The sequence below is a fragment of the Lepidochelys olivacea genome (genome assembly GCF_965140295.1).
Source record: "Lepidochelys olivacea isolate rLepOli2 genome assembly, chromosome: 1".
NCBI classification, from domain to species: Eukaryota; Metazoa; Chordata; order Testudines; family Cheloniidae; genus Lepidochelys; species Lepidochelys olivacea.
In genome coordinates, this window is record NC_140411.1 from 315,831,243 (window position 1) to 315,903,331 (window position 72,089).

At 42.3% G+C, this 72,089-nt stretch overlaps 1 protein-coding gene across 6 annotated transcripts; it reads right to left on the bottom strand.

Annotated features, from left to right (window-relative positions):
- Nucleotides 1-13,614: 13,614 nt before the first annotated feature.
- On the bottom strand, nt 13,615-42,260 carry PANX2 (pannexin 2). 6 transcript variants are annotated; one of them, XR_014714297.1, is made up of 5 exons: nt 40,010-40,146; nt 32,458-32,528; nt 27,921-28,252; nt 27,358-27,501; nt 26,818-26,945 (listed from the first exon to the last, which is right to left on the bottom strand). XR_014714297.1 is itself a non-coding variant. In XM_084649679.1 (4 exons), exons 2-4 carry the CDS (start codon nt 40,233-40,235, stop codon nt 15,061-15,063), a joined length of 2,040 nt encoding a protein of 679 aa, XP_084505805.1. In that variant the 5' UTR covers nt 40,236-40,331; nt 40,836-42,260; the 3' UTR covers nt 13,615-15,060. The 6 variants fall into 6 exon arrangements, 4 of the variants coding, with proteins under 4 accessions (XP_084505805.1, XP_084505806.1, XP_084505807.1 ...); XR_014714298.1 differs by having other exon boundaries at nt 32,458-32,525; nt 40,010-40,111; XM_084649679.1 differs by lacking the exons at nt 26,818-26,945; nt 27,358-27,501; nt 27,921-28,252; nt 32,458-32,528 and adding exons at nt 13,615-15,422; nt 18,010-19,461; nt 40,836-42,260 and having other exon boundaries at nt 40,010-40,331.
- Nucleotides 42,261-72,089: the final 29,829 nt, after the last annotated feature.

The window sequence follows — 72,089 nt, forward strand, 5'->3', positions numbered from 1 at the left end:
TTTGTGGGTAAGATGTGATTTGTATATTGACCTGGGTCTGGGGCTTGGCCCTTTGGGATAGAGAGAACCTTTTCTTTTACTGGGCTATTAGTTTTCATAACCATTTGTCCCCATAACAACAAGTGGCACTAGTGGTGATACTGGAAAACTGGAGCATCTAAGGGAATTGCTTGTGTGACTTGTGGTTAGCCAGTGGGGTAAAACCAACGTCCCATCTGTCTGGTTCGGTTCTCCTTAGAGGTGGGAAAACCCTAGCCTTGGGCTGTAACTGCCCTGTTTTAAGCAATTTGTCCTGAATTGGCACTCTCCATTGGGTCCCACCAGAACCAGCATAGTTACAGTTTTATATAGAGGATATGTTGGTAGCTGTTACACTAGCATATTCAAGGGCAGGAATTGGCCTTTAACTTTAGCTATTGGATAGCCTTGAACCCAATATTAAAGACGGCAGATCAAACTTATTTTCTACAGAATATCCAGGAAAAGGAGGGGGTACATATTATTAACAATACATCACTTTTCTAAGAGACATTCACACATCAGAGGATCACTAGGATTTGGCTTGGTTTACTTTGTCACATGGCTTCCCAAGGCAGATAGCAGGGCAGATTTAGGGACAACACATTTAAGGAGATCAAAGGATGAGGGTATATATTGTAAGGGGTACCTGGATGCAAGAGATGCTCATTTCAGTTTCTTCTATTTCACCATTTCCACATTTGATGCTTTATGCTGTAGCTGACCTTTTATTATTTTCCTAATTTGGGATTCATCCTGTTCCATTCCCATAGATTCCAAGGCCAGAAGGACTGTTGTGATCATCTAGTCTGACCTTCTGTGAAGCACAGAACTGCCCCTAAATAATTCCTTGAACTTATTTTATAGAAAAACATTCAATCTTGATTTAAACGTTGTCAGTGATAGAGAATCCACCACAACCCTTGGTAAATTATTCCAATGGTTAATTACCCTCACTGTTGAAAATTTACACCTTATTTTCAGTCTGAAATTGTCTAGCTTCAACTTCCAGCCATTGGATCATGTTATACCTTTCTCTACTAGATTGAGGAGCCCATTCTAAATATTTGTTCCAATGTAGAAACTGTGATACAGGAAGGCCAGGGAGCAGTGGTCGAGGGGAAATATATAAACCCTAGGCTAATTAAGGTGTGGTTCCCTGTAGACTAGGGAGGGTTGCTACAGGTTAATTGGAGCACCTGTAGTCAATTAAGCCCTGTCAGGAACCTAATAAAACCCCCTGCTTCAAGCAGTCAAGGGAGAAGAGAAGATTGGAGTTTGGAGGCGTGTTGTAAAATTCGAAAAAACAGTGAACTGAAGTAAGGGAGACCCTGCCCCAGCAGGGGGGAGGGGGACTTTCTTCCCCCAACATCTCAGGACTGAAGGTTCCCCATCCAAGGGGGAAGAGGCTAAGAACCTGCAGGGGTTGAGAGGGGCTAGGGCTCAGAGTGAGGAGCAAACCCAGACCTCTCCCCTGCTTCCCTCCTCTACCACCTTCCTGGGCCACTATTGGGGACCTCAATGGCCCAAGAGCAGGGGCAAGGGGTGGTGTCTTAGCCCCCTACCAGGAAAAGCGCAGGACCCACCATACTAACATCGGCCATCTTGCCACAAAACTTAGACTAATCAAGTCACCGTTTAGTGTTAAGCTAAATAGACTCAAGCAGCTCAATCTATCACTCTAAAGGATTAGAAAATGTGCCTTAATCATTTTCATGGCTCTTCTCTGAGCCCTCTTCCATTTCTCAATATCCTTCTTGAATTGTGGGAACCAGAACTGGGCACTGTATTCTAGCAACAGTCACACCAGTGCCAAATACAGATGTAAAACAACATCTCTGCTCCTACTGAGATTCCTGTTTATGCACCCTAGGAGCTCATTAACTCTTTGGCCACACCGTCACATTGGGAGCTCATGTTCAGCTGATTATTCTCTTCCCTCCCAGTCAAATCTTTTTCAGAGTTACTGATTCCCAGGATAGAGTCACCCATAAATAGGACTACATTTTTTTGTTCCAAGATGCATGCATTTCAATTTAGCCATATTAACATATTTTTGGCTTGCACTAGTTTACCAAGTGATCTAGATGGCTCTGAATCAGTGACCTGTCCTATCGTTATTTGCCACCCCCCAGCCAATTTTTGGGTCATCTGCAAAGTTTATTGGTGATTATTTTATGTTTTCTTCCAGGCCATTGATAAAAATGTTAAATAGCGTAGGGCCAAGAACCAATTTCTGCAGGAAACACACCTGCTTGATGACCATTCCCCATTTACAATTACATTTTGAAAGGTATCAGTTAGCCAGGTTTGAATCCATTTATGGTGTGCCATGTTCATTTTATTATGATCTAGTTTTTTAATCATTGAAGGCATTGGGAGCAGAATCAGGCCCTTCATTCCAATGAAGTTCAATCCTGTATTGCGATATGACCATCTCGTTGATGAAAAAGGAGCCATAAAGCAGATGTATTTCCCCACTAGGGAATACTCCAGCTGCAAGGGGGGTTCCTGCACTGCGTAGAGCTGGTGTAGCCAGCTTTACATCTCCTGCTTCGTAGCATCTGGTATAGGGGTTGTGACAACGAAGGAAGGAACATCATTAAAATGCTGCTATGCTCAGTTTGTGGACAGCCCCTTTGAGTGCTGTCCTAAGGCGGCTCCAATTTATGCTGAGAGCCAGGCAGAGAATATAGGGCAGCTTACAAGGGTGTCTTAATGCCATCTTTATTCCCTCCCCAGTCCATGCACAGAGTATAGCTCATGAGGAATGCAGCATCTGCACACTTATAGTTTGGGGTTTTACTTAAATCTCCAAGTTAGCCATTAGAACAGAGTCACAGAATCTGTATTGTACTCCCTTAGCTATTCTCTTCTCCCTGAGACCTCCAGCCCTCCCAATGCTTGCATTCAGCTTCCCCAGCAATTCAAGCTCTCTTTGCTAAACCTGCATCTCATCTTCAATCTGTGCTCCTCCGGCTGCTTTCAGTACTTCTGAGGCTACTCCAGGCCTCCTTCTCAGGGCTTCCCAGTCATTACAACATTATCTCTTGCTACCTTGAGGTCACTCTCATGCTATTTTAAGCTTTCATCAGCAGCCCGTTTGGGAATGTCTACACTGCAATTCAAAACCCACAGCTAGCCTGTGCCAGATGACTCAGCCAGAGCCCTGTTAGCCTAAGGGGCTGTTTAATTACAGTGCAGACATTCAGGCTTAGCCTGGAGCCCAAGCTCTAGGATCTTGCAAGCTGGGAGGGTCCCAGAACTTCAGCTGTAACCGGAGCCTAACTGTCTATACTACAGTTAACAGCCCCATTAGACCAAGCCCCATGAGCCCGAGTCAGCTGTCCAATTGCAGTGTAGATATACCTTTTGACTCTCTCGGATCCTCTGGTTGTTTGAAGCTGGCAGCTCTTCCTTTACTCTGCTAGGTTGCCAGTTTCCCTTTGGCTCTAACCTCTGCATTGATTTGCAGTTCTGTTCGTTTGCATCATCTCCTCTCATGCTTTTTGGCTCGAGAGAGTCACGCCTTCACTCTCTCCTTGATATCCCTTAGGCTTCCCCAGCAAAGTGCTAACATGCTTAACTTTAAGAACAAAGATCATCCCATCAAAGTCAATGGGATTATTAGTGTGTTTAAAATTTAAGCATGAATTTAAGTACTTTGCAGGACACAGGCCATAGACTACTATAGACTGCTCTAGGTTACATCAGAGGCTTTCACCATATTTGTACTACAGAAATACATTTATTATTGCTATGTAGGCAGTCAGAAAAGACAGGTTAGAGGCCACAGAGCCCCAAAGAGTCACTCTGAGAGGAGGCAAAATACATCCCCAATATTTCTACACCAACCTGCTGTCAAAACCAGCTATTAATGAGCAGGGGAACCCCCAAGCACCTCTCGGGTTGGGAGCCACCCAACCGCTTCAAAGAGGAGCTCCCTAAACATCTACATCAAACCTAACTGGGCAATTCCTCCCCTCAGCAGCAAACTTCAGTCTCCATGCCCTGCATTGTCCGCTTCTCACCCCATCCACTACCAAGTAATCCTTTGCTGGATGAGTGCACCAGGTTATTAATCCAGATTTAGGGCTGTGGTAACCCATCTGGTCCGAATAAACTTGGCCTGTGGAGGGATTCTTTAGGTGGAAGGATTAATCTCTGGGAGATTGCAAGGACTTTTTGGGACAATAGCCATGACATGGATTTCCTAGGAAATACTTGGGGATGAGGGGAATGCAAATATTCTACTTCAAATCCATCCTTTTGAAGCTATGCTCTGTGGAGAGAAGTCAATTGATTACCGATTACCTGCTTCTGAGAACTCCAAAGATCCCACCCTGTATAAAAGGAGGAACTAAATTTTTCATGAGTGTGCCAGTTCTGAGCAAAGGTTGTTATGAATTTGTGACCACAAAGAGAGACGCTTCTTGGGGGTTTGAAGGACTCAGCTGCTGAACCCCCAATTGGAGACAGTTGAGGTGATCTCTGATAAGCTTAATAGCATGTTTGTAGATTCTTTCATTGTTTTTTAACGTGTTCTCTCTGTAGTGCTTTTACCTTAAGAATAAAAGGCTTGCACAGGAAGTGCTGAGTGGTAACTTTTAACTGTTGGCAATTACACCATATACCCTCTGAGCAGTGGCAGATTAGCCACTAGGCTAATGGGGCCTGTGCCCAGGGGCCCCAGCCAATTGGGGGGCCCTGGAAAAATGGGTGCCCCAACCCAATCAGCGCTCCTGCCGGGACAGCAGGGGAGGCCCCCTGCCCAGATGCCATCAGGAGCAGGCGGCAGGCAGAGCAGGGCAAGCTCCTGAGCCTCAACTGCTTTTCCCCAGCAGGAGCACCAGAGGGGAGGCAGGCAGTGGAGGGAGGGGGGGACTGCAGGCAGAAGGGGTGGGGAGGGCTCCCCCACTTCTTCTGGTCCCAGGCCCCCCAAAACTATAATCCACCTCCCTCTCTGAGCGGAGACATGAAGCAGGCTGCTTACACAGGCGGTCTTTTCCTGGGTACAGCACAGTGAAGGCAGGTAGTAGTTCAGCCTGGAAATACCCTAGCCAGGGGCTGAGGGGAAAGTGAGAGCACAAGCTCTCTCTCTCTCTATCAGTTAGGAGGCCAGAAGCCTGAGAGTAGGTGCCATTGCTGGACTGCTAAGGGGAAATAAGGTGCAGTTGCTATGAACTGTGACACCCACTAAGACCACACATTTGTTGTGGTCATGAATCTCTCCCTGGTAGGGCACCCCCTTTAAGCTATGTGAGGAGTGCATGCACATGAGTCCAATTACATCACCTCCATCCAGCAGGTGCCACAGGGCATCTTCCTAGCAGGGCAGCGCTCACCTTCCAGCCATGGCCTTTCAACAGTATCATCCCTTGTCTGCAGCCCCAGTGATCCCACCAAACAATCCATAATCAGCAAAATGGGTTAAACAAAAGAAAGGCAGGAAAAAAAACCTTGCGGGCAGCTCCTCCCAGGATATGGGCCTCTCACTTCAGAGAGGACCTAGGGGTATCAGTGTACATCTCAGAGCTTACTGGTTCTGGTGCCAGCCTCAGGTCTTTTCCCTTCAACTCAGGGTTCTGTACTCTCCTTCTGCAAGGGCAGAGCTCTGCAGATTGTCTGGCCTCCCTTCAGACTGGAGAGCCTTAGCAATCTGTTCCCTTCTCAGGACTGCCTTCAGCTGAGTGGAGTTCCCTCCTTTTAACTCCAGCCCTGGCATGATTTGCAGGTGTGGCAGGGCAGGGTCCCTCCAGCCCAAATCAGCTCCTTTACCCTTTCCATGCTACTGCGGGGTTTACATACCCCCTCACAGTTGTCAGTTGGATAGAACAGAGAGTTCTATCGGCCCTTAGATTTAAAGAAAACTAATTTCTCGAACCAGCAAAGCCATTAGATAAACTTCCTCTCCTTGAAAACCAGCCGGAGTTCCATCTCCATTGAGTCCTTCTTTCAGATTAAGCTGTCTACAGCTCCGGCCATACTCATTCCATATGAGAATTAATAAATCAATAGGGTTCTACTTCTTTCTAGATGTTGAACACCTGCTGCAAGGTGCCGAGCACACTCAGTCACCACTGAAGACACTGGGAGGGGAGCAGCATCTCTTAGAATCAGGTTTGCAGAGTGCAGAGATTTCTATTAGTGCAGCAGACTCATTTATCTTTTCTATTTGCATATTGTTGCAAAATGGCTCAGAAATGCTTCTGAAGCCATTCAGAGAGCAGCAATCGCTGTAAATTTGCTGCCAAATGGCCTGTAAATAATATAAATAAAATGGCTTTCATGGAATTAAATTCTGCTTACAGGCAGACTGGAATGTCCTTTTGTAGATGCCAAGAAAAAAAATTGGACAGCGGATGGCTGGTCACAAAAACAAATGTCCCTTTTAAAATCCCTGAAGTATTTTGCATATTGTATTTCATTTGTTTCTGCCAGTAAATTCAGTCAGTGACCAGTTTTCCACAAATATTTCACTGGCCTAATGTTTTCCAGAAGAAAAGTAATTTATTGATCAGAGCATCACGCCTACAGATCTAGATCATCTCATAATGTACACACCTTCTTATAACAGAAGCCAGGACAGTGCAGTGGATAGTGCATAGGGTTGGGGTGGTCAGGAGACCCCAGGGTCTATTTGTAGCTCAGTTACTATGTGACCTTGGACATAGTTGCTTCACTTCACTGTGCCTCAATTGCCCCATCTTTAAAAGAGGGGCAACAGTGCTTATGTGCCTTTATACAGCTTATTGAGCTCTGTGGGTGAAATGTGCTAGCTGGAGTAAGTGCTCAGCCTTATTAATGATCTCTCCTCAGTTTGTTTCTGTTCGAGCAGACAAATCTTATTTTTCTTGCATGAAATGCTAAATGAAGTGCAGTTATGGCCCAATCCAGCTGCTTCTGAAGTCAATGGCACTATTCCCATAGACTTCAATGGTGCAGGATCTGCCCCTTAAAGACTAAGAACTCAATTAAGGGGTGCTTTATGGCTCCTTTATGCTGGTGTAAAGGTTCTGTAAAGATGTCCTAAAGGCTACAGTAGGAATATCATCAGTGCAAAGGGAATCTCTAATAGGTGAAGGGCCTTCACACAACTCTGCATGAGCCCTCCCTGGGTAAAGGAGTGGTGGTTTGGGTATACCTAAGCTATTCCCGGTTGCCAGAATGGTCCAAAAGGACTATTATCATCTGGGCACCAGTTAAGGTAAACTTCAGGCTGCTCTAACCTGCATCAGAGACAACCTGAGCTTTGGCATCCTTTTGCAATGTTCCCTCTAATTTTTTCCACCCATGTGCAGAATAAATTTTGTTATGTGCACTGAGGTAATGTGTGGATGTGCACCACTAGTAGAAACAGAAAACCTAGATATAATATATATTTTTAAAATGTTACCATTAGGGATAATTACTCCAGCCAGGACAGGCTAGGCATTTTAGAACTCACTACTCAAAGAATTAAATTTAAGTGTAAGAGAAATAAAAATTATGAAATTTATAGACCAGTCAAAACACTAAAATAACACACTTTGAAAGCATAAAATTAGAGAGAATATATGTGCATTTCAGAAAGTACCAAGAAGTAACAACACAAGTATGTGTTGGGAGATGTATTACCACATCCGAGGTAGAAGCCAAACTCAAACAGCTTAATGGGACTAAATTGGGGGGCCCAGATAATCTTCATCCAAGAATATTAAAGGAACTGGCACATGAAATTGCAAGCCCATTATCAAGAATTTTTAATGAATCTGTAAACTCAGGGGTTGTACTGTATGACTGGAGAATTGCTAACATAGTTCCTATTTTTAAGAAAGGGAAAAAAAAGTGATCCGGGTAACTATAGGCCTGTTAGTTAGACATCTGTAGTACGCAAGGTCTTGGAAAAAAATTTTGAAGGAGAAAGTAGTTAAGAACATTGAGGTCAATGGTAATTGGGACAAAATACAACATGGTTTTACAATTGGTAGATCGTGCCAAACCAACCTGATCTCCTTCTTCAAGAAGGTAACAGATTTTTTAGACAAAGGAAAAGCAGTGGATCTAATTTACCTCAATATCAGTAAGACGTTTGATACGGTTCCACATGGGGAATTATTAGCTAAATTGGAAAAGATGGGAATCAACATGAAAATTGAAAGGTGGATAAGGAACTGGTTAAAGGGGAGACTACAACAGGTCACACTGAAAGGTGAACTGTCAGGCTGGAAGAAGGTTACTAGTGGAGTTCCTCAGGGATTGGTTTTGGGACCAATCTTATTTAATCTTTTTATTACTGACTTTGGCACAAAAAGTGGGAATGTGCTAATAAAGTTCATGGATGACACAAAGCTGGGAGGTCTTGCCAATACAGAGAAGGACCGGGATATCATACAGGAAGATCTGGATGACCTTGTAAATTGGAGTAATAGTATTAGGATGAAATTTAATAGTGAAAAGTGCAAGGTCATGCATTTAGGGATTAATAACAAGAATTCTGGTTATAAGATGGGGACGCATCACTTGGAAGTAACAGAGAAGGAGAAGGACCTCGGCGTATTGGTTGATCACAGGATGACTATGAACCACCAATGTGATGTGGCTGTGAAAAAAGCTAATGCGGGCTTGGGATGCATCAGGAGAGGTATTTCCAGTAGAGATAAGGAGGTGTTAGTACCGTTATACAAGGCACTGGTGAGCCTCACCTGGAATACTGTGTGCAGTTCTGGTCTCCCATGTTTAAGAAGGATGAATTCAAACTCAAACAGATACAGAGAAGGGCTACTAGGATGATTCGAGGAATGGAAAACCTGTCTTATGAAAGGAGACTCAAAGAGCTTGGCTTGTATAGCCTAACCAAAAGAAGGCTGAGGGGAGATATGATTGCTCTCTCTAAATATATCAGAGGGATAAATACCAGGGAGGGAGAGGAATTATTTAAGCTCAGTACAAATGTGGACACAAGAACAAATGGATATAAACTGGCCATCAGGAAGTTTAGACTAGAAATTAGATGAAGGTTTCTAACCATCAGAGAAGCGAAGTTCTGGAACAGCCTTCCAAGGGGAGTAGTGGGGGCAAAAGACATATCTGGCTTCAAGACTAAGCTTGATAAGGTTATGTAGGGGATAGTATGATGGGATAGCCTAATTTTGGCAATTAATTGATCTTTGACTATTAGCGGTAAATATGCCCGATGGGATGTTAGATGGGATGGGATCTGAGTTACTACAGAGAATTCTTTCCAGGGGGTCTGGCTGATGAGTCTTGCCCACATGCTCAGGGTTTAGCTGATCACCATATTTGGGGTCAGGAAAGAATTTTCCTCCAGGGCAGATTGGCAGAGGCCCTGGGGGTTTTCCGCCTTCCTCTATAGCGTGGAGCACGGGTCACTTGCTGGAGGATTCTCTGCAATTCAAAGTCTTTAAGCCACGATTTGAGGACTTCAATAGCTCAGACATAGGTTAGGGGTTTGTTACAGGAGTGGGTGAGTGAGATTCTGTGGCCTTCTGTTGTGCAGGTCAGACTGTACGATCATAATGGTCCCTTCTGACCTTAAAGTCTATGATTCTATGACACAATGTGTGCGTGACACAGACTGTGTGAGAAACAGTGAGTGTGTGTGTGTGTGTGTGTGTGTGAGACACACACAGAGACAATGTGTGACACAGAGACTGTGTGTGTGTTGATTGTTGGGGAAGTTTCTGAGAGATGCCGTGTAAGGCACTAACTGAAAGCTCTCCTCCTCCTGAACCATGTTCCTCCTCCCCCACTCTGTGGAGATGGGGTATATAGGCAGGGGAAGAGACAGAGAGTCTGTGTGTGTGTGAGAAAGAGAGACAGAAATTATGTGTGCTAGCTTCTGGGGAAGTCTCTTAGAGACCGTGCGCTCTCTTTAGGGCACTCACCAGGCTTGTTCAGACCTTAGAGCTGCTCCAAGCCCTGTCCCCTCTCCTCTGCTCTGTGGAGATGGAGTACAGTGGCTGGGGGAAGGGGGACACCCTGACATCAGCCCTCTGCTCTGCACAGCCAGCAGGAGGGTCCCACAAGCAGCTACAGGAGCAATGTGGCTGCAAAGCAGCGGGGGGAGGGGTTAGCTGAACACACGCTGCAGATGTGCACGGCTCTGCTCATCAAGTGTGTGGCCCTTGACTCTCTTCTGGGCAGCCGCCCAACTGCACAGCTTAGAGGGAACACAGAATAGGGGTGGCACAAAGGTGGTGTAAAGTCACTGGTCCCTGCACCAAACATTACCAGTGTAGGGATGAATTTTGCCCTTAGGTCCTGAGATCTTGCAAATGTTAATGACAAGTGCGCTGTGCTCCATAGTGTTTCCAGGGTTGGCCCTCAATTCACAATTTGAAAAGCTAACAAGCAATGGATCTGATTCTGCAAGGAGCTGAGTGGCTTCCCCTTAGGTGCTGAGCACCTGCAAATTCCAGGAAAGCTAACGAGATGCACAGTAAATTGTACAATTGGGCCCAATGTCTCCTAGTGTGAAATAAACAGATCTCATTATTCTGTAACTTCCAACTTATCTGTGTGTGTGTGTGTATATGTGTATATTATATATCTATATCTTACTATATGTTCCATTCTATGCATCCGATGAAGTGAGCTGTAGCCCACGAAAGCTTATGCTCAAATAAATTTGTTAGTCTCTAAGGTGCCACAAGTACTCCTGTTCTTTTTGCGAATAGACTAACACGGCTGCTACTCTGAAAGCTGAATATAGGAGATGCACTTACACTGTGGGGAAAAAAAATCAGCCCAACCAAATGTTGGCAGCATCAATTTTCAAAACATTAGTGCACACACAAAAAAATCCCATGGAAGCTTCTCTGCAACTGGCTGTCAGATGCAGAGTGCTGGCCTCCAGCTGGGAACAGGGGAGGGACAGGAACTAAAAATAGCACGAGATGCTTCTGCTACAGTTGCCTTTTCTGTTCCAAATTCTCATTTCCATTCTGTATAAAGTGGGGGAAAAAAAAGGTTTTTGTGCTCTTTTAGGGTATGTCTACATTGCAATAAAACACCCTCGGCTGGCCCGGGTTAGCAGACTTGGGCTCAGGCTACAGGGCTATAAAATTGCAGACATTTGGGCTGCAGCCCAGACTCTGGGACCTTCCCCTTCATCCAGAGTACCCAGAGCTTGGGCTCCAGTCTGAGCCCGAACATCTACACAGCAGTTTTATAACCTTGCAAGCCTAAGTCAGCTGATAGAGGCCAGCCACAGGTGTTTTACTGCAGTGTAGACATACCATTAAGCAGGGTCTGATCTTGCTCCCAGTGCACTAAATAGCAAACACACCATTGACTTGAGTCTGGCAGAATCAGGTCCCTAAAGAATGCTGGTAGACTGGTGTGGCAAATTGAAGAGACTCCACCAATTATTGGGCAGATACAGAGGCTAATGTGATTCATACTTAAAGGGAAATTTTAAAATGTGGATGTTTTTCATGTTTCAAATCATGTAGTGCAAGACTGGTGTCACCACAAGCCCTCTTATGGGACAGCCCATTGGTTGTTCTCCCTTTGCTCCAGGGAGGTAATAATTTACTATTGGCCCAAACTGCTACCTGCCCTGTCGTGAACCTGTCAGCTGTAAGTAACAAGTGAGCTCCACCCACAGGCTCAGGAGCGTGGGAGGAGTGAAACACAGCCTGGGCCACAATCTGACCCTTAAAAAGCAGTTATAAAGGATCCTGCTCTCAGTGGTCTCACTTGTGAGCTAGTCTATACATTCAGCAGCTTCCACACCAAGAGGAAGGCTGGTGCAGCTTACTTCCCGCATGGTGCAATGATCTGATCTGAATTGTGATTCTGTGCCAGAGACTATTCTCTGTTCTGCTCCTGGGGCAACATAGCTAATCGCTGCCTCTTCTTTCTCAGGCAGATTGCTAGATACCTGTTTAGCCCATTGACATTCATAGGAATTTTGATAACTTCAATGAGAGTGGAAGCAGACCCTAGGTTAGTAAAATATGTTTTCAGACCCAATGACATCTCAGAGTTTTGGGTATGCACGAATGCAGACTGAAGGGATAGAATGGTTGAATAATATGGGGATTTTGCAATATTCTATTGTTACAATGTGGGCCCTTCAGTGATTTGGGGTTTTTTAAATGATTATGGTCAAACTGGACTACGTACACATGTCCTGCAAACAAGTTAGATTGTCTTATTTTAAGTGTGAGAACTGAGAAGCTAGCAAGCACCAAAAAAAAAAAAAAAAAGCCCCTCTCTTGACAAGAGTCACCCTTCTTTCCAATGAAGCACTGTAATCCCACTTCTCCTTTTCTGAAAGCTGCATAATAGAAACACATGTGCAAGTTATGTACGAAAGTTAACACCTTCTCTTATGCAAGAGCATGGATGGAACTTTTTACTTTCAGATTTTCTTAAGCAACAAGCACATACAAAAAACAGCAAATACAAAAACTAAGTTGATGAAAAGTAACACCTGTCAATATCTCTGAAAATTGGAACATCTATCAATATGGGCGGATCATGGCCATTCCCAAATAACAAGGGGGGAAATTAATTTTAAAAACCTCTTTATGAAATATGAACACACAAATCACTAAAAGCCCAACCCTGCATTCCTTGCCTACTGAAAATCCTCAGTGAACTTGCTGGCCCTTTCAGGTGTATCTGGAATGTTGGGTCAGGCCCTTAATTTTTGTTTAGACATGGTATACAAACACCTTTTGACCAGAGGCTGACAGGTTTGCAATTCCATTCAATATTAGGTATCAAACTAATCCAACACATCATAGAATTTTGCATGTGTGCATAATACTGTCATCTAACCCGTGAACATATGGGAAAACATTCATTTTGCTGGTTAAGTAGTTGCAACTTGAGTGACTGCAATGATCTACTTAAACTGGTTGTAAATTTGGCCCATGATGCATTCTTTGATTCTGTGTTCATTAACAAATTCTGGATCTTTTGAGACAATGTTCCATAATTTCTCAAATTCTTTACTGGCATGCAAGACCCAGCGAAACTATAAAGATTTTCGTTTGGCTGAAAAATATTCCCTTTAACTGCTACCCACTGTATTGCATACATCCAGCAGAATGTGCCTGCAATGCAGATGAATATAGCAAAGCAGTGCATTTGTACTTACCAGCAAAGTCCTGATGTGCCACTGATTTCAGCTGAATGTGAACAGAATGCAGCTACTCAGCAGACAGAGTGAAGAACCAGCTTTGAAGTAGTCCTCAGTTAAGTCCCCATTCCTGCAGTTTCTGTACAGGTAAAACTTTCTATTGCAGCAAGTTTTACCTAGACAAGTGGTTCAGAATAAAGGTCCAAAATATGCAACTGGACTTTTATTATTTAAAAACTGCAAACCACCTTCTCAGCCATCAAGTCAGAAATGTCAAATGTGCAAGGTGAAATGGGGACATCCACATCAAAACCATATTTAATAGGTTTACTAAAACACAGGGAATGGCTAATTTATATCCCCTATCCAATTGTATCCAGTTTAACTTTTTTCTCATTTTGTGGTAGAGGTGGGTCATTTAGCTATAAAACACTACACATTAAAGATATTCAGAATAATGTTTATTTATATTCAGTGCTATAGTTCATTAAATACTGGTATCATATATCCATGTCCGAGGTAATATAAATTAAAAATATATTCAATATTTCAGTCCCATACTTGTGCTCTCTAATTTTTCTACCATCATACAGAATTTTGAAGCAAACACAGTAGTTCATAATTTTGAATGCAGCTGTGAATATCATTTTAATATAGTCTCTTCTTGTCTGACTATACTTTTGAGGAGAATGATTATTGCATGATACATTTTTAGTACATTTTTTACTTATATTAGAATTTTCTCATAAAATCACACATGTCCAAGTTATAGGATGAATGGGCATGAGGATGTATTTTGGGCTAAGGAAGACAGACTTTGAATAAGAATGACAGCACATGCTGCAGGATTATTGTCCGTATACATTATGGCCCAGATCCAGAAAAACCACTTAAGCATGTGCTTAACTTTAAGCATGTGCGTATTCTCAAGTGACTTCAGTGGGACTACTCACTTGCTTAGTTAAGCATGTGCTTAAGTGCTTTGCTGGATCAGAGTCCAGAAGAGACTGCAAACATAAATTAACATCCTCTTTAACTCTGCATTGTTTGAAAACATTGCTGGTTTTACACTGCATCACCATTGTAGGATTTTTTCATGTTAGTGAAGCACCTGTGAAAGTTTCTAACTTGGTTCATAAATAGACTATGCAAAAATAAGCTGCTAGAATGACCCTCTTCTCTCCATTTTGATAAAAGCAAAACCTGATTTGAAAAGCTATTAAAGTAATTTTTTAATGGTAAAATATATTTAAGAAAATAAACTCTTAATTTCATCATCTTCCATTGACATATAAGCTTGTTAAAGGGCAGGGCATACCTCTCACTCACAAATTCAACAGACTGAAGCATTTCAATCCTTTTTGCACTATATGCTGGTGTTAGTAAGCCCTTATCCTAAATCTCCATCAAGTCCAACACTAGTGAGCCAAAGAAACAAAAACAAAAAAAATGTTTCTTGCATATGTCTTTTTCATAAAGTCCATGGAGAAAAAAATATATTTTCCTTATTATTAAACTCTTATTTAACTCCTGCCATTAAAATAGAAGATACACCTCACCAATATCTATTTAACTTTAATTAGCCATTGTAAATACAAAGATATAAGTGCGCTGTAAAAATCACTGTGACATGCCATCAAACTCTTTTAGCGTTTCAAAAGTTGTATCGATCCATATTTAATTGATGAAGCTACAGCTAACTTTTTGTGCTTGGATACTCTTGGAGGTAAAGGCATACTTTCATCCGATTTTTTTTTTATTATTCTATTTTGCAAACTAGTGACAGTGGTGATGATGCTATCCTGAAAAATCAATTTGTAGTATTACCAAAGCCTATGGTCTGTATTAAAACTCTCCATGCTCATGCAGTGAATTGCATTGTTGAGGGTTCCATGACAGTAGTACTGGACCTGACCACCAGGTTCTATCCATGCAGCACTATATCTTTAGTACTCCACAGAACTCACTATTGCCCTTGGTTCTTCAAATGTTGCCATCATTATATGCTTTGGGGTAGGTAGGGAGAGTATTTCCCCTGCATCAGTTGGTGAATGAATACTGTTGTCTATAAGGTTGGAAACCTCTTCCTCGTGATCTTCATACAGTGTATTGACGTTCAGCAGAGGGTGAGTGGGATTACGATTCAGTGCAGCTGTTGGCTCTGGTTTGATGTGGCTCAGGGTTATATTTGTTGCAGCAGCAGTTGTTGCTGTATGATTGTGATTACATGAGAGGTAAGCCCCAGCAGCAGGGACAGTTCTGCATGTCTCAGATGAGTACAGAATCTCTTTCTCATGATTTGGGATGACTGAAAGAAAACAGAATACAGAGTAAATCACTGGGTAGTCTATTTTTCCCTACCAATCCGCCACATAGCTGATCCCATAGAATTCAATGGGAGTTTTGCCACTGATTTCAACAGGAGTAGAATTGGGCCCAATAAACAAGTTTTAATGGACTCTGAAAAATCTAAGACTACTTCTTCATGAGAGCTTTGACTTTTGAAAATTCTAGTCCTAGAAGCACATTACAGTGTGACTAACAAGTTTTGTAAATATCACTCAAAGCTACATTTCTAAGCATTGCCTATGTGAAATCATCCTCATTAAATGAACAAAAGTCAATTTAAAAGGATTTAGGAATGTTTTACTATTTCCTCCATAGATTCTAGCCAGTGCTTTGCAAATGTTGTGATTTAATGTTTCAACAAATGTTAGGGATGCCTAAATATGCAAGTTGAAATATAAAAATACTGATTATATTTTCAATGGGAAAAAAAGAAGGGACACACACCATAAGCCACTATTCTAAATGTGTAAACAATGTGTAATCAATAAATATTTCTTTCCAGAACTTGCTCACTCAAAAGCATTCTTGGGTGGGGTTTAAGGTGGGCATAAAAGCAGCTGTTATAATTATTTTGAACTCGCAACTTAAAATATCCAAACACTTGTTTAAGTAAAAATAATCGAGACCAGAAACCCCTGGTGGCTTCCGGGAGCTGGGAGTCAGAACAGGCTACTGGATTAAGAATGCTGTAGGAAGTCCTGCATGTGTATATTGGGGAGTTTGAGGACTCCAGAAAGGAACATAAGGATTTGGAAGTGACAGAAATTTTTAGACCTCAAATCACTTTTCTGCTGGGCAGGGAGGACACAGTAGCTGTCTGTCTGCTGAGGTCCAGAATGGGGGGGGGGTCTTCTCTTATAAGGAACTGAGAGCCATATCTTTAACACAAAGTTTTCTATAACTCCAACTGCATATTTCATCTTTTATATCGGTCACTTACAGTAATAAAACAAGTAGATATCTAGCTATGGCGCCCATCACCATAGCATCTCCGCTCCTCACGATCACTTGAAATATTTGTCTTCGCAACACCCCTCTGAGCATAGGCACTCACTTTTATTTTTCCCCAAGGGTGCCACACCCCCGCTCTGCCCCAAGACCCCGCCTGCAATCCTCTCCTTTCCCCAAGGCCCCGCCCATGCTCTGCTCCTCCCGCCCGCTGCTCTCCACCCTCCCCAAAACACCTCCCCCAAACAGCTGATCAGTAGCACTGTGGGTGGTAAGCACCCACAGAGTCAGCCCCTATGCCTCTGAGGTAGGGAAGTACTATTATCCGCATCAGACAGGTGGGGAACTATGACTTGTCCAAGAACGCACAGAAGTCTGTGGCCAAACTGAGAAATGAACCTGAGCCCCAGGGGGTACCTTCCACACAGACCAGCCTTCCTTAAAGCCAAGTAGGACAAAGGGAAATTTAAATTTGTATTAAGGACTACAACCCAGCAATAATCTGAGTTTTCAAATTGTCAAGATTCAGGGCATAAGCCAGCCTCTAACAAAAGGGGAGTATGAAGAAACTTTCCTCTGGGCAGACTATTCCGTAACTGCCTTCTGCACAGTTTCGTACACCTTCCTCAGTAGCTGGCGCTGGCCTCTGTCATACATGGGATACTGGACTAGATGGAACACAGGTTTGATCTAGCATGGCAGTTCCTGTGTTACTGGAAAATGAGTGACGTTCCTTACGATGAAGTAGAACTGAGACATAGGAAAGGGTGGAGTATCCTGGGAGCCAACTCTCACTTCTTTTCCTGGCAAAAGTGCTGACATTTTGCATAAGGCCAAATGCAAAATTATGTGTAAAAATCTACTAATACAACATAAAATATCTGCAAAGCAGAAGGACATGTTACATAGCTCTGCCTTGCCACAGCTCTACTACTCCTTATCACAGACCTATACCGAGAAATTCTACCTAACCCAGGGGTCTCGAAGACATGGCCAGTGGGGTTATTTCCTGTGGCCCGCCAAGCTCCCCGCGCCCCCAGAGTTATTTCCTGCGGCCCATCAGGCTCCCCTCTCCCTCTCCCCCCAGCGCGCCGTGTCCCCACTCCTCTGCTTACCTGCAGGCTCTTCCTGCTGCCAAACAACTGTCTGGCAGTGCTTAGGGCTTTCCAGGGGGGAGAGGGGAGGAGCGGGGAGCCACATGCTCAGGGGAGGAGGTGAAGAGGAGGGGCAGGGGCGGGGATTTGGGGAAGGGGCTGGAATGGGGGCAGGGAAGGGGTGGGAAGAGGTGGGGCAGGGCCTCATGGAAGGGGTGAAGTGGGGGCGGGGACAGGGACAGCATGGGGGGGTGGGCAGTGATGTGGCCCTCGGGCCAATGTACTAGTCCTCATGTGGCCCTTGTGGAGATTCTAGTTTGAGATCCCTGATCTAACCCATTTAAGAAGGCTACCTACCCTTATATTATTAGCTGATTAGAAATTTAACAAGATAGAGCAAACAGATCAGGTCACCTCTGAGTTCAACCTAGAGCAGACAGCTACTCCAAATTCTGGCCATTCAGTTTATCACTGTTGAGATGGTATTGCAATGACATACTGTACCTTTGAGAGAAGAGGTGACATGAACTACGACATTCTCCTCTTGGTTTAAAAATCCACCCTCTTGGCTTTTGGATGTAGGCATTGAGGCAATGGCTTGAATCTCTGGCTTGGGTTTTTTACTGCTAAGTATATATGGTTGAACATCCAGGGAAAAGTGCCGTGTATGTTTTTTTTCATTGCCTGTGCCGGAGATGGTGTTTGACTCAGTTTTATGAGATGATGATTGCTGTGAGGTTTTTGAAGTGGACTCTATCAGAGGAGCGACGAGGCTATCGGTTGCTGTTTTCCTGCGCACTGGCTTCGGCTTTTCAGGTTTGTGGTTTTCAACCTTCATAATAGCTAACTGCTCTTTGAATGGCTGAGGAAGTGGATTGCTACTTGGGATCCATTTCATCTTCTTCCTAGGTCTCTTGATAATGAGCTGTTCATTGGCATCGATGTCTGCTGGATCGACACTGGGGTCTACAGTCTGAATCCCTGAATCGCGCATGGTGGGTGTGACATCATGATTAGACTGGGCCAGTGCTGCAAGCAACTGGCGCACCACATTATCATACATCAGATCACTTTCATTTGTTATAAAATCCAAGCGGTTCAGGGATTTTATGTGGTCTCGATTTTCATTGCAAAACATAGCCAGAATATTGATGTCACAAAACTGAGACTTTTGCCACTGTTTCTTGGTCTTTATTCCAACCTTGTTCAGTTTATCAAATATGAAGTTGGACTTGCGGAATATGAAAAGGTGAACTAAGTTGATGAGAATGATCAAGTTCATAAAGCAGAGGAGGACAATGTCTACTCCAGCAATTATCCGTTGCAGCTGGACAGCTGGAAGCTTGCAGTTCACCCTGATGTGCAATTTGGAGCTGCTCGTTTTGTCAGGAGGCTCTCCTAGTGCACATGTAAACTCATTTTGCTTCTGCGTAGCATAGTAGGTGGATAAGTATGTAATTGGTATAATGCTTAAAAATATGATAAATAAATGTCTCGCAAGATAAAGTTTAGCCAAAAAGTTACTTCGCCCTCTTCTTTCCAGGTATTTTTCAAACAAATTCTGCTCAGGGCTTTTTTCCTTTTCTGCATTCTCAATGATTTCCCTTTTCTCCCTTTCTGTGATCCCAGGGCCTTTGGATTGTATTTGTTTCTCTATTTTTGGTGCACGCCCTTCTGCTGCACGGTGGTAGCAGTTATCGATCTCCTGAAGCAAAAAATTAAGCTCAGAAGTCAGTCTGGTGGAGGCTAGAAACTCCCAGCCAAGAGCTGGAATGTACATTATGCCAGCAAAAGCCAGCAGTGCATAAGGAAGGAACTTATGCTCAAACAAGGAGGGCCAATGGCTGGCATCAACTCCTGGCAAGGCATCTTTTAGTTCTGTCCAACAATATCCTCTGGCATACAAGGCTTGGTCACGGGTGAAGTTGTGGGGTGTGTAACAGTATATTGGCTCCTCTGTATAACAGAGAGAAAAGTCACTGCTGTGCATTTAACCTACAAAAGGAGCTCTGTAAAATAAATATTTCAAATGATATCAATTTTCTTTTACTGTTTCTTTACATGACCATCAAGACCACAAAGATTTAATATTAGATAGTTACAACCCGTTCTGCATACACCCCAGGCAAAACTATCCGCTTGAAGAGCTTTAATAAACCTGAACTAGAACTGTTAAAAATAAAAGTTTTATAAATTGCGTTGGCTACCCCTTCCAATGTAGAACTCCACACTGAACTCTGGACAGCTAATGAATGGGATATCCTTAACCACTGTACAGTAGCTGAGACTGTTGTATCAAAATCACATGGCTTCCCTATAGAAATAAGCATAATATATAACTCACCTTAGTGAAATATTTTTTCATTAATAAAGCCAAATTAGTTGTAGTTGAAGTCAATGAATCTAATCCTGTGCAAACTCACAGTAACAAGGACTACTGTACTGAACATGACAGAGAAAATTTAAACTTAATAACATCTAAATACTGGGTCAACTTCATCTCAAGTGTATCTTCTTTGATTTCAATGGAGATACGCCAATAGAGAATCTGTCCAGTTAACAGTGTATTTAGCACTGTAAATATTTAGTTTTACCTTCAGATATTTACTATTAAAGATTTTGCAAGACTAGCAATAAAATATTCTATAAAGTCTAGTGAAAGTTGGAATACTGTTAGTTACTCACAATGACACAATAATGACCTTGACCTAGACAAGCTCTTAGGGGAGAAAGCATGTACTATATCCATGTTAGCTCAATGATATGTCTCTAGAGAGTACTGGATATGGAGTAAATTTTTATAGTGTTTGACAGGCATTACAAGAAGCAGATGCCAAATGAGACCCACGTTAAGTAAATATTTTTCTTCTTGAACACCGAATGTGCCAAGAACATCAAGTTTGTTTCCATTATGAACACACAACCTGGACTCAATCTGGAAGCAACAGGATTAAACGGTTTTTAAGGGTCAGTTAAGGCTGCTGGGACTTTAAAAATTGTAACACTCCTTGAGAGTTGTTTCATTTGGTAGCAATGACTAACGATTCCATCTACGGTGTTTAAACCCTTCCCCATAAATCACATGCGCAAAGAACCTCTAATCTTTGCTGCAGCAGTAAGCAAAAAAAAAAGAAAAGAAAAGAAAAGACCCCCCCACCTGCCAAATTTACTGAGCCTTGCAAGGGAAATCGAACAGTTCTCTTGTGCTGTGGAAGGATCAAAAGGCACATGCACATACACTGATTTGGTTACATGAAGACCCAGTATCAGGATTAGTTTTTAGGTGTTTTGTGTGTGGGGTGGGGGGTTGTGGGTTTTTTTTTTTTGGAAGCAATGCACTGCAATAAAGATTAGTTTCTAAAGTACAACTAATCTGGGTGGAATAGTTACAATAAATGCTACTAAACAATACAAAGTCAATTAATTTGATAAGCCTAATTAGTGATAATTAAGTACCTTTACAACAGAAAGAAAGACAATACCTCAAAATGATTCAGTTCCAATCTTTCAGAGAGGGCAGTTTAAGAAGAGTATGTTAATGTTACTCAACTTCTCATTTCGACTCATTTTTAAGTGTATTTCCAGAGTCTCTTTACTCAAGTATCTTTTCTGGTTGCACGATCCCCAAATTCCAGCAATTAGAACAAAATCCCAGCTGTAGTGTCTACCACCTATTTCTACTAGGAAAATGCTCATTGGCTCCCTGGTTTTCGGCAATCACATCACATCCCATTACCGATCATGGGAGATACGTGCCGAGAAATTCCAACTCCTGCCATCAAGGGGTTGGTTACTGTTACTACCTTACTACTAAGGTTTCCCTAGAGATCCAGTAGGTTCCTATGGAAGAAAAGTTTCAGTGAAAAAAAGTAGCACACACTGAATGCAGTTTCTTATTTCCAGAAATATATGAAAAGATCTTCCACTCGCTAAGCCACACCTGTCAGCTCCAAGTTAAGTTTCAGAGAAAAACAATTTATCCTGTGGCAAAGTATGTGACTATTTCTCATAGGTCACAGTACGTACTGTACCAGAAACATGCAGTCAAGACTGTATACAACTGCTCACACAAACCAATTGCATTTATTCCGGATCCATGCACCAGCTGGTGTTATGAAATAAATCAGGAACACTGGTTTTTTGTTTTTGTTTTTCCACTGAGGCCTCACAATTAACTATTGCAATATTTCAACACAGAATTGCAATGCAATAAAAACAATCTCAATTAAAGGTCATATACTTAGCATTATTTATGTGCACGCACCATGGATTGGGCACATATCTCAAACTTGGCACAAGGAGTGGTATACTCTGATATAATCGTTTAAATATACAAACTGTACAACTATGTATAGCACATAGGGGAGAATGTAGAGAAAAAGAGAGGGGGACTGACCATAATGACATTTCTATGTATTTCAAGAGTCATGACAGATCAACATCTAATTGGGCTCAATCCAACCTAATTGGGCTCTCTGGAGTCTTTTCATTGACTTCAGTGGGCATTGGATCAGGCATAAAGTACTCTACAGGAGCACATCTCTATAGATCATGTATAGGAGTTCTTACTCTGCAACCATTTCATTCACATTGGTCAGAGATAAAAATCTGAAGAGTTGCACTACGATGTTTGACCCACAGAGTCTCATTTATTAGAGATGACTTCAAATACGAGTTTCTCCTGTCGAGAAAAGAAAGTCAAAGTTCTCCTTGTGGAAATTCGCTAGCTCTTCCACTGTGAAATATCTGTTTTTCAGCTGCTCTCACTGTATGGTGTGAAGTGGGAGTTTTGTAGTTCATTACAGTTATTGAGCACACTGTACTATTTTTAACTGGTGTTTTGTTTATTGATGCTATTTATTTAGGCTAATGTATTGTTTTACATATTTATTACTTTGACAGGCTTGCTATGAATAGTGATGCAGTGTTTAAATAATGAGGCACAACACACACTCAGGGTGAAATCCAAGTGGGAATTTTGCCATTGACTGCAATAGAGCCAGCATTTCATCCTCTCTGGGTACATTTTTAGCAAGAAATAACCTATGTATACAACCTACTGAATGAGATGTTCCTGCAAATGTATTTTCTAAAACATATGAGCCAAACTCAACCCCAGTGTAATGCCACTGATTTCAATGAAGTTACTTTAGGAGTGAATTCGGCTCAGCATACTATACCGACTTAGAAAATTAGTATTGATCGACCATGTTTAACCTAAATAGACATATGTAATCATACCATGATACGATATGTATCCTATGGGCCTGACTGTTCTCTCACTGAAACAGGTGTAAATCAGAGATAACAGATAAATCAGGACCCTATAATAACCTCAATAATTACAAAGCCAATGGTAATGTGTGTCTAGATCACAATGTGATATGAAGAGGATGGTTCGAGTCAACCCCAGTCAGTTCTTACACTGATCTGGCTATCATTTCAGACACGAGAACTGGGCTTGCACAAGGGAGAGGGAATAGGCTGCTTTGTGTGCCTGCTGAAACTGCCCAGGCTCAGATCTTTTTACATTTTCTGTTTTAAAGTGCTTTCTGGGTAGGTAAAAAGCATTGGCCTACAAAAAAGAACAGCAAGAGTGTTAAAATCCCAGCTCCAACACTGACATCAGATACATACAAACCTAGGTTATTGGGTTTTAACTTTGTAATAACAATAATCTTCTTACATTTATATATCAACTTCCATCGTGAAAGTTCCCAAACCACTTTAAAAAAATTCCTGTTTCACCAGTAGTATAGTCAAGTATAAGCACAGGTAAATAGTTTACTCACTTCTCATTTGGTGAATATGGAGTTTAGTTTAAGTTAGTTTATCCAATTCTTTTTTTTACCACTACACCACTGCTTTTCAGGTAGTCACTTCTACCACCACTGAAATGCAGCTCCTCTGGGATAAAACACAGTGGCTACTTAACTGCATACAACAATACTATACAACTGTTTAGGAAAGACAGCGAAGAAAGATGCTGAACCAACTGAAATATGGTCAGGACACCAGACGCAACACACTGCTACACTGGCAAAAAGTGTCATGGGATCTTTAATGACTGAGGGTGGTCAGAACTTTGATAGTAAGTCTCATCCAAAAGACAGCACCTACCTATCACCATTGATAGGGCACTAATTCAGAGCTGGCACAAATGGAAAAATGCTACTTCCATATATACTTGATCCCACACATTTTCCTGTAGCACCTGTATTCTGGTGGGAGTGGTTATTTTTGGGTGGGATGGGGAAAGAGGCATCTGGTTTTTTTGGGGAGTGGTATGGGATGGTCTCCCATCTAGGCATGGACCGAGCCTGCTAAGCTTATATAATTGGATAAGACAACTTCATTGATTGAAATGCCAGCAGTTGATGTTCAACATAACTGTTCTAAAGGAAAACCACTTTGAAAATCTAGGGCTAAATTCTGTTTTGATTACACCCACAAAACTCCCTTGTCACTGTAGTGTTCCTTTAGGACAATTGTTGATAGAATAAATAACACTGTGCAAGTACCATTGTAAGTGATCTTACTGCAATTCTTTATTTTAATACACTGTATTGTCTGCTATCTGCTAAGATTCAGTGTCCTTTTCTTCTGATATTTCGTAACAAAAATATCCATATAACTTTAAATTCTTCTGTATTTTGACCACATTTACAGCAACTCCGCCTTTGTCCAATTCAACTCTCATATGCAAATAATGGGTCAAATCCTGCTCAATTTACTCATAAGTAACTCTTGAAGTCCATGAGACAATTTGCACCAATAAAGTAAGCAAGATTTGGTCAGCTCTTACTGAATTTTTCAGCCAAATTAAGATAATCAACGCAGAACTTTGTGTTGATATATGTACATACGGGACTATGTAATACTATTAGTTATGCTACATCACTTAAGAATTATAAATTCTTGACAGCTTAAGCTATAGTTGTCAGGCTAGAAGTGGTAAGCAAGAAAAAAAATCTTATATTTGATCTTTTGTAAATAATAAATCCTGCCTCTACGATATACACAAATAGCAACTTTAATCTTGGAAGATCCCTCAGTACTTTACAAACTCTAAACTATATCCTGCAATCATTCCCCATTGCAGAACTCCCACTGATGGCAGGGTCTGGCTCCTATTTATACAGAAATCGCTTCACCCCACCACTGACATGTAGCCATTTGCACTAGCAACACTACACAACAGACTTTAAGAGAGGAAGGGAACGACAACAACTTTCTTTAAAACTTTAGGTAACAAGAATATAATCACCCAAGTTGGAGTTCGGCTCAAAGCCCAGGAGTTAACAACCCAATGCTTGGAAAGAGTATTGATGGAACTTTCACAGCTAGTGCTCAGTATTACATATGTAATAAAAAGTAACCCGGTCTACAGTATATTGAGAAGACACTGTAAAGACTGGTAGGAGCTCATCTTTCTTTGCTTTTGTAGCAACTTGCGAAGTTCATGCAGTTTTTACAAGGTTTTCTTCAAAAAGAGTGAATTTCACCTCAAATAAACAAGCCATTTCTTTTTTTAAAACCTAATATAATGAATACTGGCATCTAAACATTCATGGACAACGACACAGTAAACAAATCAAGCCCCACTCCTGAAAAGACTTAGGGTACTCCGCCAATGGTGGCAGCGTGTAGAGTATGTGTTGCTACGCACTGTAGTGAAAAAGAGGCTGCATCCACATTGCGGTGTGTACCTACATGCAGCAATGAAAGGCTCTGGCAGCTTTCCGCTGCCAGAGCCTGTCCCCACCACAGGGAGCTGCCCGAGTCTTTCCTCGTTGTGGGAGCCTTTCCCTGTGATGGGGAAAGACTCCAGCAGAGGAACATTACACTGCTAAAAATAACAGTGTAGAAGGAGGAGGCACTGCTTGGGCATGCAGAGAGCTGCATGGGGTACATACCCTACGGATTCAGGCATGTCTTTACTCTGCTCACCTAAGCACTGCCTCATCACCTACACTGCTATTTATACCCATACTAGGGAGGTGGGAAGTGCATGTACTCTACATGCTGCCATAACGAGCGTGCAGGAGTAAGCAAGGGGTTAACTTTATGCACTGGACAATCCCTTTGAAGCCAATGGGATTACTCACAGTACATGAAGTTACTGTGTATCACTCTGAAGGAATGTGGCCTTAGGTCCAGATTCAGCAAGGTGCTTAAACATGTGCCTGACTTTAAGCCATGAGTTGCTCGACTGCATTCAAATGGACTTGCTTAGTGTTAGGAATGGTTGAGCACCGTGCTGAACTGGGGCCTATCGTGTATGGAGCACAAAGGAAAAAGGTATTATGTAAGGAAATATGGTTCAGTTTCAAGCTTCTAAGAGATTATAATAAGCAATACTCAAAGGTATTTTTAATAAGTATGGAAAATGTATTGATTGTGATTTTAGTAGATATTTAAAAGAAAAAAGGAATTTAGTAATAATTTATCACTGTCTGCATAAAAGAACAAATAGCCTTTTACACCTGATTTACACCCCAACTAAATGTAGTGCGCTCAACAAAAGCAGACTCAGGACCCTACTAATGAAAGATTTACACCCCATTTATGCTCACGTTTTTGGAAGTTACCCTGTAGCTTGTATGAATTCACGTCCTTCAGCAAGGATTCAACAATGGGGAAGGGATCAAACAATTCAATAAGTAGAAATAGAAAAATGCAAAAAGGAATAGAGTGACTAAGAATAAACAATTTAAAAATGAGAAAGTCAGCTAAAAGTTGTTATCCATGCTAGTCTAGACAAAGCCAGGCGGCACTTGCACAAATAGCTCTTTTAGTGTACAATTTAACAACATAGTTACACACATTCATGAAAGTCCATGGGACTACTCACATGCTTAGCATTATGCATGAAAGCCTTGATGAATCAGGGCCATGGGGCTTAAATCTGCAACGTGCTGAAGTCAGAGAGAGCTGAAGGCACTCAGCACCTCCACAGATTGCTTAGCACCTTGCAGAATCAAGCCCTTCTTAGGCAATGCTACAGAAATGTATTCCACAATACAATTCCCTTAGGCTTCAGGGAACATATAAAGATCCCGTGCTTTAAACAGACATTAGTCACAATCCAGATTTACACATATGAATAGGTAACACTGAAACACAGGCTTCTGCTAGATAAGCCAGATGAGAAGCTTCATGAGCTCAGCTAGTACAGAACACTATCATACACTGATAGGTCTACCATAATGCAGTAGAATACCATGCCACACACAGTGCATCCACAATATATCACAGTATCTAAATACATGCAATCAAACTGCCACAGGCATGCATCATTCACACTAGGTACATAACTCAGGAATAAATGCGCAATAAAGCATGTAACCAAAGTATTTTATTTTAAGAAAAGTAACTAATTTTTTGTGTGTTTTTTTAAAGTAATGTTTAAAGGAAAATGGCTCTGGATCCTCTTCTCTCTGGAAAAAAAAAATTAATGTTATTCAGGTTAAAAAGTTCAGTCTCATGAAAAATCACATTACCTAACCAGTAACCAGATCTGCCTTCCCTATCAATACTTCTGATATTATTTAAACAATTACTGGGTGAAATCCAGGTTCCATTGAAGTAAACAGCAAATCTTCCATTGACTTCATGGGGCCATGAGCTCAACAGCGGTATTTAAATGACAGTTATGAAAATATAAATTCCACATAAGGACCAATGCCTGCAACAACTTACACACACAAGTCTTATCACATATGTAGTCTTACCTAACTCAGAGGGTAAGGTTATGCACATGCATAAGTGTTTGTAGGATCAGGCCCTAAGCTAGTTCTATAAATTGTAAGTATTATTACTATTAATAAAATAAAAAGACAGCAACTTTACCTTTATTTAGGAGTACTGTCCTACACTTCAGAATACAGGCTCCACGCCTGGTGATTCAGTTTGTCTTCCTGAGGCACAATTTCCCCCACAATGAGAAAGCCTAAGTACAGACATTTATTCTCCTTTTCTCTAGATCCAGTTGGCCTGTTTAAAAGAAAAATAATTGAAAAAAAAAAACAAATCAAGAAAAGAGACTACTCTATTGCTAATAGTTCATAATGTCCCAGATTCTACACGCCTTACTCATAACTGTGTATGATGTACATAAGCAGTCTTGATGTTTAATAGCCAATGGGCTACCCACACAGATAGGTACAATTGAAGGTAAATAAGGGTGGCAGAAGCAGGCCCAGTATTTATAATTGCGGGCATCTTCTCATGTAGCGTCGATTCTCTATTTACATACATTTCAAATCTACACAGCATAGTCCTACATTAGCACTACATAATTAACATACACACAAAGTTATTTGGGAGAGTATTTGCTACAAAATATTAACTACTTATAATAGACATTACCTTTTCTAAAATTAACTACACAGCACATGCTAAAATTCACTTACCAGGGAATGAGGCGTAAAAGCCTCAACAGTGCCTTGTAATGCCTCCCCCAGGGAAAGAGAAATATTTTTATCTGGGTCCCCATTGAAATGCAGAGGCCCAGTGTGAGAGAATTAGTTCAGAAATAGCAATTGTTGCAGTAGGGGGTGTCAGAAAATTCCTAGTTGAAAGCCCCTAGACTGTTTCTTATGGGGAGACATTTTTTCAATAATGAGCTATCATCCAATATGCGATGACCATGTTGCAAGATGATAATATCATTGTACAGAGATGTTCCATGGTGATGTACTGCTGCATCCCGCTTCAACTGTTTCCTCCTGTGCTATACAGAACTCTGCGAGGAAAAAAAAAACATTTGGAGGGAAGTGACATGGCTTACCCTCATAGCCACGTGTGTTTCTGTACTGTAATCTTGATTTCCATGATGGAAAGATTTAAGGGACAATATCAGAAGAGAAGTTTAGGTTTTGGAGAATGACCCAAAATGTAATCAGTGAAATTAATCCTATACACAGGGCCCAAAGAGAGACCTGTGCACTGTTTACTTTTCAATTCAGCCCTAATTTGAGGAATTAAATGGTGGACAGGCCTTCTGCCTAGAGGTGAATTTCACTCAAAGTGAAAAAAAAATCAATTACAATAATTTGTAGCAATTTAAAAATTCCTCTCCAGTGATCCAAAGCCCAAAACAACTGTATAAATACTCAGGCCCGGATCCTAAAAGCTATTTAGGCATTTAGCTCCCATTGAAATCAGTGAGAGTTAGGTGATTAAATACTTTTGCGTATCTGGGCTTCAGATTCGATCTGGGCTTATACTGGAATTGGAAAAGGTTCACAAAAGGGCAACAAAAATTATTAGGGGCACGGAACGGCTGCCATATGAGGAAAGATTAATAAGACTGGGACTTTTCAGCTTGGAAAAGAGACGACTGGGAGGGATATGATCGAGGTCTATAAAATCATGACTGGTGTGGAGAAAGTAAATAAGGAAGTGTTATTTACTCCTTCTCATAACACAAGAACTAGGGGGTCACCAAATGAAATTAATAGGCAGCGGGTTTAAAACAAACAAAAGGAAGTATTCTTTCCCATAACGCACAGTCAACCTGTGGAACTCCTTGCCGGAGGATGTTGTGAAAGCCAAAATTATAACAGGGCTCAAAAAAGAAGTTCATTGAGGATAGGTCTATCAATGGCTATTAGCCAGGATGGGCAGGGATGGTGTTCCTAGCCTCTGTTTGCCAGAAGCTGGGAATGGGTGACAGGGGATGGATCACTTGGTGATTACCTGTTCTGTTCATCCCCTCTGGGGCACCTGGCATTGGTCACTGTCGGAAGACAGGATACTGGGCTAGATGGACCTTTGGTTTGACCCAGTATGGCCGTTCTTATGTAGATACATTAATAATGAACACCACAGAAATACCTATAAGTAAACTGTGCTTGTGTATGAAATCCCAAAGTGAAATGAACTCTGACCATAAAGTAAAACTGGTTATATACAACCTGGTCTGGTTTCACAGTCTAAGCAGGTCAAGTGCACAAAATAAACAGCATAAATGGTGGAAAATATCATATTTGTTATATTGTTTTATTCTTCTTTATAATAATGATCAGAAGTGTAAAAGCTGGCTTGTATCAGACGCTTTTTTGCCCAGGTATAACTCAAAAATAGTTTCAGTATAAAAAAAGAAACAAATGTCAAAAAATGAGCCCATAAGGTAGTTAAATTGTTGTAATCTCTTCTAGTAGGTTGGTGGGGGGTTTTTTGAAGGGGAGATGGAAGACCCTAGACTACTACCCTTTAGAAAACAAGCTGCTCTGTATGTAAAGAAACTGTTTTTTTGCAAAATGTCACTGCAGAGCCATGAGAATGTCATTACATAGCATCACAATCCCACTGCAGATGCCTCTTGCCCTCCTGAACTGTCTGCCCACTCCACCAGCTATACACATTGGAAAGAGGCCATGCTATCCCTCCCAACTGGCTTCCTCAAGCCCTGGAGCCTGCAAATGGTGAGTTCCCCACAACCCCTAAATGGATCCCACTCCTTCATTCAAAAAAAAAAATAATAATAATCGTAAGTAATGACTTAAACATGTCTTTAGATGGCTCTGCTCTGACAGTGCCCCAGGAATAGTGGTTGGGCTCCAACCCTCAGGACCAAAACACTGACTGGGACTTCCCAGGGGACTGCCTGAAATGCTGATCCCTCAGCTTCCTAATGTCTGTGTGATGGGCCCTGGGACAGTTAGAAAAGTTGCTGCCACAGTTCTATTGCAACATTGTACTTCCAAATTCAAATACAAGTGCATAAATATGGGCCTGATCCAAAGTCCAGTCAGCCAATGGAAAGACTTCCTCCGTGGCCTTTGGATCAGGCCCTGTGTGATGCAAAAGAAATCTCCAAGAGAATCATATCAGTCTACTAAATAATATGCCACAATAACGTTTATACATATTTGACCTTTAACTCATGCACCACACAGATCTTCACGCTGACAATGAGGTGAGGCTGATTCTTACTGAAGCCTTTTTCAGCCTCAAATACAATACGGGCTGAGATTTTCCCAGGATATCTGGATGCCGTTCTTATGAAAGTTAATGGGAAATAAGGCTTCTAAAGCCCTCAGGTGGCTTTAAAATCCGAGTCTATGAACTTCCTGGAACTTCAGTCATACCCTCAATATTACTTATCCACATGTTTTTCTCTTGAATAAGACTACTGAGTAAGGTAGCATCTAACAAAACAGATAGCTTAGTTCAGTGTGAATTCCTTCAGCTGTCTGTAAGTGCATGTTAAACTTCACCTTATTCACACTTCAGTCCTCAATCGCATGCATCTGACACATGAAGATGAAGCTGTCACTAATATAGACAGGGTCACCCACACAGAGATCCCATGAGAAGAATAGGATGCTTATGTCTCCATCCATTTTCTGAGAACTGGAAGCCTGGACAGATAACTGAATGTCGCTTCCAGAAATACTGTATGTAATCTTCACACTATTCCTCAGAATTGTTTTTGACTGTAGTAAACAACTCTACTGGATAACTATGCCTTTCCTCTTGAGTTAAGCTCATGACAGGCAGGGGGGCTTGCAAGGGGGGAGAAAGCAGGGGCATGGACACCCTTGCCCCAATAACTGGCAGAGGTACAAAGCTCCTCCAGCCCTGGGACTGCAGGGGCGAGAGCGAGCTCCTCCGGCTCTGGCACAGAAATGCCATCCCAAAAGTGGTCAAATTGCCTCTGACGACAGGCCAGCTTGCATCTATCCTTTATTTGTAAGGCCCTGCCAAATTCATGGCCACGAAAAACACACCATGAACCGGGAAATCAGATCTCCCCTGTGAAATCTAGCTATTGGAGGGGCAGGGCTGGGGACACCCCAGCGTGGCTCCAACTGCTGGTCCTGGCAGGGCTGAGGAGGGACGGGACTTCCTCTTCCCCTGCATGGCCACTCTTGGGGAGAGCTCAGACCCACCTCCAGGTACTTTCCCTGACTACAGGAAGCTCCGTGGCTGCCGCCAGCTCTGAAGGCTCCCAGCAGCACGGGGGAGATCAGACCCACCTCCACCTCCCTGAATCTCCGCCAGCTGAGGGAAGTTCCATGGCTGCTGCCTTCGGAGCCCAGCTCTGAAGGCAGCACAGAAGTGAGGGTGGCAATCCCACAACACCCCTACATCAGCTTTGTGACCGCCCGTGATCCTCTTTTGGGTTAGTACCCCCACGGTTACAACAGTGTGAAATTACAGATGTAAACATGGAACTGACCAATTTTAAAACCCTCTGGCCATGAAATTGATCAAAATGGACCACAAATTTGGTAGGTCCCTATTTATCTATGAACTATCTTTAACCTTTAGGTGAAATTCCCCCCAGTGCAGAGAGCCTGCAAAAGACTCTATGTACCATTTATACCCTGTGTAAGGCCCTGATTCTACAAAACATGTAAGCATGTGCTTAAACCCATTGCTACTCCTTTCATCCTATTTGCTGAATCAGGGCCTATGAGGCTGTTATAAGTAGAAGTGGGGCCAAAACACTTGTGCAAGTCCTTTGCACCTATGCACAAATTTCTGCCCTTAGTTATGCTTTCATGTAACCAAGACAGAATCTGGCCCTGTACTCTTAGCAGCAGTAATAAAAAATAGTCTTTTGCACTTTACTGCTATATGCTGCTCTAGGTGCAACCAGAGAAAATTTTGAAAATAAACACTTAAAATTAAAAGCCACTATATGCATATGTCAGATGACTTGAGTATGTGTAACAAACCCTGCCCACATCTTGAAACAAGAATATTAGTAAGAAAAGTTGATCAGAGATACCAAAAAAGAGAACCTTATTGTGTATTAAATAAATCCTCAACAAACACAATTTAAAACGTACTGTAGATAATGAAATGCATCAAGAGACATTGAACTCATGTAGAAACTGTACTACACAGTGAAATAAACATCATTTATGCAGAAATGATTACATATCAGGAATTAAAACATAAAACTTGAACTGACTCATCAGTCATTTAACTTACTGTCTCCTTCCATTACTTCCTCATGAGAATTTTCTAGCAGAAGGGTGGTAGAGGGCTGAGCTAGGTAACTGCTAAGAGATATAGAAATACAGTATTTGTGAGCAATGTTTGGTATTGAAGGCATTAATTTATAAATTTAATCAAAAGGCCAACACCAGAGCTTGGCTTTTTGACCAAAACGTAAATCAACTGGCTGCCAATGTTCTGCTTTATTAGAAGTATTTAGCAGCTTTTGAGGGGAAAAAGGAACATGTGATAGTTGACTGTGATATGAAAATTATCATTGACTGCGACTGGAAAGCACTGGATAGCGTACATTATAAGAAAATTAATGTGATTTGGCAATTCTTGGACTCCATCATTAACCCTAAAGCTTTTGATAGATCAGAAATCAAACATTTCAACACCTCGACATTTAAAATGGAACGCAACAATTCATTCATTTCCTTTGGAGCCTGCGTTTCAGCTCCTTACTCAGAAAATCTCCCATGGACATCAATGAGAGCTTTGTCTGAGTAAGCAGCCCAGCACCGGACCTGACCTGTTCAATGGAGAACTTTTCTTTATAATATTGAAACCACTTAGGAAAATAAAACAATACACACAAACTAAGCAGCTAAGAGCAAGGACCAAATTCCTCCTAATCTAAGGTAGGCTGAAGAACTTGGTGTCTGGGAGGATGAGGCAACAACACCATAAGTAGCCTCTACTCTAACTGCAGAATCACTGTCCTGACAATCATATTGCAGCTACCCACAGAACAAACAACTTCAGCACCTGCCAATGAAGAAAAGCATTCTGCACAGACTGTCCTCTGGGCATGTACATTTCTACCTCGGATGACCTATTTGTGGGTGAGGTCCAGGTCCGTGGGTTTCATGGCTAAAGACAGGTGGAACTGAAGGGAGAGTTAAAACAGCGCTGGACACAAAATGATGCACTTCAAAGTCAGATTTAATGTTGTATGTATAATTCAAGCTTCCAACACTTTGATTCTAGACATTGTAAAAGGGACCTATATACGGTAATGTGCCTATAGCGCATCCAAACATTTGGGACCCTTTAGATCGAGATCCAAACTTCACAGCTCTGACCTGTCTCCAGAATGGGAGAAACAGAAACATCAAATGCAAAACAACTGCTGAACTTTGGGGTAGAGTGGATTTGGGTTTGATTCTGGATTAGAACTGCATGTCTGTCCTGTGGTTACAGTACTAATGTGTCATTAAATGGAATTTCGTGGTGGCTTATTATTTCTTTACATATTCTTCCAAGAAGGATGCAAAGGTAGGAGCAATAAAATTCTGGTTCAATAAGAAAACATTGAAATTGTCACTTTAAAAAGAAAAACTGAATACCCCCTAGTAATATGAACATACTAATCCAGTGGGCTCTGACATTTCACATATGGAAGGCCATCAATAAAGAGTGTATAAATTGCACAAGTGACACCATAAAATTATAGTCTCACAGCCTGTTTCGAGGCTGTTTGGCACCTTGTATAGTCATTTCCATCTGTACAAAGTGGGGGTACGTTCCCTCCATTCACACACCAGTGGTACTGTTCTACACAAGAGTGGTGTACTGAAAGCTGTATTGAAAACTGTAAACGATCATTTGAAATACTCTGGGGTTTTCCTGGTCCCGCTTGCAGGCTAGCAGGATCTGTACAGAAGCATGCGATTCCGGACCTAGTACCAACTGGTTTGCAGGCAGCCAACCCAGTGTAAAGAGGGCTGAGTTGTGCCTCTCTGTTTTGGGGGACAACCTGCTTTCTATTTTTGGATTCTTGTGTGTTATTCCTGAATTTTAGGAAATAAAAGTAGTGTTACATTCCCACCCTGCAGCAAGGGTATTTATGTTTTTATCTAACTTCTCTGTGTGTATGCCATGAACATATAACAAGGTGCCAGACAGCAAAGAATCAGGCCTGTGGGTATGAAATGTTAAGGAAAAACAGAAGGGCTTCTGACCCTTCGAAGGGTCATGTACGGACATGTACCATGCAAGGAGATGTATATGAAGTTGACTGTGCGCTGGAAACCCGTGTATTAAACTCTCTTATTAACATGAATAGGGACACCTTTGGTATTTTAACAGAAATACAAATAGCTTTGACAATAAAGGAAAGAGTCCAAACATGCACAGATGGTAGCTTTCATCTTCAATTAAAAAAAATCATCCTTTTGTTGTCCTTAAGTTTCAGACAGTAATTCCTGAAGGAAAACACAGAATAAAAACAAGTAAATTCCTCTGGGCCTACCAGCTGTGTGCATGTGGACTTGTTATCCTCTGTGTATTACCTCCAACACCACAGGAGCCGACTCCTCAAGACTTGGCTGTTGTATGAATCCTTGTAAACAAGGCTCTAAGCCCTGAAATTTTAGAAAACAAATCTTGGGTTCAACTTAAATTCAAATCTGAACCCATTCAGTCAAAGAATTATAGGCCAATTCTGCTCCCATTAAAGGCAAAATGCCCACTGATTTCCAATGGCAGCAGAATCAGGCTCTGTGTGAGATGCAATTTTTCTAGGGCTGGAGTGTGAGGGTCAGAGATGAGGAGAGGGCTCATGCCAGTCCTTTGGACTCTCTCTCTCAAGTGCCCAGATTTTTTTGGTAGCGTAATAGCCAAGTATCTTTCTTGGAGGCCTTTGTACCCCCACTGCGGTTACTGTGTGCCAACTATAAACATGCTATGCACAGCTGTTGACTCACCCTCTGGAGAGCTTGCTTTCTAGGAATCATGCTATTTTATTTCAAAAACATTAAAAAACTGGCAAGTTCAGTAACAACACTGTAAAAGGGACTATATGTGAGCAAGTGTCCACAGGTGTCTCCTGAAAGATGTCCTGAAGAGCATAAGTAAAGGGTGAATTTGACCTCTTTGCAGAAGGTCAGCACAAGGACTATGGTATGCACCATGTAAGCCTTAACTTATGACCTCAGAGTGAAATCCTGGCCCCAGCAAAGTCAAGAGCAAAACTACCATTGACTTCAATGTGGTCAGGATTTCACTCTCAAAATCATATTGGGCTTACAGTGTAGAGAAGCCTCATGGTGTCCCTCTGCACAGAGGTGAATTTCACCCAAAATGCATTCCCATCTAGCAGTGAAGTTTGGGGAGGAAATTATTTTAGCTCTCAATAGATTTTGTTTACATTCCAGTTTCTTACATCTGGCAAACATGAACTGAGATGACAGTCTGTCTTTGACACAAAGTCAGGAATAAAAGTTCATAAAGAGTGACAGCAAAGGTACCTCTGATGGAAGGAAGGTTCTTCCATATTTAAAGCAACACATAAAATATGAAGCTCACCTAAACTGTGGTCTTATCATGGAATTAACGTAAGACTTAGTTCAGTGCCTGGTGAACTACTAAATCCTTCTTTATGTGCCAATATAATTATTAAAACAGTAAATCATATTCTTAATTTCTCAGTGGTGATGTAAAGATAAAAGCACTCGGGTACCAGGGCAATCTGTGTGGAATAAACTGCCTAGATAAACAAAGAGAAAGTTATGTTAACTTAAACATTTGGCTTATGAAATATACACAGTAGTAACATCATAAACTAACTTTCTCTTTACTTTACCCATCAGGAAAGTACAGTACACGTTAAATCATGCTACAGAGATAATAACCTTTAAGACTGGAGATGGATTATTGCCTTTTAAATAATTGTCTCTGTCATGACATTTTTTGTTTGTCTGGTTATCTAAAGTACAATTGTGCTTTTCTGTATTCACTTTCTAGGCCAACGAGGCATGGGCTAATGCTGGGAAACTCAAGTTTTCTCTTGGGGCATTCCCTTTTGCAAGTCACTTGTACAGCACAAGCAAGCTGTCCAAGCAAGTGGATGCTATTCCACATGCTCCACTGGACTGCACAGACACTGTTGACTCCCTGCTTGGTCCTGCATGCCTAAGTATTGGGGTAGAGAAGGGATATGAGGGGCTCAACTGCACTCCACATATTAGTCATACAGACCCTTCCTACACTAAGCAAGATATGTTGCAAGAAACCATTGTTCTGAGCTCACCATACTTGTATAACACCCGTATTTACATACACAGCACTAAAGTGTTTTACAAGTACTGGTTGCATGAGCCTGGAGAGATCTGCCCATAGGTTTCTTTTTATTTAGGAAGATTACACTGGCTTTAAGTGGCTTTTCATGGATATTACTATTTCCGGGAATTAGAATTCATACGTAGTATCAATTCTTATTGTTTATTCTGACACAATAACTTCTGCATTCAAGGGCACAAAGCAGCATTTGGGAAGCTGCCATGGTATTTGCGATAAAGATACAATAAAAAACCACCCCTTTTTTGCCAGCAGAGTTTGCATTTTCTGTATCTACTATCTAATTTGCCAGAAGGTATGCAGCAGAATCCAAAGCAAAGAGCATAGCTAGACTTTGAAAACGATAGTGACAGTACATAGGTAAACCATAATACGAGCATCAAAAAGCGGGGTATGTGCTAATAAATATCACTTAGCAATAAGGCATGTATTCAGCAGGACTAACATAATTAGTGAACGCAGTGTAGCAGGACTAACGTCATTAGTAAATACAATGTACAATCTCTCTGAACAAGTGTAATTTCACTAAGAAGTCTCAGCAAATAGAGCTTTGGTAATTAAAAAAACTAGGGTCTACTCCTGCTCCTATTAAAATGAATGGAAGTTTTGCTACTGATTTCAATGGGAGCAGGACTGAGTCCTTAGTAATTAGAAGCTCTGATCCTGAGTTGTTAGCTCCCAAAAAGAAGACAATTTTGTTACACCATGTCCATGCTGAGCTTACAGTATAGTTTTATTATTCACTCTATTTTTTTTTTTCATCCAGAGTGTCTTTTATTTCCCACCCCCCTTTTTATGTTTTGTTTTTCTGAGTTTTGGAGCATCTGAGCAACCCAGTGACATCACTGGAGAGCAAAATGTGGCCCATTTTTCCAGTACAGTATAATGGTGTCCTTTGTCCTGAAAGGTGAGGTTTGTTCTGTCTATGCTTTTATCTTTCTTTGGACCAACTTCTGCTGGTAGAAGGTACAGGCTTTCAAGCTAAACAGAGCCCTGCGTAGCTTGAAAGCCGTACCGCCCACCAAAGGAAGTTGGTGCAATAAAAGATTACCTCATTCATATCCTGGCATCGACATGGCTACATCAACACTGCAAAAACTGCATTTAGCATAAGCTACAGCTTTGTGATCCCAAGGTGAACTTATCATATAGACTCTGTGTCTAGACTCAAATGATTTTGTTTTTGGTCTATCTGAAAAAGTTGTTTGACTCTTAAGGATACAGACTGCCCCTTGCACATATAAATCTTTCCAAGGATAAAATATGTTCCTCAAACTGCTGAGTTAAAGGCAGATTTTCCCCCGCAGGGAGTGCAGTTTAAGCCAAAAGGGAAAATGAAGGATTTATGTCAGTAAAATCAGCAGATCCGCTAGATCCACATGCACTTGTTTGTTTATCCTTGCATAGTGACATCCAGTCTGACAATCTCTGAGCCTCCCCTCCCTTAATCACATGGTTCCCTTTGGAATTCTTTCTCTGAAAGGACTGTAGACACGGAGGTAAGTTCCTACTCCTTTCACCAGTTAAGTCATGGATAGATTCTACTGGGAAATCCACATTATCCAGAGGGAAATTATCAAACTCCTTCCCCTCCCTCTCCCTCAGAAAGTTATCTCTAAAGACCCACAAAGCCTCCAGATGTCACACAGAAGGGCACTCGCAGTACAGGAGGAGCATGCTACAAATAGGGTTCCCCCTTCTACAGGGCTGGTTGGGGTTCTGCCCTATTTTGCTTGCCTCCACACCAAGCAGAGGAAGAGAAAAGTCTAAACCCTTACATTCTGTGGTGATGATTTTCAAAAATCACTAGCGATTTTGCTTTCTCAATATGAGTGACCTTAAAGGGGGCTAATTTTCACAGGATTAGCACTCAGCACATTCTGAAAATGAGGCCCCTTCAAGGTGTCTCAGGTTGGGCATCCAAAAACTAAGGCACTAAATATCACTATTCATGTATAAAAATCTTGGGCTATAAATATATATTTTTTAAAGTAACTGGTTTAAAATTGTTTTCATTTGTAACATCAAAAATGTCTTTCTTTTAAAAAAAATAATTTGTCAAATAGTAAAGCCTTCATATGGTTTATGAATATTTAATAATGGAACCAAATAGAATATAGAGTTGTAAAAGTAAGCCCCAATGCATGCACAATACAGGCCTGATTTTGTCATGCTTATCTGACAAAACTTGAAGTCAACACTACCTACTAATGCTACTAGCTGCAGACTGCACAATCAGTTCCCACATTTTGGAAATACAAATTTAATATTGATTTGAGCATGCAGCCTTAGATCACTTGTGCAGTGGTCAGATTAATACAAAAAAAGGCTTAAAAGCTCCATTCATCAAGTCCATATTTCACAACCTAAGATACATTTACTTGAGAGACTAATGACTTCAAAAGACCCATAACAACTTATGAGTTCCCAGTTTTCAAAGTTCAGTGTGAAGGATTGATTTCATAGACCATAAAGGCTCTGAAGGGGATGCTACTAGCAATGTAGTTGAAAATAAAATGTTTACAAGCATCTGAATACAGGTTTTCACAATAGACAATAACAACCTAGTGGGCAAATAGTAGTTATTTTCATAATCACAATAGGGCCTACCACAATATGGATGTAGTATATATGTATAAAATTACTATTGTTCACCAAACGGTGCAGTTAAACATGCACCCAATCCACTAGTAAATTTGCATAATAAAGATATGTTTAAAAGTCATTTTTGGTAGATCAGCATAGCTTCTGTTTAACAAATACACAAAACACACTAAAGTGGCTGCCCCAGCTCATGTTTACGCTTGGGTCCACCTGCCGCATCATAGCATAGAGTAAACTCCCTTCAACTCCAGCAAGTTCCCCTGAGAGCAGAGGAGTAACTGATCAGAAGAATGGTTTCAGAGTAGCAGCTGTGTTAGTCTGTATTCGCAAAAAGAAAAGGAGGACTTGTGGCACCTTAGAGACTAACCAATTTATTTGAGCATAAGCTTTCCTGAGCTACAGCTCACTTCATCGGATGCATACTGTGGAAACTGCTCTGCAAACACAGGCTAGGGCTTGCAGTCCTATTGGTTTAAAGGAGGCTGCAGGAATAAGGAGAGTGGAACTGGGCCCTGCATCTTTCTCCCTTGGGGGTTGCCAAGTTTGGTTGGAGATATTCCTGGAGGTTTCACCACCTGACATAACCTTCAATTAAAGATTAATCTTTAATTTCCAGGATAATCCTGGAGTGTAGGCAACCTATTTGTTCCCCTGTAGAGCTTTATCTGTCCGCAGAGCGCTACCGATCTGATCTGTAGGCCCGCTATCCACAGAGAAAGCTGCACAATGATCTCGCCATCTGCTGCCCCTTCCCTCTCCCTCCCGGGTTCGCCCACCCGCGCTCTAGCTCGCCCCCCTCCCCGGGTGGGCTGACGTGCGGAGCGGGATCATGGTGGGGTGGGCGCCCTGCTGCCCTTACCGGCGAAGTTCTTGGTGAAGACCAGGGTGACGAGCAGAATGGGGATGAGGACGGTGCCGATGGTGACCACGCGGTCGAAGGGCAGCTCGAGCTTGAGCTGCAGCAGCAGCGCCGCCAGCGAGCCGGCCTTGTCGTCCTGCTGCCCGGGCAGGATCAGCTCCTTCAGCTTCTCGCCCGCCAGCAGAGCAGTAGCCATGTCCGGGTGGTTATCGATGATGTGTTGCATAAGCGGCTGCGGGCGGCTTCACGCCACGCCAGGCTCGCCGGGGGGTGGCCGAGCTTCGCCCCTGCGTGACTCGCCGGCGGCGCGGGCGCTCCCAGCCTACAGGGTGACACCGACAATGAAAAGAGCCCACGCGGATGGGAGCCGCAGCCAGGGACCCGCGCAGATGGGGCGGCGGGCGGGCTTGCAGCAGTGGCACCATCTCTAGCTCGCAGGAGATGCTGCTCCTATTGGGACTGCGGGTCTGCCGCCCGGAAGCTATCCCGGGCATGCTCCGCGGCTCTGCACGGGAGAGCACGCACCGGGACCCCGGCAAAGCCGGGCAACCAGGGCGATGCAACAGAGCTACAGGATCGGGGCAATGGCGCAACCAGAGCCGCACGGTGGGAAATCAAAGAGCAACACAGGCAAGGCAGTGCGAGCTGTGCAGTAACATTCAGGGAAGAGCCCTGCAAGAAAAGGCCGTGAGAGGGGGGCAATCAAAGGCATTCAGTGACAAGAACAATGCAACGAGCTCTGCAATAAACAGCCACACAATAAAAGCCGGCCAGAGCCAGGCTGCCCCAGGTAAAGTGGTGCAGACGCAGGGAGGAGGGCATTTACCTTGTAACTTTGGTCTCTTCAGCTCCAAGCGGATGGTGTGACCCAAACGGTGACGTTGTAAATAACTGCAGAGGCGAAAACAACTTACCCCCTCTCCCCGTGCCAGGAGGAGGAACCGCACCTCCCACAGTCATACAGTCTCCCCCAAAGTGGGGGGAATGGGGGGTAATCTATCGGTGCTTGTTATTGCCGCTGCTGAAAGGCGCTTGCACGGAAATCTCCATCTGCACCGAGCGGCAGCGACGCGCAGAGCGATTCAAGAAGGGGCTTGCAGCGGCGGGAAGGAGGCTGCCGCCCAAAGGCGAATGGGCTGAACGCAAGAGGTCCGTTCCGCTGTTAGACCGAACATCTGGAGCCCGCCTAGCTGGAAGCAGGGGCGGCGGGGGCACTTGCAGTGGCGGGGAAGCTGGAGCGGCGCTGGCTGGTACCGGGCGAGCACAGCGCACGAAGGGGCTGCAGCGCTCGCGCTGCCTCGCGCTGGGGCTGTGGCGCCGCAGCACGGCTCTGGGGGGCGAGCAGCCGGATTTGGTACTGGGCTGTTGCCGAGCATGCTCAGTAGCCTCGCCTGAAGTGGTGGCGGGGGGGTGGGGGCCGCCCTACCTGGGCATCCTTGTCCTCAGAACCGCCTTCCTCAGACAGCGGGCGGGAATCACAGGGGCGGCGCGGGCAGCGCTTGTGCGGGGGGACAAAGCATGCCCAGAGGAGGGTCAGAGACATGGAGGGAGGGAGCCAGATGGGCAGACTCAGGGACGTCAGTCCCCGGTTTACAGGGGCTCCATGGAGCCGGGCACATGCTCAGACGGGGCCCTGGCCTGCTCCGCTTGCACTGCGGCCCCATAGCCCGCTGGATTCCCCCACCCTCACTGCTCCTCTGGGCCTGCGCGCTTGCTGCCTCCTCAGCCCCCTCCCCTGCTCGTCGCTGCCCCCGGCCAGACCCCAGTGCAACTCCGGCTCCAGGCAGTCTCTGCTTCCCACCACCTGGGGGGCCCCACCTGTCTCCCCCGAGCTGAGGCGCCTGGGACTGGTGCAGAAGCCTGGCCAGTCTCAGCTCCATTGCTCCCCTGGGGGCCCACAAATAAGTTTGGCGCCAGGCCCACAAAAGGTTAATGGGGCCCTGGGGACAGTGCAGGAGATGAGGCTGAGAAAGGAGGCGATGGACTGCAGGAGGAGTGGCAGAAGCTGGGGGATAAGGAGGGGGTCGAGGGGAGAAAAGTTACCAACCATGCGGTGAGCAGATTACATTGATGGCCAGAATAGGGCAAGGGCAGCACAGAGGTTGAGTTCCTGGTTGGCTGATCTCAGCCTCCCCTTCCCAGAGGGGAAGGCAGAGGATAGCTCTGTGCCTACAGAAAGCAGCTCATTATCTGAAACGATGCAATGACCCGCCAAAGGAGACTTGGCTCAGTACAATATTTAGGCTCTTCAGCTCTTGCACTTTTTAACAACCCTAGCTCCAGGAATCATATTACAGGAGAGCACAGCCTTCATTTAAAATATTAAGTTTCTAGTCCTCATGCTTTTAGAGAAAAGCTTGAAATGTGAAGCAAGTGCACCCTATAAGTGCTCAACAGCCAGAAGGTAGATTTAAAAGAGCCCAACATTTAAAAAAAAAAATTTTTTTTTAAACAAATCTCATGATTTTTGGGAACCAGACTCTTTTTTTGAAGGTTTGGGGAGTTAGCAATACTGAACACACACAAAAAAATCATTCGTTTTTTGGCATTTAAAAGAATTCCGTTAGTTTACATAGGTGTAATATGTCTGTCATATCTGTTCACAAGTGTCATGGTTGCTCTTCTGATTGCCTGACTGTTCCTTGTCACTCTGCTCAAAACATAGGTTCACTCCTAAAATGCATTTATTTAAAAAGCAGTATTTTTTACTTATTGTCCTTAGCACACTATCATATATCTTGGTTAACATTGTACAGATGGATGTTGTTATGTTACTTAATTTATGGGGTTAATAGCAAATAATCACAGAAAATAATAATGCTAGTAGTTAAGCAGTCACCTCTCCAAGTGTTTTCTGATGTAAAATTTCCCATGTTCTTATTGTGATTTTAGTTTACAATTTTATATTTATTTTCTTTTGTACAGCACAAGTTTATTCTTTGTCATTATACAGCAGAACCTCAGGAATGCAGGTTGTTCTTAACTCTCAATAAAACATTCTGGCTTTTCTTTCAAAAGTTTACAACTGAACACTGACTTAATAAAGCTTTGAAATTTTACTATGCAGAAGAAAAATGCTGCATTTATTTTTTAGTAGTTTATGTTTAACACAGTACTGTACTGTACCTGCTTTCTTTTTGTCTCTGCTGCGGCCTGATTGTATCCGGTACTTCCAGTTCCAAATGAGGTGGGTGGTGATTGGTCAATTCGTAACTCTAGTGTTTGTATCTCTGAGGTTCTACTGTATAACTTCAATGCTATCCGTTTTTTCTGGGTTGTCATAAGACTTTTTCCTCATTCTCTTTGATCCACCTAGGAGAGCTACCTTTCTCAAACTGTTATTTCGCTTTTCTCCACCAACTTAATGCTTTTCCATGTCACCACTTGTGTGTTGAACTTACTCCTGAAATTCATGAAGGGCCCCATACTACCTAATTTGAAATATCTCCCCAAACCAAAATTTCTACTGAAGTTTTTACTAAACATAGATATATGTTTTTGACTACCTAGACTTACATGTCATTGCTATTAATAGGAATATCTGTATCACAAAGTTAAGTTGTTTTTTTTTCTGGATAGAGGCTTTAGTTTGCATAGTGGTACTGCAACCACTGAGTTACCTCTACATATCTGAAATATTAGGTCATGTCTATTACATGCAATAGTGGTTTGGTCTTCCAGTAATATGTAAGATTTTTCTTTTATTACAAAACAAATTTTATCTTTAAGAAATTCCCCAATCCTGCATAAACTTATGTGCAGGCTTCTTTAACTGTAAGCTTGAAAATCATATGTTTTAATAAAGGAATTCACAGTAGAATTTGATAATGGTCACGAGGGCCCTGCTCCACCCCATCTTCTTACCAGCAGAAACTACCCAGAGTCCTCCAAGTGTGCTTCTGAGTAAAGCTTCATTTCCAGTCCCCTTCACCAATATAACCACAGTCCCCCATGCTCCCACCTATTTACAGTGTTTGCAAGGGTTTAAGCCTTCTCAGCAAGATCAGCATTCTCCCCTTTACACTTCCTTCCTGTGCCTTTCATCAGCCCTGGACTGATGGGCCAATTGAGTTCATTACCCTTAATCAGCTTCTCCTGATGCACTAATTAGCCTCCAGAAAGAAAAAGGAGTACTTGTGGTACCTTAGAGACTAACACATTTATTTGAGCATAAGCTTTCATGAGCTACAGCTCACTAGTTATTAATGGCCTTCAGTATGCTGATAACTGTGCTATCCTTAAACACACACTGAGGCTGACTTGCAGTCTTCCCTAGATCTCTTCTCAGGTGCCGATCATAAACTGGGACTTTCCCTCAACATTGGGAAGTCTAAGGTGCTCCACGAGCCTGGCCCCATTCTCCCTCAAATTGTCATCGGTGGTGAACCCCTGGAAAACATTGAGCATTTCACTTAGCCTGGTAGACACCTCTACCAGACAGCCAATCTTGATCTGGAGATTGAATATAGGATCCGTTGTGCCAGTATATCCTTCAGAAAGTTGCTCCATCGTGTCTTCATTGACAGAGATCTGCGGATGGAAACTAAGGTCCGGGTCAACAATGCAGTACTCATCCCCACTCTTCTTTATGGGTGCGAGACATGGGTGACGTACCAAAGCCATCTTAAGCATCTGGAGTGGTACCAACAGCACTGTCTTAGGAAGATTATCCATATCAGATGGGAAGACCATCACACCAATGCCAGCATTCTCTCTGCAGCTAACATCACCAGTGTTGAGGCAAAGATTATGAAATATCAACCTCCCTGGACTGGTCATTGTGTGCAGATGGCTGAGATTCATCTTCTGAAGCAAGTCCTCTTTTTTTCCACTTAATCATGGTAAGAGATCCATGGGGGACAGAGGCAATGCTACAAGGACACCATGAAAGTATATCTTTAGAAGGGAGGCATTGACTCCATAAATTGGGAAGAGCTGGCTAGCAAGAGACTGTAATGGCATCACATCATACATCAAGTCTCAGCCTGTTTTGAAGAAAATCGCCTTGCTTAAGAGGCTGAGAAATGGCAGAGGGGGAAGGAAAGGGTACAGCATCCCAGCCAGCAGCTGTGCTCTTTCCAAGCAACCATGGAAATACCTGTAAAGCATGAATTGGACTCCTCAGTCATCTTAAGTCTCATCAATGATTTTCTCCTGGCAGATATCATCTTCCTATCAAGGGATAGCCGCCGCTGATGGTCTCTATGAAACTCAGGTACCGAGGGTTTAAGAGTGCTCTGATGGAGGTGCTGGAGTTAGATGCTTAGATTTGTATGGTATCAATGGTAGTACCAGTGGAAGAGATGTATTTTGTCTGAGGAATGTTTTTCCTTGTCATCTCTGTTATGTCCGGTTGGTACTGAGACTCGCTTGGAGCTGTGTTTGCTCTTGGAGCTTCTTGGGTTTTGGGCCCTGGCAGTTTTGGGCCCTGGGTTTTGGGCCCTGCAGGCTCCTCCTAATCAGAGGAGCCTGCAGCCTCCATGTTACTGGATCTAGAAAATCAACAATTCTGAGACTGCTGACTTAGTAGAAGAAAGAGATCTCTTTGAAGCAGACGCATTCTGCGGCAAGTCACAGCCCATTTTCCTGGGGCCTTTGGAGATCTCTGACGTCTTTCCCTTCTTGGGGTAGTGATGGACCGAGATCTTAGGGGCATTAGATCTGCTCAGAGACCAATATACTGGGGTGGGGGCAGGGAGGGAGGAGGGAGAGTTCTCCTGACGTGGCTCTGACCTGGGCTGAAGGGAGCATTCCATCATAAGTCTCAGTTTGATCTCTTGATTCTTCCTGGGTCTAGATTTCAGGGTTAAACAGAAGTTACTCTTCTGTGAGATGTGTGATTCTCCAAGGCAGTGGATGCACTTGGAACGGTGGTCTCTAACTGGGACATTTGAAGCCTGAGTAGCTGAGCATACTCTTCCGAGAAGGCAAGTCTCCCTGATGGGAGAAGAGAGGAAAAAAGGCACTCCTCTTACTAAAATTAAACACTAAGCTACTATTAAGATAAAAAGAAAAGACAGTAAGACAAGACATACTGGAAGTGGGCACACTACGGCTATGTCTCAGGCCAAGGAGGTTGAGAGAGAACCAAGGGCAGTTCATCTGTGCAGCTCTATATAGCTTGGGCACGAGGGTGTGTAGGGAGCATACATGGGCTGAATAGACATTGCTCACGAAAATCTCCGATCAAAGGTGCATGGGGCACATCCACACCTGATGAAGTGGAACACCTATGGGACATTACTCAAGAAGACATCAGATTTCTCTTTTCATAGTCTTCCTCACTACAGAATCATTTAGTTAAATCATTGATTTTGCAATCAGCTTGGAGAAATACTGCAGATATTGCAACTACTTTGATTGCCAAAATGACAATGAAGATGGGATGTTGGTGAGAAACAAAAAATTGGGGTATATCTACAGCATATGGTAGGGTAAATAAGGAAACACAAAATGGCTGTCCCTAGCACAAGAACAGGTGTCATGGTCTAGTACCCAGAGAGTAGCATATAAACATGGACACTGTGGAACAGCCTAGATCATCATGCGTGTGGTAATAATTCCATGCTAATAAAAATTTCACGTGGTGCTGATAGTCTGATTATGGATCTCATGTATGTAGAAAGTGAAGATCGTATGAATTAACTAGAAAAAGTTCAAAAATGGGAATTTTATAATAATGTACAAGCTAATTCAAACATTTCTGAATAATCCATTCTGTGTCAATTTAAAATGTATAACTTTTCTGTGGTAATGTGTGACTCCTGTAGGAGGTGGGTGGCTGTGTCCTGCCTTCTGGACAGAAACAATCAAGAGATCTTAAACAATAAGGAGAGAGTACATCTGCATGAAGTTCATAGAATTGTGATATTTATATTAATGCACATGTAAGTGAATAACTCAGTCTAATTGTTATTTGCTAAGATTGTCATTTTTAAATTATACAATTGAAATAATGTACAAGGGAATAAAGAAAAGCACCATTTAAATTTTTGTATTAAAATAGATGTTTATATTTTTGTATTTATATCTTGTTTTAATAAGAACTATTAAAATTAGTCAGATATTGTTTGCATATTTTAAATTTACACTTCTGAAATTAAAAAGCAAATGCTCGGGTTAGGGAACGGTCAGAGTAGCAAATTCAGCCTGGGAGCTCTCCAGTTTCCAGAATTTGTACCCCTGTGCCTATGCCTTGGTCTACACTATGGGGCTAGGTTGAATTTAGCCACGTTAGGTCAATTTTAAAATGACTGCGCCTACACAACCAACCCCATTCTGTCAACCTCAAGGGCTCTGAAAATAGACTTCTGTACTCCTCCCCAGTGAGGGGAGTAGTGCTAAAATTGACCGTTCTGGGTCGAATTTGGGGGAGTGCAGACCCAATTCAACGGTATTGGCCTCCAGGAGCTATCCCAGAATGCTCCAATGTGACTGCTCTGGACACTCTGATGCACTAGCCAGGTACACAGTAAAAACCCAGGGAAATTTTGAATTTCGTTTCCTGTTTGGTTAGCATGGTGAGCTCAGCAGCGCAGGTGACCATGCAATCCCCTCAGAATCGCAAACGAACTCCAGCATGGACCGAAAGGGAGACACTGGATCTGATTGGTGTACGGGGAGAAGAATCTGTGCAGGCCAAACTCCGATCAAAAAGAAGAAGTGCTAATATATATACCAAAATCGCACAGGGCATGGTGGAGAGGCTACAACAGGGACACACAGCAGCGCCACATGAAAGTTAAGGAGCTCAGGCAAACCTACCAAAAGGCAAAGGAGGCAAATGGTTGCTCTGTGTCAGACCCTCATACATGCCGCTTTTATGATCAGCTGCATGGCATTCTAGGGCGGAACCCTACGACTACCCCACCACTGTCCATGGACACCTGCAAGGGGGGAGTCTCATGCAACAGGGAGGAGGATTTTGTGGATGAGGAGGAGGAGAATGTGCAGCAGGCAAGTAGTGAATCCGTTCTCCCGGAAGCCAGGACCTTTTCATCACCCTGGAGCCAATACCCTCCCAAGGCAGGTTTAAAAGCAATAGTGTTTAATGTTTGATTTGCCCTGAAGAATTGGGATGCATTCGCAGCCAGTACAGCTACTGGAAAAGTCTGTTAATGTGTCTGGGCATGGAGCGGGAATCCTCCAGGGACATCTCCATGAAGCTCTCCTAGAGGTACTCTGAAAGCCTTTGCAGAAGGTTTCTGGGGAGGGCTGCCTTATTTCATCCTCCACGGGAGGACACTTTACCACGCCAAGCCAGTAGCAAGTAGTCTGGAATCATTGCGGCACAAAGCATGGCAGCGAATGGTCCTGGGTTTTGGTCGCATTCAAGCAACCTTCGGCCTTTATCTTTCTGTGTTAGTCTCAGGAGAGTGATATCATTCATGGTCGCCTGGTTGAAATAGGGGAATCTTTGTAAGGGAACAGTAAAAGGACCCCATTCATGCTGGGATGTTTGCGCTTGGCTAAAAGGGATTATCCCAGAGAATAGCCATGTGGTGGTAGTGGGGGGGGAGGAGGGTGTATGCTGCACATCCACCCGAAAACTGCAGACCCTCCTTTTAAATGTGAAGCCCAACCCATTGGGAAAGGATGGTGCTGCAGTTTGAAACCATTCCCACATGCTATGCGTAAGAAGCCAACCCTGCATACCAAAAGGCTTACCATGGCTGCCTGGAAACCGAATTCTGTTGCCCAGCCGTGTGTGATGTGTCACCATACCGGCAGGTGTTCCATATAAAAGGCAAAATGCGATCTTGTACCTAAAGCACATGTGCTGTGAATTGCTTGATTCACTGTGAAAGAGTCTCTCTTTTTTGTTCTCAGAAATGTATCATCTTAAATTTTACTCTCCCTTTTTATCTCCCCCCCTCCAGGTGCAAATGTTTCTATGCTCCTCCTATCATCTCTGTCCCTGAGGTTATTGCAGATTAGAAGGCGAAAAACCTGCACTCACAATGACATGTTTTCCGAGCTCATGCAGTCCTCCTGCACTGATGGGGCACAGCTGAATGCATGGAGCCATTCAATAGCAGAGACCAGGAAAGCAGTAAGTGAGTGTGAAGAACAGAGGCAGGAGGCGATGCTGAGACTCATGGGGGAGCAAACGGACATGATGAAGCATCTGTTGGAGCTGCAGGAAAGCCAACAAGAGCACAGACCCCTGCTGCATCCATTGTATAACCGCCTGCCCTCCTCCCCAAGTTCCATATTCTCCTTACCCAGGTGCCCAAGAATGCAGGGCGGGAGGCTCTGGGCACCCAGCCATTCCACTCCAGAGGATGGCCCAAGCAATAGAAGGCTGTCATTCAAACAGTTTTGATTTGTAGTGTGGCTACAATAAGCTATGTGGCCTTGTCCTTCCCTCCTCCTGCACCCCAACCCACCCGGGCTATCTTGTCAGTTATCTCACTTTTTTTCTTTAAATTAATAAAGAAAGAATGCATGGTTTCAAAACAATTGTTACTTTATTTCCTTTGCCAGCTGTGATCGACGTGGGGAGGGTGGTCGGCTTACAGGGAATTAAAATCAACAAAGGGGGTGGGTTTTCAGCAAGGAGAAACACACACGCAGCTGTCATACCATAGTCTGGCCAGTCATGAAACTGGTTTTCAAAGTCTCTCTGATGCGCAGCGTGCCTACCTGTGCTCTTCTAATCGCTCTGGTGTCTGGCTGCTCAAAATCAGCCGCCAGGCGATTTGCCTTAACCTCCCATCCCGCCATAAATGTTTCCCCCTTACTCTCACAGATATTATGAAGCACACAGCAAGCAGCAATAACAATGGGAACGTTGGCTGCGCTGAGGTCTAACCTAGACAACAAACAGTGCCAGCGAGCTTTTAAACATCCAAAGGCACGTTTTACCACCATTCTGCACTTGCTGAGGCTATAGTTGAATTGCTCCTTACTACTGTCCCGGCTGCCTGTGTACGGCTTCATGAGCCGTGGGAGCAATGGGTAGGCTGGGTCCCCAAGGATAACTATTGGCATTTCATCATCCCCAACGATAATTTTCTGGTCTGGAAAGTAAGTCTTCTTGCAACTGCCTGAACAGCCCTGGGTTCCTAAAGATGTGAGCATCATGCACCTTTCCCGACCATCCCACACTGATGTCGGTGAAACATCCCTTGTGATCCACCAGGGCTTGCAGCACCATTGAAGAGAACCCCTTGTGGTTTATATACTGGTTGGCAAGGTGGTCCGGTGCCAAGATAGAGATGTGTGTTCCGTCTATCGTTCCACCACAGTTAGGGAACCCCACTGCAGCAAAGCCATCCAGTATGACCTGCACATTTCCCAGAGTCACTACCCTTCATAGCAGATCAGTGATTGCATGGGCTACTTGGATCACAGCAGTCCTCACAGACTTGCCCACTCCAAATTGATTCCTGACTGACAGGTAGGAGTCAGGCGTTGCAAGCTTCCACAGGGCTAATACCACTCGCTTCTCAACTGTCAGGGCAGCTCTCATCTTGGTATTCCTGTGCTTCAGGGCGGACGAAAGGAACTCACAAAGTTCAAGGAAAGTGGCCTTATGCATGCGAAAATTTTGCAGCCACTGTGAATCATCCAATACCTGCAACACTATGCGGTCCCACCAGTCTGTGCTTGTTTGCCTGGCCCAGAATCGGCATTCCACTGTATCAACCAGCCCCACTGCCGCCATAATGTCCCAATTGCCACAGCCTGTGCTTTCAGGAACGTCTGTGTCCATGTCCTCATCACAATCGTCCTCGTTCTGGCGTCTCTTAGCCCGGTTCTGTACATACTCCAAGATAATGCGCAAGGTGTTTACAATGCTCACAACAGCAGCGGTGAGCTGAGCGGGCTCCATGCTTGCCGTGGCATGGTGTCTGCATGGGTAACCCAGGAAAAAAGGTGCGAAACAATTATCTGCTTTCACGGAGGGAGGGGCGACTGACGACATTTACACAAAACCACCCGCGACAATGTTTTTGCCCCATCAGGAGCTTAACCCAGAATTCCAATGGGCAGCGGACACTGTGGGAACTGTGGGATACCTACCCACAGTGCACCGCTCCATAAGTCGATGCTAGCCACGGTATTGAGGACACACTCCGCCGACTTAATGCACTTAGTGGGGACATACACAATCAACTGTATAAAATCGATTTCTAAAAATTGACTTCTATAAAAATCGACCTAATTTCATCGTGTAGACATACCCTATGAAGAAGGGGATTCACTTTCTGAGAAGCAATTTTGAACTTTATCTGCTGACCTAGCTCAGCAATCTTCACAGGGGCATCTGCCTGCTGCTGTTGCTGATACACACCTTCCAACATCAGCATCATCCCTGCCTTCCTGTCCGCTTGCTTTAACGTTGCTGTACTGAGCATCTCATCCTGTCCCACAGGTAAATGTCTGGCATTATAAAGGCAGACAAAGAGCTGTGGGAGGCCAGACGGGATGGTGAAATATGGCTGTGAGGCTGCTGGGCAGTGAGATGAGACTTTGTAGCCATTGGCAATGAGAAAGCATATAGGGAGTGGAAGAAGGGAGGGATCAGCAAGGAAAGCTACCTTACTGAGGTCAGAACATATAGGGATAAAATGAGACAGGCTAAAAGTCAAGTAGAATTGGACCTTCCAAAGGGAATTAAAACCAATAGTAAAAGGTTCTATAGTCATATAAATAAGAAGAAAACAAAGAAAAAAGAAGTGGGACTGCTAAATACTGAGGATGGAGTGGAGGTCAAGGATAATCTAAGCATGGCCCAATATCTAAACAAATACTTTGCCTCAGTCTTTAATAAGACTAAAGAGGATCTTAGGGATAATGGTAGCATGACAAATGGGAATGAGGATATGGAGGTAGACATCACCATATTTGAGGTAGAAGCGAAACTCAAACAGCTTAATGGGACTAAATCGGGGGGCCCAGATAATCTTCATCCAAGAATATTAAAGGAATTGGCACAAGAAATTGCAAGCCCATTAGCAAGAATTTTTAATGAGTCTGTAAACTCAGGGGTTTTACCGTATGATTGGAGAATTGCTAACATAGTTCCTACTTTTAAGAAAGGGAAAAAAAGTGATCCGGGTAATTATAGGCCTGTTAGTTTGACATCTGTAGCATGCAAGGTCTTGGAAAAATTTTTGAAGGAGAAGGTAGTTAAGGACATTGAAGTCAATGGTAAATGGGACAAAATACAACATGGTTTTACAAAAGGTAGATCGTGCCAAACCAACCTGATCTCCTTCTTTCAGAAAGTAACAGATTTTTTAGACAAAGGAAACGCAGGGGATCTAATTTACCTAGATTTTAGTAAGGCATTTGATACTGTGCCACATGGGGAATTATTAGTTAAATTGGATAAGATGGGGATCAATAGGAAAATTGAAAGGTGGATAAGGAATTGATTAAAGGGGAGACTACAATGAGTCCTACTGAAAGGTGAACTGTCAAGCTGGAGGGAGGTTACCAGTGGAGTTCCTCAAGGATCAGTTTGGGGACCAATCTTATTTAATCTTTTTATTACTGACCTTGGCACAAAAAGTGGGAGTGTGCTAATAAAGTTTGCGGATGATACAAAGCTGGGAGGTATTGCCAATTTAGAGAAGGACAGGGATACCCTACAGGAGGATCTGGATGACTTTGTAAACTGGAGTAATAGTAATAGGATGAAATTTAATAGTGAGAAGTGTAAGGTCATGCATTTAGAGATTAATAACAAGAATTTTAGTTATAAGCTAGGGACGCATCAATTAGAAGTAACGGAGGAGGAAAAGGACCTTGGAGTATTGGTTGATCATAGGATGACTATGAGCCACCAATGTGATATGGCTGTGAAAAAAGCTAATGCAGTCTTGGGATGCATCAGGAGAGGTATTTCCAGTAGGGATAAGGAGGTTTTAGTACCGTTATACAGGGCACTGGTGAGACCTCACCTGAAATACCTGGAGTTCTGGTCTCCCATGTTTAAGAAGGATGAATTCAAACTGGAACAGGTACAGAGAAGGGCTACTAGGATGATCCGAGGAATGGAAAACTTGTCTTATGAAAGGAGACTCAGGGAGCTTGGCTTGTTTAGCCTAACTAAAAGAAGGTTGAGGGGAGATATGATTGCTCTCTATAAATATATCAGAGGGATAAATACCAGAGAGGGAGAGGAATTATTTAAGCTCAGTACCAATGTGAGCACAAGAACAAATGGATATAAACTGGCCACCAGGAAATTTAGACTAGAAATTAGATGAAGGTTTTTAACCACCAGAGGAGTGAAATTTTGGAATAGCCTTCCAAGGGAAGCAGTGGGGGCAAAAGACATATCTGGCTTTAAGATTAAACTCGATAAATTTATGGAGGAGATGGTATGATGGGATAACATGGTTTTGGTAATTAAATATTCATAAATAGGCCCAATGGCCTGTGATGGGCTATTAGATGGGGTGAGATCCGAGTTACCCAGGAAAGAATTTTCTGTAGTATCTGGCTGATGAATCTTGCCCATATGCTCAGGGTTTAGCTGATCGCCATATTTGGGGTCGGGAAGGAATTTTCCTCCAGGGCAGATTGGAAGAGGCCCGGGAGGTTTTTCGCCTTCCTCTGTAGCATGGGGCACGGGTCACTTGCTGGAGGATTCTCTGCTCCTTGAAGTCTTTAAACTACGATTTGAGGACTTCAATAGTACAGATATAGGTGTGAGGTGTTTTTTTTGTAGGAGTGGTGGGTGAAATTCTGTGGCCTGCATTGTGCAGGAGGTCAGACTAGATGATCATAATGGTCCCTTCTGATCTAAATATCTATGAATCTATAAGTGCCCACTGACCATGAGCTGTGACTATGGCTGTTGCTGAGACAAGGCTGTTGGCAGTAAGCAAAGGCTCTGTGCCTACCGGCAGCGAGAAATGGCTATTGAAAATGAGATGTGACAGTGGCTGTTGGCAGCGAGATGTGGTTGCTGATGAGGTGCAGCTACATGGCATCTACAAACTCAATGTAGAGGACTAGTTTGCAGCAGCACACTCCTCTCTTTGAAGTTTTACAGCTCAGATCTCTGCAATCCAGTAGGTACCTGAGTGTTTCCTTCCCACCCTCCTCTTAAGAACCTTCATCCTTTTTACTTTCTTTGTGACTCTCCACTGAGCTGTGTTAGTTACTTGCCAAGCAGAGATGAAGATTTAAAAAACAAATTCTGCATGATATACTATTTTAAATCTACTCCATCAAAAGAGATACCAACAGCTGCATTGAGCATTTAGAGAAAGTGCATCTGCCTGAGTCCCCTTTAATGTTTTTTCTTCACTTCTTTTGTTGTTGTTTGATTTCCTGCTTTTAAATGGTTTTTTGCAAACCATAAAAACAATAGAGGATTGTGCATGCACGTGGCTGGGGACAGTCTGCTCCCTCTAGCTCCTGGTATTTCTTTTCTGCTTCACCTTGCAGAGGAGTCCCCCAGCGGAAGCACCTGATCCCAGCCTCTAATTCTCCACTTTTCAATGTGAAGAAGTTATGTGGCCTTGGTTCCTTCCCCCTGCACCCAGTCTTGCCCTCCCTCCCAAGCCTATGCTGGCCTTCCAGCATTGCAGAGTGGTTAAAGGATCAAGTTCAAATTGATCTTCTACTCCATCTACCAGCAGTCTTTCCATTCATCTTCCTCTTTGTTCTGTGAAAGGCGTTGGGGAAAAAGGGAGACCTTCTTTGATCACTATCTTGGCTCCCTACAGAGGTCGTGGGGTAGAGAGACACCCTTCCAGCCACTTCTGTATGCTTGGTTCTGCCTTCTGCATGGCAGGGACAGAACCTGCAACTGCTGGCATGTGGCATGGGGTGCAGGTGTTTTTAATGTTGTGTCATTACAGAATTAGTCAATATATCTCATCCTGTCACTACTGCTTGGGGCTAGCCAAAATGGTGCATAAAGCTCAAGTATGAATGGATTGTTAGGTCCCATTCCATAAATTGGAGTCAGTGGGACTGGGCACCCATATGCTTCAATGATGGGAGTCATAAACTACCTAGGCAGATATGTCAACCTCTTCATGCCACCTTGAAGAAAAAATTCTGGACAAATGCACCATGAAACCAATGATATGCCAGAGAAATTCCAATGATATTTTCATCATCTCAACAGATGCCTTAAGTTCCCAGATAGATTTCTACCACAACTTCAACAAGGACCACCCATCCATTAAAATCTCTCTAAACACTCCCATACTAGCATCAACTTCCTGTACACCATGATCAACTTCAACAATGGAACCCCACAGACAACTACATACAAGAAACCCACAGATCACCACATCTACCTTCATAGATCCAGTAACCTTCCCACACACACCAAGTAATCTGTAATCTACAGCCTGGCATTCAAATACCACAGAATATGCTCCATAGGAGGAGAGATTTAAAAGACTGAGCCTTTTCAGCTTGGAAAAGAGATGACTTCGGTGATATGATAGAGGTCTATACAATATTGACTGGTGTGGAGAAACTGAATAAGGAAATGTTACTTACTCCTTCTGTCATAACCATACAGCTAAGGGTAACCTGTAAGGGGTTAAGAAGCTCAAATAACCTGGTTGGCACCTGACCAAAAGGACCAATGGGGAAAGAAGATACTTTCAAATCTTGGGTGGGGGCTACGGGGAAGGCTTTGTTTTGGTGTGTTCTCTTGGGAAGCAGAGAAGCATCAGGTCAGAAAACTCCTTCTCCTGTAAACCATCCTAAAAAACTCTCTCATATTACAAATTGTAAGTAAAAGCCAGGCAAGGCGTGTTAGATTACGTTTTGTTCTGCTTGTGAATTTTTCCTTTGCTGAAGGGAGGTTTATTCCTGTTTTTTGTAACTTTGAAACTAAGCCTAAAGGAAGTTCTGTTGTGTTTTTGAATCTTTTGTTACCCTGTAAAGTTATTTTCCATCCTGATTTTATAGAGGTGATTTTTACCTTTTTAAAAAATAAAATCCTTCTTTTAAAAAGCTGACTGATTTCTCTATTGTCCTAAGACCCATGGGTTTGGGTCTGATCACTTTGTAACCAATTGGTTAGGATATTATTCTCAAGGCTCCCCAGGAAAGGGGATATAAGGGCTTGGGGGGATATTTTGGGGGAATAGGAACTCCAAGTGGTCCTTTCTCTGATTCTTTGTTAAATCACTTGGTGGTGGCAGTATACCCTCTAAGGGCAAAGAATTTTTGCCTTGGGGAAGTTTTAACCTAATCTGGTAGAAATAAGTTTAGGAGGTCTTTCATGTGGGTCCCCACATCTGTACCCGAGAGTTCAGAGTGGGGAGGGAATCCTGACACCTTCTCATTACACAAGAACTAGGGCTTACCCAATGAAATTAATAGGCAGTAGGCTTAAAACAAACAAAAGGAAGTACTTCTTCACACAATGCAGTCAACCTGTGGAACTTTTTGCCAAGGAACATTGTGAAGGTCAAGACTATAAGAAGGTTCAAAAAAGAACTAGACAAGTTTATGGAGGATAACTCCATCAATGGCTATTAGCCTTGGTGGCAGGGATGCAACACCATGCTCCGAGTGTCCCTAGCCTCTGTTTGCCAGAAGCTGGGAATGGACGACAGGGGATGGATCACCCAATGATGGCCTGTTCTGTTCCTTCTTTCTGTAAAAAATACAAATGTTTAGTACAGAAACTCCCCAAGATAACAACTTTTTGGGATAGTGACAATGTGAGATAACGACCTTGGCAAATAATGCATTTTAAAAATCTTGGTATGCTAGGAAATGTATATTTATATAAGTTTCCCAGTCACAAATCTAGCATTCAGGAGCGAAGTCACTAAAACATAGTCCAACAAACAAATGTTCCTTTACCGTGCCCCTCCCTTCTCCTTCTACCACACCCCACTCATAGTTGTCCTTGGTCAGTGGAGACCCAGAGTTTATAGGTGTTTTCACAGGAGTTCACCTCCCACCCTGGGGGATGGGAGGGAGAAGCCATCTTGCTTATTCCTCCAGCTGCTTGTTGCTCACTCTAGCTGCTGTTTTTCATTGTGCCACCATTCACTCCCATTCACTCCCCTGCTCCATTGCTGATGGCCCTGCGCCATCACCTCCTGCTGCCACCTGCTGCTGTGACGCCTGTGAGTTGGTCTCGAGGTTCCACCCAGCTCTCAGCGACTTCAACTCTCAGTGGGGGAACCTCGCTGTCAGTGCAGGCTGGGCCGTCTCTTCCACAGAAACACTGTCCCGCAGCAGCTCTAAGCACTTAGACCTGATTATCAGTGATTTCAGCTCTAGTGGTCACTTAAAAAAACCCAGGAGACTCTCTATGGAGCCTAATGAGCTCTGTCTTTACAGAGGGAAGAGGAGCAGGTCAAATAGTGCCTCTTAAGCAGAGCCCACACCACCAAGCAAAACACCTGTCCCACACTCTCTCTCTCTCTACTGGGATCTGGCAAGCAAACCCCCTGCTTAGTGAATGCAGTTCAGTTCAGGGTGACCAGTGCTTAATTTGTAATGAAAGAAGTTCTGGGGCTCAAGCAATTAGGTACTGGGCCTCAAGCAAGTTTTTACTTTCATAACTGATGTGGCAAGCCTGGGGTCCTGGAGGCTATGAACTGACAAGCCTAAAGGTGCTGGGCGGCTCAGGCCTGGCACAAATTAAGCACTGAGGGTGACCCCCTCAATCAGGACAGACTAAGTACAGTTCTGTTTCCCTTTACTCATACAGTAAGAACAACAACATTACCCCCGCATTCAATACTAAAGTTATTTGTAACCCAACACCAGCCAAAATTGATCACTTGGGCAACACAGCTCTGTCTGCTGGATACCTAGGCAGAATAGGTGTCTTCAGGTAAATACATTCTCCACCACCCTCCAGCTCATCACTAGCTGTCAGGGGAGAGCTCATCAGACCTTGCTTATAAATCATAATTTGAAATTATTAGCTAGGCCAACATCGCCGAAACAAATGCGCTGACATGGTCATAAAAGCAATAGCTGTGTGAAGAAGCTAGTCTTTGTTCATCCTTTTCAAGCCTATTATCCTTTGAGGTCTGAGTATTTTATTATATACTGTACACGCTTTTAAAGTGTGTAATAAATGTTTCAATTCAAATTTCCAACCAATGATTTAATTGGCAACACTGCCTAGACGACCACTGGAGAGGTAGGGTGATGGGGAAATCCCTGATCGTCCTTTAGCTCGATCCCTGATCGAGCCCTTTAGCTTGAATCCCATGAGCCTGAGTCCCCTGGCACAGGCCACCTGTAGGTTTTAAATTGCAGTGTAGACATACCCTGAGTAGCTCCAAATCGTGTCTCTCAACCAGAATTTGGTTCATTAAAAGATATTACCTCACCCATCTTGCCTACTTAGGCAGATAGATTACTCATGGTAGTAAATGTTCACAGAATTAGAGTGTGTAGGAAAATTGTGCATGCTGACATGAGATTTGGAAGTGAAACTACCAACACAGAATTGAGTCAAACTTTATACAGAGAACTGTCAAGTGCAGAAAATAACACTGAACAAATTAGAAAAGAACTATTTTTATTTCTTTCAATTTTGGCAATATATAATATTATGTGAAACAAGAGCAAATAAATTTGAAAAAGTGATTTCATGTTTGAGTTGACAGTGTCTCTAATTGTTGCCAGAGAAATAATGTCTACTTATTCCATTCTCCTGTTAGAAAATTCCAAATTCTGACTAAGGGAATTAAAGTATGTACTGAACTGCTTTGCTGAATAGGGCTTTAGCCACTGATATCCTTCCAACCTCCAGACTGCAGTTTACAAAATAAAGGCCCCGTCCTGCCAGGTTCTGAACACCTGTGTAGTATCAAGGCATTCAGCACCTCCCAGACAGCATTCATAATTTCGCAGGGTGGTGTAAAAAAGGGGTGTTTTAAAGTGTCAGTAACAAGCAATTTTATCCAAAAATTTATAGCCTAAAGAAACAAGAAAGGGTAGAGGCCTGATCTTAATAACGGTCTCTCTTTGTGCCAATCCAAGGATTCAATAGCCTCTCCTCCCGCATCACACTGTTTCAGTCACATGATGTTTTTAAGTGCCTTGTGGGACACCAGGGTTAAAGACAAATAAAATATTTTAATAATAAAGAAAAAGAAAAGAGGAAAACCCACAAACAAGTAGTAAACAATGGCTATTTCAGTCGTAATCACTTCTGTATAGCTCTTTGTGGAGTGCTCTCATCTTTCATTCTTTATGTAAATGAAAACCAAAATAAGCCAATCAGTAGTGAGTCCTTTTCTGATATATTATGGAAAACAAAAAGTTTGTAGATGGGCAAGGGAATTTCATTTAAGGATTGATGACTCCGGTTTGGCTCATCATGTCTAACAAACAGTTTATAATAGGCAGAGATAAATGATCAAATTTCTTGTAAACCTATCAACTCACTTTAAGAAGTGATCTTTAGGCTGGGAAGTTAGTGAATACTAAGAATCTTAAATTCAGATTAAATCCCACATTGTCTCTGTTTACCAAACTTAGCTTATGTCTTCCCTCTGGAGTACACTGTTCAAACAATCCATTGCTGAACAGCAGAAGTTGTTTATCTTAAATTACAACAGCATTTCATTATCCCATTAAAATTAATACAGTTTAAGTCAAATTGCTTGGCAATACTTTTGCAAAAATCATCTCACCTCTCTCTCTTTCACCTTTTAAAATTGTCATGTTAAAATTAAATGGTTCTCAGAGAGAGTCTTTAAACTCTCTCAAGTCATCAAATAAGTTATTGCCTTAGCTTCTTAACAATCCTGAGAGAGGATCTTCTTGTCTTCCTGAGTTTGGTGAGGAAGCTGCTTTCTAGCATTGCTAGATAACTAATTCGCCAATTAATATTTTATACTCATGGTTTCTTCATATTAGGCACTAGTTATAGCAAGGTCACTTGATTCCATATTCGGAAATAAAACATCTTACTATTCACCAAGCAATGGTATCGGTAAGTTTGTTGCCTTAGATTCTCCATTTAGGTACAAGACATTTACAAATGAACATCACAAAAGAAGCTTATAGCAAAGCATTTAAAGAACCAACTACACATATTTTCCTTGGAGTTAAATTAATTAAGACTTGAACATATATAAAATAAATCATTTTCAGGATGATTTTCTGTGAATTTTTCTAGAGTTCTTTGTGAGGGTTTAAAACTGAGGTTTTTCTTTGTGAAGAGAGGAAGGGAAGAAGGAGTGACAAAATGCTCTGGACTTATCTTTTGTGGCCTTGACAAGTGCTACACATCACTTCTCTTTGAGATCCTAGAAGAATATTTTCTTAACCCTTAAGTAGGAGGAGATGTCCTGCTCTTTGAGGAGACAATCCTGTCAACCAAGCAATTCCCAAGATTACAGTGTGTAGTAGCTTCACCCACAATTCAAGATTCCTACCAAATACTCTATGCAGGGAGAAAACCAAATCATCATAACTAACATTTAGCTATATCTTTCTACCATAATATAAAACAAAACAATATAGAATATTAAAACAAAATAGAAGTAATAAAGTTGCATTCCAGAGTTTGCACAATCAGACTGGGAGGGGACAAAGACAGATCTACGGCCAAGGAGGAAGTATTCTTGAAGTCTTTTATACCAATCACTTACTGGGACAAAGCAGAGGTTTCCCAGCAGTTTCTTTAATTAACCTGAATATAATATTTAATAAAATAAACAACTAAAGCATAAGCAAGTGAACTATTCTTCTCTAAGCATCACACGCATGAAAGCAATTGTAAATATCTCCTAAAATTCAGTAAAGACAAAGGCAAGTTTGTAATAAGTTAAAATTATAAATTAATAACCATTTTTGCATCAAGATTGAGGTTTATTCCCCTACCAGAGGATCAGACTCTTGTTTTTATTTCCATTTAAGTTAATGGCAGAACTCAGGCCTTAGCACTAACTGATATTCTGCAGTTGCCAACAGGCTTCATATATTTTAGTAACTTTAATTCTAAGTTTGGAATATAACACAAGAACGGCCATACGGGGTCAGATCAATGGTCCATCTAGCCCAATATCCTATCTTCTGACAGTGGCTGGTGCAAGATGCTTCACAGGGAATGGGCAGAACAGGGCAATTTTGAGTGATCCATCTCCTGTCATCTAGTCCCAGCTTCTGGCAGTCAGAAGTTGAGGGACACCCAGAGCATGGGGTTGCATCCCTCCCTATCTTGCTTATAGCCATTGATGGACCTATCCTCCATGATCTTATCTAATTCTTTTTTGAACCCAGTTATACTTATGGCCATCACAACATCCCCGGCAAGGAGTTCCACAGGTTGACTGTGCCTTGTGTGAAGAAGTACTTCTTTATATTGGTTTTAAATCTGCTGCCTATTAATTTTGTTGGGTAACCCCTGATTCTTATGTTAACTAAAAGGGTAAACACTTCCCTATTCACTTTCTCCATACCATTCATGATTTTATAGATCTCTATCGTATTTCCCCCTCAGTTGTCTCTTTTCTAAGATGACCAGTCCCCGTCTTTTTAATCTCTTTTCATATGGAAGCTGTTTCATACTCATAATCATTTTTGTTGCCCTTCTCTGTACCTTTTCCAATACATCTTTTTTGAGATGGGGTCACCAGAACTGCACACAGCATACAAGGTGTGGGAATACCATGGACTGGTATATAGTTCAGTATTTCAGCGTGATAAAAATCAAGCAAAGCAGACCACCTTTAAAACTATGCAAGTGCACTATTTTTTAAATTGAATTTATTTCAGGACCAAAACTTTATTTTAGCTAACTGAAATCTTCCCCCATACTTAGTACATGTGAAACATCATTTAAAGCAATCATACATTCAAAACCTGCAGTGGGTCTCATTTCTGAGTGATTTCATATCAGTCCTTTAACCAGAAGACTGCTGCTTTCATATGAAATTTATATGAACTGGGTGGGACTAGTTAGTATCCACTGCATTGCATTAATATTTATATTTTCAGAGCTCCCAAAATTTGGAACCCAGGACATTGCACCTAAGCCTAGTGATACAGCAGCTGAGATATAGGAAATTGTTGAATTATTGGGGTATAGTCAAGAACAATCCAAATAAGTTGGGAATAATGTCTGTGGAGATATTTTTCTCTTCAGAAAGAGGTTAGATGCAGAATGACTAACCACCATGTAAACTGTAATAGCAACATTGCTCCAGTATAAGAGTGCTAAGCCAGTTTCCAAAAGGCAGAACCATTTTAAACTGAATTACCACTAGAATTTCTGCATACATGACTCTTATGTGAGCTAAATGACTAACTGGTATCAGTATCAGACTGTTGTTCCATATATGGACCAGCCACTGGGGGTGGAGAGGGGGATGAATCACACACTTTGCCAGTTGGTTTCACAGGTATTTGTTGGCAGCCAAGGAATGTAGAGACTTAGGTCCTGGGTTTAATTTGAGGTTCGGGAGGAGAGTGTGGTCTAGTGCTTACAAACCAGTGTACCCTGTAAGCCTATTCCTGTCCTCCTCTCCTATGTGCCCTACCATCCCAGCTCTGGCCCCCTCCCCATCTGCTCCTATCTGTTCACCCTCCCATCTCTTGGCTCCTGCCCCTCTGCACCTCTATTCTCCCCATCCTTCTCCTCCTACCCCCTTTTCCTCTCCACCACCCCACTGGCGCATTTCTCACTGTCCTTCTGCTCTCTGACCCCACCCCACCCCAGTGCTTTGCCTCCCCTTCTGCTCCTTTTTCCCTGCCCTCTCACTGCTCTGAAGTCCAAATCAAGTTGCCTTCTCCTTCTTTCATTCTCTGCTTGGGCACCTCCAGCACCAGGAGAATTGAGAGCACAGGAGAGACCGTTTTGCTGCTTCCCGTTCCTGCTCCCAGTGCCACAGCAGGCCCCAGCAGGTGGGAGGATCAATTGTAGGGAAATCCTGGTCAGCCCCTGCAACCCTGGAATTGACCATGCTCAGTGCGGATGGAATCTTCAGAGAACTTTGCTGCTGAAATTTAAACAAGACTCTATTGAGCATGTGTGAACTGTGATTTTTTTGGAGGTTTATAACCTGTTCAAATTTAGGGAAATTTCCGTGGGAATGGGAAAAGGCACATCTGGCACTAAGGCAACTAGTGGAGAACTGCTCAAACAAACAGAAATAATACTTATCTTTATTGCTATAGAAGAGCTAACAAGAACTATTTAAAATAATAAGTACATTTTTTTTACTGCCCTAGTGCTCAAAAACAGCTGAGTTTCTTTCTCTGGTACTATCAAACTTGCCCCAAAGCCTTGACTGGAGCCCAAACATGAAAAATCTCAAGGCTTTTCTACATGGCACCATCAAAGCACACTGGAGGCTTGCAATTTGTAAAACGCGCTAACATGCTCTGCTCTAACTGCCCCATTTAGACCCTGCTGGCACACTCTTCTAAAAGGTAGCTAAGTTCATGTTAACATAGTCCAGACAGGAGGACTACGTTAACTCAGACTGGGTATCTTTTAGAGTGTTCCAGCAGGGTGTATATGGAGCAGTTAGTGCAGAGTACATTAGTGCGATTTACACATCACATCCATCTGACACATTTTGCCACACTGTAGCAAAGCCCTCAGACTAATTTTTACCCAGAAAGTTATGAATGATTGAAAACAAGAAGTGAGACCAGAAACCATTATGCAGCTTTAACTGCTGCTCCCTCTATAAAAACAGAGTCAAAACACGTTAGAAATATAACTAAGGCCCCAATCCTGCAAAAACATATGTGCCAGCTTAACTAAGTCAGTGGGTCTATTCACAGTACAGTTAACTACAAAGTTAAGCAGATACATAAGCCTTTTCAGGCTTGGGACCTGAGTTTATTAACAGTAAAAGATAGAATTACCTCTCAATCTCAGTTTATTTTAAGTCTGTCTGGTTCCAGAGACACTTGCTGCCTACCAGAGCTCTCCAACAGAATATCAAGTTACAAACATACAAAAACCAATGCTCATTGATGCACCCTGAAGGAATGACAGTTTCTAGCTTCTTCTCAGGGATTGTACAAACTACCACTTTTGTCAGTATAAGTTACTTCACTCAAGGGTGTCAATAAGCCACCCCCGAGCGACATAAGTTACACCAACCTAAGCGCTGGTGTGGACAGCGCTATGTTGGTGGGAGAGCTTCTCTTGCAGAGTTGGTTTTATTATGCTGATGGGAGAGCCCTCTTCTGTCGGCATAGAGCGTCTTCCCCGGACACGCTACATGGTGCCGCTGCGCTGCTGTAGTGCTTCTTGTGTAAACAAGCCCTGAGACGGGTTCAAATGAACCTTTATTTATCTTACACCAGAGAATTATTGAATAGACACACTTTTTTTTAATGTTGCAAACAGTTCAACCTACATGCTAAATCTGGAGAGGTGCCAAAATCCAGACAGCATATCTGGCTGTGAGAGCTACAGTGTCCTCAATTCTGTTTAGCTATTGAAAGTCATACCTTAGTGCACCGATTTATTTTTATTCATGTCTCCAATATTTTTCCTTGCTTTCAGAATAAATGATGCCATATGCAGGATCTGTGAGGATAAAGTTACACAGAGTATTCATCTCATAAGAGCTTGCTTCTGAGCTGTGTACATGAAAACTTACTCGGAAAAACAGATGCATTTCTGTACCTTGTATAAGGACAGATCAATTTAAATCATATACTGCTGTTAAACTGGTCTGTATGGCTTCAATCCTACAAACATACACATGTTTAACTTTACTATTGTGCATTATCCTATTGAAATCAATGGAACTATTCACTGTAGTAAAGTGAAGTAAATGTTGTGTTTGCAGAATCAGAGCCTAAATCGGTACAATGTCTAGCACAGTGTGGCCCAGTCTGGCTGAGGCCGCTACGCACAACAATAGAGACTGTACTGTAATACACGTAGTAGGTCTGCTGTCATAAAAATGATTTGGCCAAATATGCTAATTGTTCAGCTCCTACCTATGACCATTTTTTTCTCTCCATCTAGATGTGTTGTCTGTGGTATTTCATTCCTCCTGTCCAATTCCGAACAAGTTTCCTCAGGATTTGACTGTATATAACATAGACTTTCATAGTAACTAAAATGCACATTTTTGAGAAATAATCAATATTTAGATGGAACTGCAATTCACAGTTTATTATACATATGTAGCGAGGAAATTAAATATATATGAAATGCAAAAAAGTTATTATGCAACATTAAGGTTGTACTGTTAACTTTAAACAAAAATATCAAGAAAAGCAAAAGTTTAGGTTCTTATGGCAGTGTTAACTTGACTGTACTGCACACTGTGGTATTTTCTATTCCGATTCTGGTCAAACATGGAGTTGAATAAATTTGTTTAAATGTATATCATAAAACTGAAGTTCTCAACTGTGGTATGTGTACCACTGGTATAAAACTAAAGTCTTTGGGGAAAGTTAAGGCTTAAAAGGGAAGCAAGCTAAAGGTATCAATTTAACAAACAAACAATACAACTATGGCCCATGGGGTAAAGGACAATAAGAAGCAATTCTCTAAATAGATCAGGAGCAAACAAAATTCTAAAAATGGTAAATGTCTGATACTAGATAAGGATGGAAAAATTGTCAATTGTGATGCACAAAAGACAAAAGTAGTCAAATACATTTCTTTTCTGCATCTGGAAAGAAGCAGAATGATATATTTATATGTCACAGTGATAAGGAGATACTGTCTATTATATTAGTAACTACAGAAGTTGATAAACAGCAACTATTAAAGTTATACATTTTTAAATCGGCAAAACTGTATAATTTGAACCCAAGAGTATTAAAAGAATTGGCTAATGGTCTCTTTGAACCTTTAATGTTGATTTTTAACAAATCATGGTACATTAGGGAAGTTCCAGAGAACTGGAGAAATGCTAAAGTTGTGCCAATATTTAAAAATGGTAATGGAATGACTTGGGTAACCATAGGCTGTTAAGCCTGACATGGATTCCACACAAATAATGTAAACGCTGAGATAGGACACAACCAGTGAAGAACAAAGCATGGTGGCATAATTAATGCCAATCAACATGATTTTTTTGGTAAATAGATTTTTGTCATACAAACATGATATAAATTTTTTGATTACAAGTTTGGTTGACAAAAGTAACTGTTTATACAAGATACTTAGACTTAGGTAAGGTATTTGAATTAGTCCCATATGACACTGATTTTTTCTGTATAGTTCTATTTTAAAAAAATTAAAAAATTGGAGGGTTTTTTTAAAATCAATAAACTGCTGGATGCACAAATTCCTCATATACAATGAAAATCAGAGAAGTTAGATGGAAAAATACTACAGTATTAGGTCATTCAGTCCACCCTATTGCTAAAGCAGGATTAAATTAGTATATAGCGACATTTTCACTGCAGAGGACAAAAAGGTCCAAACAGCTTAACCAACCACATGACAGACTGTGAGGCAAAGCCAGAAAAATAAGCATGTCTGCAAGGATGAAGATGCTACTGTTAAACGCCTATCATACACAAGTTAATATCTGGACTCTCCAGAGGTTCACTATGATCCCTTTTATTTTCTTACCTGAATGACAATTATTTTGTATAAATTAATAAATATTTTCATTGGTGAGATAAAATGGCATTAGAAATATTATCAAAGGAGTTACGTAGTAGACATCGGTCTTTAACAGCAAGCCTGATTAAATCTGCAACACAGCTATAATAAATTAGCTTTAGAAAGAAATGTGATGCCTTTGTTAACCATGGACCTGATTCTCCTCACACTTCAGCCAATATAAATCAGGAATAATTCTATTGAAATTATTGGTGTTACATAGGTGTAAAACTGGCATCAACGGGAGGTGAATCAGGCTCTCTGGTTTATTTTAAGTCAGTGGATTTATTCAGTCAGAAGTACTGCAAAATATGGGCAATAAATTCCTTTGTGGCTGTAAACAGGGAGACATATGTCTCCTGAGTCATTGCTGACGCAGATGTTGTCACTGAGGTGGAAGAAATGCTTAACTACCTGTCTTAGTCAATTTGTGGGAATGGAACCACTTAGGTGTTAACACTATTTTTATATATCTACCAGAAAATACAACTCTTATGAACTTTACATAAAATCCATAGTACTTTGATTAAGCAGGAAGATAGAGATTCTTGATATTATGTGACAAAATGTTACTATGTAAAGGCATTCAGAGGAGATAAGTGGAATTTTTTTAGAGACAGTAAACTTTACGAAGAATGTTGTTGAGTCTTTTGTACTAAATTAGGTCAGGGGTAGTCTTTTTTTGTCAAGGTCCAAATTTCTTGGTCAAGGTATAGTCAAGGCCCCGATTACAAAGACAATATTTTCCAAAACCCACTAATAATGATAAAGTAAGGAAACAAGATTTCAGGGTCTGTTCAAAAGTGTCTGGTGGTCTGGGTCCTGATCCAAAGCCCACTTAAGCCAATGGGAGTCTTTCCATTGCCATAACTGGGCCTTGGTTCTGATCCTGGACCTGTACCATTTATTTCATTGATTCTAAAGAGTAGGAGCAGCATCAACAGTACAGATCCAAACAAACAATGCATAATAAGAGTTGAAAAGGATAGGTAGACAAACAGACATTGTGAATCCTTTTTAAATAAATCTTTGGAATAGAATTCATTGGACAAAGACAAAAAAGGTGGGATCTCATTTCTCCCTTTAATTTCTGCTGCACCCATTCTATAGAATCAATTAAATCAACTCTGACTGCCATATTTCTACGTTGACCCAAATCCAGCTTTTGTTTATACATAATTAATAAGCTACAATTTGGGTAAGCCTCCAGTTTGAGCTGGAGATGTAATTTCCAGCTCAAGGACATATGCATGAACTAGTTCTGATTGAGCTTGTGCGTGCTAAACACAGAAGTGTAGCCATGGTGGCGTGAAGGGCTAGCCACCCCAAGCACAGTGCCATCTGAGACACTAGGTACATACTTGGATGGCTACCCCATTCTGTGGCTTGTACCTTTGCAACTACACTTTTATTTTCACAATGCGAGTTTGATTAGAGCTAGCACGGGCATGTCTCCTGGAGCTTGAAATTACACTTCCAGCTAACAGTGTAGATGTACCTTTACAGTCAGACACACACGCTCTCTCTCTCAATTGTCAGGTATCTGTTTTTACTTTCTAACACTTGCAAACTGTTGTACAAAAAGAAGACATAAAAAACAAGTTGAGGTATTTGAAATAAATGACTCTTCACTTGGTGCCTGTTCATCTCAGGGGCCAGTTCAAAATTCAATAAAAAGTCAAAAGAACCACTCACATACTTAAAAAGTTTGGGTCTAGCATTCTCAGCACCTTGCACGAATGAGCCCTTTTTCCAATGGGACTACTCACATGTATGTTTCTAGGACTGGACTTAACATTACATAATGCCTCAAAGGGGCCAGTTTTGCAGTTCCTGTTCAGGTGACTCCCCCTTAGGCAAATTCCAAATTAAATTAGTTGGAGTCAGAGTATAAGGACTGAAGAATCAGGACCAAAGACTGCAAGCTATTGTTTGCCATGCTTATTCAACAATGAGACAAGATGTAGAAGCCACATAGCTGAAATGTGGGAAAGGAATAACTTTTTCAACATAAGGAGTCAAGGGAGATGTTAAAATCGACACTTCCAGAACATGATCACTGCACCATCACAAATATAATTTTTATTTTACAGGGAATAGGGGTAAACTTGATGTACTGGGGGCTGTAACTGAAGAAAAGAGGAAAAGGAGTATGGAGAGAGCACTAAAACAGCACTTTAGTAGTTTTTAAAAAGAATTTTAAAATACACCTACAATAGGAGAAAAGGCTAACTTGTAGTAGCACACTGAATAATTTATTTTTAAAATGCCTGGGGCCTTATTTACACAAGCAACAGAGCCATTTTGAAAGCCATACTAGAATGCAGTTCAGCCACAGCTTCCACTGAACTGTCTTCTATTGCATCTTGGCTGGTAGCGTGCACAGGACCAAGCCATGCTAGAAATGTGTTATGAATCTACGTTATATGAACATAGCTAGATTCTGAATGTAGAAAGGACATTAGAGATTATGGACTCACTTCTGTGGCTGTGCACTGAATGGGAAAAACATGAGGTCATATGCGCGAAAAGCAGAATAGAAATCCATAAAACTGTATTTATAAATGCTTTTAAAACAAACAAACTTGATGTGTTTTAAAATATAAATGAAAACAGACAGAAGACAAAGAAGATGGCTTTCTGAGTTTGAATCTAAACCAAACTTTACTGACTTCAGACTGAAGTAATGTTTTTCCATACAAATCAGCAGGATAAACTGGATGAAGATTGCAATAATTCACAAGACATTATATTTATCTGCCTGTAATGAGTTTTATTTTTCATTTCTGTTAATTTTGATCTCTTCTTTCCACTCTGATTTCATTAAGTGAACTCTTTTTAAGGTCTTTAATTTAAATGACACTGTGAAAAGGTCTAATACCTCCACAGGCAGCTGAGGTTAATCTATAGGGTATTGCTGTAAAAGGTCGCTGCAGTACATGACACAGAACTACTTACAGACTAAGGACTTTCACCCCATTTGTGTAAAAAAAAAAAAAAAAAGATAAAAGAACTTGCAGTTTCCACTTTCAAGGTAAGTGAAACAATAGTACTGTTCACTTTGCACATACTGCAGGGGGACATAAATTTTGTGCTGCACTTTGAAAATTAAAAAAAAAATATATGAATTAGGGCTGTCAATTAATCACAGTTAATTCACACTATTAACTAAAAAAATCTTGACTAAAAAATTGTGATTAATCACAGTTTTACTCACACTGTGAAACACTAGAATACCAATTGATAGTTATTAAATATTTTTGGATGTTATCCTACATTTTCAAATATATTGATTTAAATTACAACACAGAATGCAACAACATGTACACTACTCACTTTATATTACAAATATTTGCACTGTAAAAAAGAAACAGTATTTTTCAATTCACTTCATAGAAGTACCGTAATGCAATCTCTTTATCATGAAAGTACAACTTACAAATGTAGATTTTTTTTTGTTAAATAACTGCACTGAACTCAAACACAAAACAAAGTAAAACTTCAGAGCCTACAAATCCACTCAGTCCTACTTCTTATTCAGCCAATCACTAAGACAAACAAGTTTGTTTACATTTACTGGAGATAATGCTGCCGGCTTCTTATTTACAGTGTCATCTGAAATTGAGAACAGGCATTCACATGGCACTTTTGTAGCTGGCAGTACAAGGTTTTTATGTGCCAGACATGCTAAACATTGGTATGCCTCTTCGTGCTTTGGCCACCATTCCAGAGGACATGCTTCCATGCTGATGATGCTTGTTAAAATAAAATAATAATAATAATAATGTGTTAATTAAATTTTGACTGAGCTCCTTAGGGGAGAATAGTAGGTCTCCTGCTCTGTTTTACCTGCATTCTGCCATGTATTTCAGATTATAGCAGTCTCGGATGATGACCCAGTACATGTTGTTTGTTTTAAGAACACTTTCACTACAGATCTGACAAAACGCAAAGAAGGTACCAATGTGAGATTTCTATGGGTATGTCTACACTACGAAATTAGGTCGAATTTATAGAAGTCGGTTTTTTAGAAATCGGTTTTATATATTCGAGTGTGTGTGTTTCCACAGAAAATGATCTAAGAGCATTAACTCAGTGGAGTGCTTCCACAGTACCGAGGCAAGCGTCAACTTCCGGAGTGTTGCACTGTGGGTAGCTATCCCACAGTTCCCGCAGTCTCCGCTGCCCATTGGAATTCTAGGTTGGGATCCCAATTCCTGATGGGACTAAAACATTGTCAGGGGTAGTTCTGGGTACATATCGTCAGGCCTGTTCCCGCCCTCCCTCTGTGAAAGCAGCAGCAGACAATCATTTTGCGCCTTTTTTCTTGAGTTACCTGTGCAGACGCCATACCACGGCAAGCATGGAGCCCGCTCAGCTCACTGTCACCGTATGTCTCCTGGGTGCTGGCAGACGTGGTACTGCATTGCTACACAGCAGCAGCAACCCCTTGCCTTGTGGCAGCAGACGGTGCAGTAGGACTGGTAGCCGTCATCGTCATGTCCAAGGTGCTCCTGGCCATGTCGGCCAGGAGCACCTGGGCAGATATGGGTGCAGGGACTACATTAGAAGTGACTTGACCAGGTCATTCTCTTTAGTCCTGCAGTCAGTCCTATTGAACCATCTTATGGTGAGCAGGCAGGCGATACGGATTGCTAGCATTCCTACTGCACCATCTTCTGCCAGGCAGGCAAGAGATGAGGATGGCTAGCAGTCCTACTGCACCATCTTCTGCCGAGCAGCCATGAGATGTGGATGGCTTGCAGTCCTTCTGCACCGTCTGCTGCCAGCCAAAGATGTAAAAGATAGATGGAGTGGATCAAAACAAGAAATAGACCAGATTTGTTTTGTATTCATTTGCTTCCCCCCCTCCCCCGTCTAGGGGACTCATTCCTCTAGGTCACACTGCAGTCACTCACAGAGAAAGTGCAGCGAGGTAAATCTAGCCATGTATCAATCAGAGGCCAGACCAACCTGCTTGTTCCAATAAGAACAATTACTTAGGTGCACCATTTCTTATTAGAACCCTCCGTGAAGTCCTGCCTGAAATACTCATTGATTAAAGCCACCCCCTTTGTTGATTTTAGCTCCCTGTAAGCCAACCCTGTAAGGCGTGTCGTCAGTCGCCCCTCCCTCCATCAGAGCAACGGCAGACAATCATTCCGCGCCTTTTTTCTGTGCGGACGCCATACCAAGGCAAGCATGGAGGCCGCTCAGCTCACTTTGGCAATTAGGAGCACATTCAACACCACACGCGTTATCCAGCAGTATATGCAGCACCAGAACCTGGCAGAGCAATACCGGGCGAGGAGGCGACGTCAGCGCAGTCACGTGAGTGATCAGGACATGGACACAGATTTCTCTGAAAGCATGGGCCCTGCCAATGCATGCATCATGGTGGTAATGGGGCATGTTCATGCTGTGGAACGCCAATTCTGGGCTCGGGAAACAAGCACAGACTGGTGGGACCGTATAGCATGGCAGGTCTGGGACAATTCCCAGTGGCTGCAAAACTTTTGCATGCGTAAGGGCACTTTCATGGAACTTTGTGACTTGCTTTCC

Bases quoted from the DNA above. Each gene is read 5' to 3' on its own strand.
- PANX2 (XM_084649679.1), bottom strand. From the start codon at position 40,235: ATGCAACACATCATCGATAACCACCCGGACATGGCTACTGCTCTGCTG. The intron at 19,462-40,009 runs GTAAGGGCAGCA...TCTGTTATACAG, and splicing joins CTTCACCAAGAACTTCGCCG to AGGAGCCAATATACTGTTAC. The intron at 15,423-18,009 runs GTACAGTATGTC...GTTTTCTTTCAG, and splicing joins TGTCACCTCTTCTCTCAAAG to TCATCCCAAATCATGAGAAA.